The 72,089-nt window shown below is 38.9% G+C and overlaps 1 protein-coding gene across 1 annotated transcript; it reads right to left on the minus strand.

The window, feature by feature from the left end:
• Positions 1 to 7,495: 7,495 nt before the first annotated feature.
• On the minus strand, positions 7,496 to 13,971 carry LOC134538765 (uncharacterized). Its single transcript, XM_063380250.1, has 4 exons — positions 13,856 to 13,971; positions 11,748 to 11,882; positions 10,121 to 10,610; positions 7,496 to 7,966 (listed from the first exon to the last, which is right to left on the minus strand). Exons 1-4 carry the CDS (start codon positions 13,929 to 13,931, stop codon positions 7,951 to 7,953), a joined length of 717 nt encoding a protein of 238 aa, XP_063236320.1. The 5' UTR covers positions 13,932 to 13,971; the 3' UTR covers positions 7,496 to 7,950.
• Positions 13,972 to 72,089: the final 58,118 nt, after the last annotated feature.

Genomic DNA, 72,089 nt, shown 5'->3' on the forward strand with positions numbered 1-72,089 from the left:
AAGTTTTTCCTATCAAATTATTTGCCTGATTAGATTATGCTAAGGGTGGGATACTTTATGTTAGCAGTTGAATTAATTAATTTTATTTTTTTGTGTGTTTGCATCCTTGCCCATCGATTGCAGTTTAGTAGTTAGTTTTGTATTTGTCAGGCGTGATGGTAATGCCTGTTGATGATGTTTCAGAATTGTAATCTGTTCGTGATGAGGATGGCACAACTCCGAAGCAGATGTGGGGAGAAGTTGTGAGCTGCCCTGGAAGCCAGTCCAGTAGCTGTTGGAGTTGAGTGGTGTTTGCTGATGGCCAGCCCAGGGAGCTACTCTTCTCGACAACACTGACTTCGAGGAGTTGCACCAACCTTCACGAGATAAGAGTTTAATTAATTGAAACACTGTAAGGACACTTAATTTTTTTTGAAGAACGAAAGAAGTATGGTAATAAACGGAAACCGAAAAAAAAAAATAATAATAATTATCAAGAATTTGCACATTGTTTAACGAATACTGAGAAACTAAGAACAGTAATTTAATTTGTAAAGAGAGCTTCACTAACAGAACAATTTTTTTAGAATTGAGAACTCGAGCCTCTGAAGGTTCCTGTGAGAACAAACCAGATAAAAGTTTTACATTTAATTTTATGAATACTTGTTGTTTTAAAATAAATCTTATGCAGAATCTAGATGTATGTTCAGACAGCAAGGAACTAAGAAAATTATTATTTTTGTGAAATGAGGAATTTATAGTTATGGTTTAATGGAAAAAGACAATTTGTAATTTTGAGGTAGCTCGATGGGGCTCGAGCTCTGTGAGGGGAGGGTTATGTCGCGGGTTGAAATTTTGCAGGGTTGTTGAAATCAAATTTAGGGACTTTACTGACGGGACTCTGGGCTGGCTGCTCTGTTCACTCGTCAGCGCAAGTGGCGTGACCATGTAATTGGGGCACGGGGCCGGCGCGGCGCGCTGCGGGCTTGCAGAATTTTGTTTGTTTGTTTGGCCGCACGCTGGCGCAGCCACGGGCCGCAGTTACTGGGGCGCGCTGTCGTAACAAGCCGCGCGGTGTGGCCTGCACATTGGGGTAGAGGGGGGGCAGTCTTCCCAGATGTTCTAGTTAGTTGTTTAGTAAATTTGACTTCAATAACGAGCTTTTGTTATGGTAGGCGCGGCAGGGCGCGCGAATTTAAGCGCAAGTGATTGGTGACTCGGGGCTCACTCAGGCGGAGGCTATGCGTCTCACCTGTGGTCACGAGTTGTTAGTTCGTTCGTGATGTAGGAATTCAGGCTCACTCAGGCGGAGGCTATGCGTCTCACCTGTGGTCACGAGTTGTTAGTTCGTTCGTGATGTAGGAATTCAAGCTTTCGGGCGGAAGCTATGGTCGACGCCAGAGGCCACGAGTCGTTTAATTTAAGTTAGGTCATAATGTAGTCGTCAAGCTTTCGGGCGGAGGCTATGGCCCTCGTCAGGGGTCACGCGTCATAGTTTTTAAAATGTAATGTTCGTTCGGGATTTCAAGGGCAGGAGAGGCCCCTACGTTATTTTTTTAAAGTAATCGATCAAGAAAGGCTTTTCGGAAAATGTGAGTATGGACTTATCTTTGTTTTAATTTTAAGTATTAATTATGATTTGAGGTATTCGGAAGGACTAGGGAAGTGTTTAGTGAAGTTCTCTCATTCTCTCTCTTGTAAGGTCGTTCAATCGTTAAGGAAGTAAAGAGATTATTGTTTTAAATTGTAATCCCGCTATTTAAATGTTCTTTAAAATGATGTTGAGTATTTGACTTTAAGAATAAAATAATTTTAATTAAGTATTATGTTATTTTGCAAAATCTCCTTAGTTCAGCTCTCACCAGACATCCTGTACGGGATGACGAACCTATGATCCTAGGTACAGTAAAGTATTTTATGAAGTTAAGACTAGTTGATGCCAAGCGAGTTGTTTCTATGTAAAGAGCTACGATTCTCGCCCCCCCCTCTGAAGGGTGCACGTGACAATATATTAAAAAAATATATTTTAATGATTCCTTGGCAAACATTTAGTATTTTTATTAATTAATTCAGCTTCTCTCAATATTTCAAGTAGGGAGGATATCTCGTCCAAATGCATATAGTTTCCTGCACATTCAAATGCCTTGCAGTCTGCCCACAAGTCGATTTGATTTGTACCACTATGCTTACTCGGTCTCTTCTGATACCATAATTTTTATACTTTTACTATCATTATTATGGCATTTGCTTTAATCGTCTGCTTTATCATTAGCCTCATAGTATTCATCATCATAGAAGCCATCATTATTAACAACATACAATGCCTTCTTTATCCATATTACAGTAATGTTTCAAAATCTTTGACTCTGAAGTTTGCATATCGTCTCTAACCATCCTTGATGAGTGGCGATCATTTTCCAAAGTTTGGGGAGTGTATTATAAATAGGCCTGAATGAATTGTGACTTTTAAAATAAATGCTACTTCCACTGCTTTCTGGCTTCCTTAAACCTTGAACTTCCTTCAATTTAAGTACCTTGTCGATATCAGAAGAGATATGGTCATAATCACATCAATTACTAGGAAAATCAATTTTATAATACACATACTCTTTGTTAGCACATTAGATTAAAAGGTTTTCTCTATCCAGTAACTGAGCATATCTTTACAAGTCCTGACATCCATTTTTAAGTTCTCTCTTCATGTAAACGACCTGCCACACCTATCACAAGTTATCATTTCGTGTAATGGAATTCAAACACAATCATAAATCTCATGTTTCCAACAAGATAGTTTTTTTTAAATTACTTAATAATATAGTTCAACTTGTCAATATCAATATGTGGATTTGTTATTTGCTCTAAACATTCAGTTATGAATGAAAGGTTTCTAAACTCTATTTTATTTCAAATGAATTTTTTTTGTAATTCCATTATTTAAAGACAATTCTCCATTTAAAAAGAAACAGGGTCCGGTTTTTTACCAACAGAAGTCGCTTCATGTCATGTAATAGTGAGCATTCGAGTTTGTTACACTCTGTTTCTACATAAGTGTAACGTAAATGTCTCCCTGTAATCATTTTGGGAGACTGTGGATCTTTAGTTTCAAAATAATAAATAACAACTAATGCAGGTTCGTCTATAACTGTGCCTCTATTTATTTTTCTATCATAGTTAATTAAACAAAAGTAAACAAATTTTCTTAATGATCACTAGTTGGTTTGATAAAGGAGTTAATTCCTTCAAATATATGATTGGAATAATACATTAGAAGTTACAATTTATAATAAATAGTTAAATACCTTTATAAGCTAAAATTTTATAATAGGGCCAGCCCGTGCCAAATTATTAAGAGGTGCCTTACACCATAGTTAAATATAACAATAAACAATCCCACAGTGATAATTATTAGCAAATAGCATAATTAAAGTCCTGCACTTCCCACTTTAGCTATCACATATATAGTACAATTAGATGGAACTTAGAAATTGCGTTGCACTGGCACGCTGTAAAAGTTGCGGGGAATTTGGAAGTCGTATAATTGGAACTTGCTGGTCGGGAGTGATACATCATACTGTAGCCGGGCTGCCAGGTGGCTCCTCAGTAGTTTCTGGTTAACGAATACGAGGAAAAGCATTTGGCCGCAATTTCGGCGCCAGCTCTGGGACTCTGGGATACCAATTCTTGGACCCTGTCTGTGAACAAGCCAAATCCAAAAAAAATTAGACCTGCACCACAGCCAGCCGTTAGATGGGCAAAAATACTCACATAAATGGGGATCGTCGGGGTAGAAAAAAAGGGCGTAGAAAACTTACCAAAACAAGGTGTTGCTCAGGAGTGGTCCCACCGGGATGGGCGCGTGATCCTGACCGCAACAAGCACGCTAGATGCGGCACTCATAATTTAGATTTATTAAAATTTAGCAAAATATAAAAGTTTCTACATTGAAACACAGACTGACTAATTACTGTCTAAGAACTTAGGGATAACATCCCTTGACTAGACGACTACATCCTAGTGGACTTGTTGAAGTTGAATCTTGCTGAGCTCTGGCCGAAAAACAAATTAGTCATTCTGACTTCGCACCAAGAAGTCCCCGGGGGTCGGTGTGACGCTTAATCATAAAAAGGGGCTTGATTTAGAAAGAAAAGGGGGGGGGGGGTACTTCGTCTTCAGGGCCGAAAGGTTCCGAAGATGTCCGAAGGAGGGATCGAGAAATACTGACTTCGATATCTCGACACTGGTGTTAGTGCCCGATCGCAGCGCGATTAATTGGGGAGTGGTCTAAAAAAGAGAATAAATCGACTCGCGCATGTCACAAGAGACTAATTCAAAAGCATGGGGCTCATGGAGGAGATTGGTGTAGGGCTCTCTTGGCTTGAAAAAGAAAGCCAGGAAAATGTTGGTTGTGGGAGCACTAAGGGGCAGGCTGAGCTTGACAACCACTCGGAGTAGTTGCTAATTTCGCCACTAGAGGTCAGGGATGGTACATTAGAACACTTGTGTCCAGACCTTGAGATAGGCCATCGATGGCCGGGGTTAAACACTGGTCAATGCTCTGGGTAGGGATTCGTAGAAAAGAGGGTAGGGAGAATGATGGTTCATGAGAAATGTCTTACCCGGAGCACCTATAAGTGCTCGGGAGCCCTGGAACCGTAGAACAGAACATGACATTAAGTGCTCACCTCAGGTGAGCTCTAAGAAACTGGCTGCTCTGTGAAGTTGCAGCCACAAGCAGTTCTAGTCACGACAGGCGGAGTGAATTTCAATCGCTGGCCGTGCACTGGGGCGAGAAAAATACGAGAGACGAAATAGCTAGCCTCGCAGATGGTTGGCAAAAATCAGATCCGGCGCTGGGAACCAATTGGGGAACTAGCCTGGCAAAGATTAAATGGGAGTTTAGAGTGAGTGGAAAAAGTTTGAGTTTTAGCCACAAAATTACTTATAAAATAATAATTTAAAAATTATAATTTACAATTGTGCCAAAAATGCTAATTGGCAGCACAAGTTAAAAATGCAAAGGTTTTTCAAATCAAACATTTAAAGATTCAAATTTTCATAATTTGTTGTGATGTAAAATCAGTCACTGTTACATGCAGGATGCTCTCTCAGTCTCGCAATAGGAGGGCTTTACTAGGTTTCAAGTAGGTGAGGCATTGACTTACACATAATATTTATTGTATGAGAGATATTCTTAACTGTACTTAGGGATAGGGAACAACTGGGTAACACATTAATTTTTTTTATTGTTTGCCACTTGATTAATATATAAGTGCTGAATAATTATCAACAATTCAAAAAACACAAAAAAAAACGTACCAAGCTAGATATAAAAAAAAAATTAAAGGAAATTTTTTTCTCTAGAATAACTGAGATCACTCAAAGAACACCAAAAGAATTCTCGCAAGGCTTTCTCTGTGAATATATCAACACTTATACTTGCATATACAACTTTAAGTCATTGTGCGCATGTGCACATTTAACATAGTATCTGTGCTTAGAAAAAATGTTTTGTTCATTTAAATACCATACATAACCATATTCTTAATCTTTTAGAGCAAGGAAGCATTCTAAGAAAGTTTGAGGAGACAGTTGTACTTACGAACATCCTTCAGTGTCTTGACAGGTGCTGCTTACTATGCATTAACAAGTGTACTAGTTAAAGGTTTACACATATAGTGAAGGAAAAGCTTATGAAAAGCCAGCAATTAATTAAATTCATATTTTCAAGTGGAAATATTAATAAATATCGCTGTTGGAATGAGATCCAAAATAGCTGCAACATTAGTGAAACCGTCAGAGATCATACACTCCTATAGGACTCCTCAGATACGTATGTAAAAAAGGTGGAACTTTAAAGGAGCCCCCGTATGATGAAGTAAGTAACTATTCCACTAAAGAATGAATAGCAATATAAAGGAGGTGATAATGTTGTAAGACGCTTGAACCCTATTCCATAATATTAGAAGTTTTAATACCAGTGTGGCCACACTGATTTATGTTTTATTTCGTATCCTCTAAATCACTCCGAGGAAATGTCAGAATTGTTCCTTGTAACAACTTATTCCTTCCAAGAATACCTTATTTGTGTTGGTTATGTCACTGAAATTCTGTTATTCTTACTTTCATCAGTTCTGTATATTCAATTATTTTTAACATTTCAATTGAAACTTTACATAAAAATTATCAATTAAAACTTATATTTTATTTAGACCAACTTCACTTCAAGAAAATTCATTAAACTTCATGCTTTAATTCAATTGTTTGGATATAAGAATTTGTTCCGCTTATCGGCCATTTTATTATTAAATTTTCACTAGAAATTACTGCAATTCACACAACAGGTTCACTGGTGGCAGTTGGATTAAAATTGAAGCAGTATTCAAGAACGCGATTTTTTATTTTGATTGAAAATGGGTCCTTCGTGGCCGTTATGGGAAGGTAGCTTTTTGACGCGGCTGTTTACATTGTACGTTTTTTGGCCTAATACCTCTGTTCATCACCGCATAACGTAAAGCTTTATTGTTTGTTTTCTTTTATTTGACATTTTAAATTTAATAGAGAACTTTTTATTCACTGTAAATGTGTAATGCTGAAAAATAAAAACAAAAAGTAACAGAAGATTTTTTTCAAAAATATTTCACTCTATATGGGAATTTATAATATCGTGATGAAAATAATATTACAGTAGTTTTATTACAGCCTTTTAAATAAAAATGATGTTACCGAAATTTAATAATTACATAAACAGAAAATATATACAATTAATGTCATTCTTTAACGGTTTTTGAAAAAGGTTTTCTATTATAAAAATATTTTATTCATTAAGCAAAGCGAGAGGATAACATTTGATTGACCCTCTGCATATTTTATCAGTTGGAGGTAAAACATAAACAATATTTACACTGCATTACTTTGCTTTGATTTTATCACTTAACTTTTTGTTTGAATTTAATAATTGCTAAAACTCACGGCCAGCTTATATCAATACTTAAATTTGCATTAACAAAGCACAACTCAAAATAATATCAAAAATTATTTGGTAAAACGAAGAAACACTGTACTGTTAACATTAACGATGTAACAAGTTAACTTTGATACTTGTAGCAGCAAAGGTTTATGTAAGAAAACCTTTTAAATTTTATTTTCGCTATTTTATCATGGATTTCATAAAACACATAAATCAAAAGTATTTTTATATTAAAGACAATTAAATCTTTTTGGCTGATGTAACTACATTAGAGCATATTCCGATATAAATTCCAGTGTTATATTAGTTATTTTGTAAACTGCTACAAATCAAAAACAATTTTAAATATGTTAACACCAGAAACGTGTTAAATAGCAATTTTGTATATTTATATATATAAAAAATTAATTTATTATTTAAATTTTCAACTGCTCTAAAAAGATTACCCGTAAATATTATTAGACAAAAATGAACATATTAAATTGTTATCTAAAAACATCAGTGTGTTAATAAATTCATCATACACTGTAGACGGTAAAAATAAATATAACGATATTAATTTACATCAGTCTCATAGATTTTATTTATAAAAAATTGAGTCTTGGAAAATGGAACAAAAAAATTAATAAATATTTTATTAAAATATGAAGTCATACACCAGTAACTTGTTTGCAATTGCTACAATTATGAAAGTCATGACAAAATTATTGTAATATCAGTGTCACTGTCCAAAAGTATTTCGTTCTTACCATTAGAAAACACATTTATAGAATAAAAATGAATTTTAAATAATTATCAAATAGATTAAAAGTCAAAATTTTAATAGGTGTTTTATCGTCAATATTTTTATGGCGATACTCATTTAAACAGTTGCAAAAGAGAGTTTCTTCATGTCAGAGATATTTCGAAATTATTGCTCTTGTTGTGTTCTCACATACGTACAGCAATCTCTTGTTCTGCGTTAATTAGACTCTTCCAGGAAAAAATATAATTTTTTTAAGAAGTTATTTTTTCTTGCCCCTGAAAAAAAAACAATTCATTTTAATAATGACATTTGATTTACGGCACAATATTTTAACATAACATAACCAGGAAATCCATTAAAATACTTTTTGGTTTCTTTTGGGTTAAGATCACCTCCGATGAAATATTAAAGAGCACAAATGAAGGGAATTAATTAGGATCTTCATTATTTTATCGGATGTGGTCGAAATTCAAAAGATAACAAAGAGTACCTACTTTAAAACTTCGGCCACGAAATATTGCGATTAAGATTCAGAAAATATATTTGTTAAAGGTTAGTGAATAACCTTTCTTGGTTATTATTAAGTGTATTTATTTTATCAGACTATATCGGCCTTTGTTTGAAAATTTTATAAATTCTTAAAGGAAAAAAAACAATTAAAATTAGCCAGATTTTCCAAATAGCCTTTGATAAACAAAGGTTCATCAATGTAAGTTTTTGTCTCAGGAGTTAAAAAAAAGTTATTTTGAATCACCTGACCAGAGTAATATTTTTTTTAAGATAAGGAAACTGTTCGCTTCAAGGCTATTTTGTGAAATTTAAATAGAATAAAACCAATGTTATGAGCATTGTTTCATTTGGGAACTTTTGGCAAAGTAGGATTCAAGTTAAAAAAAATATATGTGAGCCAGACTTTTAGTACTCGTCAGTGATATGTAAATATCTAACCTGGTAAAAAGTAAATCAATGTTTTGTAATCACTGTTTTATAATACGAAACTCAGACACCAAATGTAAAGTAATTATTTTTAAAACAATGCCAAGCGTGACATGAATAAATAAAAAGTATTTATTTTTGGAATAAACGGTACAAAGATTCGTATTTTTAAAAACTAACTGTAATTATTTTTATCAAGTTGGTATATGGGTGAAATTTATGTATGCACCATATACGCAATGAAATAAGCATACATGCAGAGACTGCTGTATACACGAGCCGAAGTCGTCAAGATGGTGGACCTACCGGGACTACTAGTGTATTGATATTCCAAATTAAGCTCTATGGTAATGAAACTATCCTGGGAAACTGTTTGTAAACTTGAGTTGACATAACAAAATAATAGCAACTTAAAAATACTTATGATTTATAAGCCAGGAAAATATTGTTACGATGAACATGACGTCAAAAATATTTAACATTTGGTTGGTTCTCAAAGCATTACAAACATGACGCAATAATTCAAGTATTTTTCAAACTAAAAGTGGCATACCAATTTATCACGGATTTTCCCTTGATATTGAACAAAACTGTTATTACTATATATTAAACTACTGCACATCTTGTAAAAATTTATTAAATACGAAATATTACACACTGAAATATTGACCTGAAACCTTTTTAAAAAAACACAACACTAAGAATACTTTTGTGTATTTGTTTTTGCTTGAACAAATTAAATCAGTCTTTAAAAATTTCATACAAAAAAACGAAAACTTATTGATGTGTTTAAAAATAATATGATATTCCTTTTTTTAAATCTTTTTCAAAAGTAAAAAAAAATCTTCTTTAGACGAGATTTGAACCACAAATTTCTTGCACACGAACCTTTCCACCTTATTACCAAGCTTGTTGGCATATTGTAACAAGATAGAGTATTATGATAATTGTAAAGCCAGTTATTTTAAGTTATGTATTTCAAAATTTGGATTACTTTAACTATGGATATTTTAGTTTACAAAATATATTCCAAGGTAGTTTCGCTATCAAAATGTCTCATTTGGCACACTAATACGTTTGGTAGGAACCATAAAAGTTTCCCAAAGTAAAGATATAGGGGATAATCTTGTTACACGTGCGTCCGCCATTTTTTTTTAAGTTTCGGAGACTTCTGCGCAGACGTAGCAACCGAGTTCCATTTTCACGTAATTACTCCTACCAAACGCCATATACCGAGACTAAGATGTTTACACATAAAAATAAATTGTTTCATTTAAATTAAAATCATCCCCAGTTGTGGAATCAAACACGTGGCCCTTGACAACCGTTATTGGTCATGGCTAATGAAGACTCTTGTCATCGAATAGAAGGTGGGATAGGAAAACCAGTGAAAGCAAAAGTATATTGATTTATGCAGATGTTTGAGGAGTCACATAATTGTTGAAGTACGTCAAATCGTAGACTGTAAAATGTCTCAAGACTCGAATGCTCACCACGAGCCGCTGGAAGACTGCGAGGAAGACTGGCTGTAGGAGTAGCTGGGGGGTGCTTGGCCACCTCCGCCGCCCCCGCCACCACCCCCGCAGACATCGCAGTAGTTGCCTCCGCCACCACCGCCGCCGTGCGGGTACTTGTGGCCGCCTCCGTAGTTGTTGTAGCCACCGCCACCTCCGTAGTTGTTGTAACCGCCGCCACCGCCACCGCAGCCGCCACCGCCGCAGCCGCCGCCGCCCCTGTTGACGTACACGGGAACGGCCACGGGAACGGGAACGGGCTTCACGATCACAGAAGGCCCGCCGCCCCCGCAGCCGCCGTATCCGCAGCCACCGCCACCGCCGCAGCCGCCGTATCCGCAGCCGCCCCCACCGCCGCCGCCACCACCGCCGTAGAACCCAAACTTCTTCAGCTTGTGCAGGGTCCTCTTGCGACGGATGCTCCCGCCCGGTAGCAGCTGAGAATCGGGAGTCTGGGTATCCGCAATTTCTGCACATGATAAGAAACCAATGTTAGTGAGTCTCTACATATTCGCTAGAGATGTATTGTGCCGCCAACTAGTATTGTGGTACAATTTGATATTTTAATATTTTTTTTTAAATTTAATAATGTTACCAGTCATTATTTTGCTAAAAGAACTTAAACATGATCCTCCTCCTGTACATTCTCATTCAATCTTTGGCAGACCTGTCTCCCCAATTTTTCCTAGTCCTATATCCGATTTTGCCAAATATTTGCCAGTCAGTCCGTGTATCGTTTTATCCCCGCCTTGGCACACGAACGTCGACTGTGATTCGCCTCCGATCCGTGACGAGAACTACTAGGTCCTGCAAGCTCTCAGGGCAGGCTACTTCCAAGACCTCACCTGATGCGAGCCATTTTCACCAGCGTACAGTCACACCTCCAGGCTCAGAAGAGCCTCTTTCTCACTGTCATCAGCAGTCCCCACACACCCCACCTCTTCACGTTTTCCTGGGAACACTGGCTCAGAGCGTTGACCGGCCACTAACCCCGGCCAGGGTCGGCCTGTCCCCAAGGCAACGATACTAGTCCCAAAAGTACATGCTTATGCCACCTGCCAGTAGTTTAGCGAAGCACTTCCCCTGGGTGTTTGAACACCCACTAAACGCCTGCTCTCTGGCGTCTCCCACAGTAACCAGTACCCCGTAGTCCCTTCCCAGGCCACCAGAGTGCTGGCTTTGTCCGCTCCATAAGCCACATGCTGCTAGCAGTCGCGTCGTGCGAGTCGACCTCAACTCGGTTCGGCCACACCTCAGTAGGTCGCGCTGACATCGGCTGGTACCACCAACTTCGAGATATAGAAGTCTGCTTTTCCCGACAAGCCCCACGGTAAACTTCGGAACCTTTCGGTCAGGGAGGTTTTATTTCAACGTCAGCCAACTACCAGCGTTGCAGCAAACACTATTTCTGCCATCTGTTTATACTATTTGCAAGTAACTTGATACATATGTATAATACTTTAATATGCTCGTCTAGGCAGATTAGTGCAAATTAATTTCTCTATTTAATTACAGGTGTTTAGAATTTAAAATGTTTTTTTTTTTCGTGGACATTTATTTTTTAGTTTATAAAATCATGCTTAGAATCAAACCTCTTGATATTTACCTGTGTCAGATTCCCCCAATAGAGCAGGTTCGCTAGGACGATGAATTGGGGCCGCTAACGCCTTTAAAAAATTATTTTTTTCAGGATACAATGCACCTATTGCGGCATCCCTATTTTCTTGTTCATTTTCTGTCTCTGAAAATAAGGCATAAAACGTAATATTATTCACATAACATGTAAAACGTCAACATATTACAAAATACTTTGTTCATGTATAGACATTCAATTAGATGGTATAAATATTTTCGTACTGTAAACTTTGGTTTATATAGGTATGTTAATATATATTTTTTATAAGTATTTAAAACGTCATATTAAAGCATTGAACTAAATTTTATCACCTTTAAATCCTTGATTACATTCGTAAATTTACCTTATCATACTGGATTAACGTCAACAGTAATGTGGAAATTAAATATTTGACTTAATATATGGTATATTTTGCTGTTAGCAATCTGACAATTCTAAACACTTGGATTGATTGCTTATAACATGTTTCGAGATAAAAGTGTTTGAAGGTAAAAAGTCACGTAAGTGACTAAAATATCATAAAATTATATAATTATAAAATATTGCTAACTTTTTTTGTTACATCGAACGCGAACTATCTGTAAGTGATATTTTTCTGTCCCGTCTAATTAATAATTTTCTAAACGAGATGTATTTGCAGGTTAGGCGTGAGGGATAAGTTTTAGTTTTGAGTAAATTATATAAAATATGCTATTTAATATTATTGATACATTTCAGGTAATAAATTAATGAAACTTTTAGGCTTTTATAAATTTTTAATGATTCATCTTCCACAATATTTGTATATAGGTATTAAAACATATTTTATTTGCGTCATAATAAATCAAAGATGCATTTTAACAATTTTAACAGTCCTAACAAAAAAAAATTATTAGACTATAAATCTGAAGAATTGAGGATTTAAAGTTATCTTCAGGAAAAAAAAAATGTTTCTAAACTATAAATATCCCGGAAAATAAAAAAAAATCTTCGAGAGTTAAAGATTTTTAAAATATACTTTTGGATGAAATAAAATCTTTCAACCTTAAAATATAAACTTTTCTGTGATCCAATATATTCCTTGATGAATTCTCGCAGTACAAAAAAAAATCATAAATGTGACTTTGGCAGGTATTTATTCAATATGTTTTGCAATATATACCTTATATAAATTTATAACTTTGTGAAAACGAAACCAATTGAAAAGTAAACAATTTTAAAATTTTTACGCTACTTTAATATAATGACCTGGGACGAAACAAACGCGCTTAAAGTTTTGTTCATCTTAAGGTCATCATAGACGATGAGGGACAATACGATGAAAACAAGGCATTCCTGGGATTTTTTTATGGGGAGAGTTTATCAGTTGTACGTTGAGAAAACCACACGGATCAGGGAAACATCAGCAATGTTTCATCATTTACGAAAAAAATGGCGGCTTTAACCCTGCCGGTATTACAGCCTGACTCGCCATGTATGGATGTGATTAATATGATTACTCCTAAGTTAAATATACTTCTAACATACATCTAGAAAAAGCCCTTGGAAAAAGGAAGGTTGACACTTTTTTAATAGCAGGAAAATATCACGCTACGAAAATTTTTTAAATACCATTATGAAGTGACTTAATGTAAACAAATATTTTTAACAACATAACAGAAAAAAATTTCAATCATAATACTCATCAAAATTAACATATTTTTATACATTATTTAAATAATTGTACGTACGTGGAAGAGAGTGGTTTTCTTTTCGTCTTCAATTAATAAATGTTATATTAATTGCACACTTGCTCTCCCCTAAATTCCTACGTTCATGTTTCGGAAATTGTCTGCGTCACGTTTGAGGTTTTCCGGTTAAAAATTAACTACTACTTTCTTTTCGTGAATAGTTAATAATATTCTAACCCATGCTTTAGCTCATAGCTTAAATTTCGTATGAAATATATTTTCAGCTCTTTTGCGCCACATTAATTTTTGTCTGTATTTCTTTTATTACGCCTCAAAAACTTAGCTGTCAAAGCCCGAATATTGGTTGAAAAACATTTCAAAAAAATTATATTTTACCTTATCGTAAACGGATTGTATGTAAGCACCCACCTGCTCTGCTTGCCACGACTAGGTATCCAATAACCGTTACCAGTACGGCGCGGTGTATGGACCACCGACCCTTCATCCTTGATGGTTTGTTTCAAACTGACCGCGGGTTTCAACGCCTCATCTTTTTATAGACTGGCTGGTGTATCATCTCTTGCTAGGCGCTCCCTACAATCTTCCGAATCTTCGCGGAGGAAGAACGACACAACACCCGCCCTCCACCAGGGAAATACCTGAGTGATGTCACGCGACGACTACCCAAGGTATTCGACGCGGGAAAACAGATGAGGTAGCGGTCACGATTTTAATCTACAGACCAGTAAGGAATTATTATTTCTTCCCTAGACCATGAAATCACGCAAGTAATACCGAGGCGCCTGTACGAACAACAACAAAGTCTTCAGTAACAACTACCTGACATTTAAACTGCCTTTGGGATATACAATCGTATATCCTTGATGTCACAGGAAAAGTCCTACAATCGTAGAACTTTTCCTGTGACATCAAGGACATTATCAAGTCGAAAAAGTCAGTGTGTTATGCACCTGATTAATGTCATTGTTTTGAAATTTCATTCACAAAAACAATATCTACAGCTAGCTTGCACTAAGTTAAAAACGTCTTTTAAAATTCTTGCTCTCGTTCGGATGTAATTTGCAGGTTTAAAATTTAAGATATGTTAAATATTCTTCTTTATGCTTGTACTACGAAGTTGTCTTGTCTAGTTTATATGACATGTGTGTTTCACTACTTTTCAGAGACTCATCAAATAGTATATATATGTATGTATATATATATATATATATATATATATATAAAAGAATAATACACTTGTGTATCTCTCCACAAAAGCTCCCCCCTCCCAAAAAAAAATTCTACCAAAATATATACAACTAGCATATCTGTTCATTGCGGTCAAGATTTTACTGTATTGAACTATTTTATATATTTTACTACATAAGCGCTACAGCATTAATTCAAATATTTTCATAAATAAGTATTGTTTTTCATACCTGTAAGAATGTGTGTGTGTGTGTGTGTGTGGGTGGAAGGAAAGGGGCACAAGCCGAAAGACAACAGTCTATATTAAAATGTTTTTAATATATAATAATTTATTATTCGTCATTTTTCCAGAATTTTCTTTGACAAGGCACAAAAAATTCGACTTCTAACACGTAAAAATAAATACTTTTAACAATTGATAAAATTTATTGTTGAAATATTTTTCAAAATATTTTTAATCCTTGCACAACGATTTCTCAGCGTTTACTCTTTATTTCAGCATTTCATTGTCTGATAAAGAAATTCAATTGAAATAAAAGAAATAAATGTAAAGAGGATAAATGTTAAAAAAAATTATAAATAATTATGAACAAAAACTTTTGGTTCAATTAAAAAAATTATTTAAAGTAGTAACGATAACTGTATTTGCAACGTTTAACCCAAAACTTTAAAATTTCAACATTACTTGATAATTTTACATATTAAGACGTGAGTTGAATATTAAGCAAAAAGTAGTTTAATGTGCACACACAGAGAAAGGTCACAATTCTTGGGCAAATGCAACCTAAAAAAGAAGGAATTTTTGAGTACAGTATTGGCGATGGCTTGTTTTGAGAAACTATTCCAACATTTGTCCAGACCAGTTTTGTCAGAGAACAATAGTAAGAAATCAGAGAGTGTTATTAATTATAGAAAATTAAAGAAAAGTCCATTCGCTTTTCCCGTGTGGATAAAGTGATAAAGTTTTTGTTATAATGAAGTTTATCACAATTTTTACCAAATTTACTTTGTATCTATTTTTTTACGATTATTTTGAGTGAGTTCAATTTAATATATAAAAACAAAATTTGGAATTTGCCTTTGTGCAGCAACGTTGTTTTTTATTATCATTTATTGTCCCATCAACAATGGAAAAGTCGCACACTCAACAGGCCAATTCCTCAACGACAAGAAAATATCAGCATTTGTGCGTTTGGTAGTGTTTAAACGTACCTAGATTTCATTATTATCCTGTAGTCGGTTCCCCACAATTTAGCGAGGAAGCGTTAGGTTACGTGATAATTCGCTCACTAACTACCGGAAATAACTTCAGGGTTCTCTCTGGCTATTAAGAAAACGTGAAATATCCATGCTTCTGTACGCCGAGTCTGTTAAAAGAAATAATTTGCACGCACGAATGGCATTATGAATTCATATACATGTGTTATTTCTCTCAATAAAATTGACTGCACTTGAGCAGAGTATTCAGTACTCACGTTTTTTTTTTATGTTTACCACTTTATCATTTACATTTAAAGGACGAGCGATAGGAACGGATGTATTTAAAATTGTTGTCAAAAGATGTTGTCATAACAATATTTTTTTAACATATCATATTAAAATTTTTCATTCGTTCCGCAGATATCGTGCAATCTGAGTGTGTCAAGAACCATAACATTTCACAGTAATATTAGTTGTACTCATTCCCAAACTTTTTAAATGGTAAGTCACGGTTGTATTCGTAGTATATACTCTTTCAAACACCATTCACTATAAATTCAGGCATTACGCGTTAGAAAAGCTGAATTCTGAAAACTAAATAAAATAAAATTTATTTATCCGAAACTCAGTTGTAAACAAAATTGCGTTTTTCGCTTTTATATTTCCCCCTTTTAGAGCTTGTAAGAAAAAGAAAGATTTACATCTTGTAAATTAATTTCTAAATAATTTAAATCTTCGTACTGTTAACTACACTCAGAATGTTTCATTGCGATATATGAAGGTTATGTGACAAAATTTAAAACTGTCAGCACATTACTTAAAAAATCTTCTTGCGTTAATGCGCTGGATAACAACAAATTAATAAAGTAGATCCCAACGCTGTTTTGGGAAAAAATGTTTTCCACTTGGTATTTTTAAGACCATAAAGAATTCATAACTGTCCGTGACTTTTTGATATACTTTAAAATACTACGCTTTCATTTTATACATGTTATTATTTTTTTGTATTTTTTAAAAATATATTTAGAAATTTAAAGCAAATTAAGTAGAGATATTTAAACAAAAGTTTGATTTATTTTTTAAACAATTTACTAAGTAAAAATTAAACCAAGTAAAATAAATAGTCAAATATAATACCCAAGTTGATATTATAGATAAAAGTAATTATTTATTTATTTACTCTCAATTTCTCGGTAGTCTTTAAACGTTTATACAAACTCACGCTTATTTCATAAATTACAATTTATGAGACAGGTGACCAAGGTTCAAAACTATAAAAAAGTACTTATAGAACTGAGATACATTGAGATTGCTTGTGACAGCAACTGTGACGTCACAATGTCACGAACCAAGTTGGTTGGAAAAATCTAAGCGTATTTGAATAGAATAAATACATCAATACAATGATACAAAGAAACATTAACGCTACTGTAGATTCCCTGCTTTGTTATCAAATTTTAAATAAAAATTTTAAAAATTAACCTACAGTAAAATTACTGTGTTAGTGTATAAAAATAAAATTAATGTGCCTAAAGAAAAGCGGTTTTACATGGCAATCCTTATTATGTTAAAAATGCAAGCCTTAGAACATTAATTATTCAAGTTTTATAAAATAGATAAAACATAAAAGGAAACAGTTTTTTGTTGTATTAAGCATAGGCATTAAAAATTTACTTTATTAACATTCAATCCTTTATTAAATGAAAGATTGAAGTAAACACATGAGTGGTGCTTCAAATTCTAAACTTTTATTGTCCTGTTTTTTCACTCAAATTGAAAACTTTTGTAATTGAATGGATATAGATATATTTTTTTGTTTTTACAATTTCAGGTAAAAAATCAGCACTTAGCCTACTTGAAATTTTCTTGGACAGTGACACAGGTGGAAAGTTCATTAGATATTTAACTAAAATATCGTTTTTTATTGTGTGAAAAATAATGAGTTGAGTAAAATACGTTTTTAGAATGAATTACATATTTAAAATTAAAAATAATAAAAGAAAGTTTAAAACGGTGCGAAAATAATTATTCCCCACATATTCAAATGTTTATAGTTCACGTGCAGTTTGAGGTAAAAGGTATTTAATGCAACACATCATGTGGATTCAAAATTTCTTATCGGGCAATCGTTGAACCGATTTTGGACAACACTGGTGCAAACTACCTTGAGCTCTCTTCCACCTGTGCCTTGGGAAAACCCCCGACACCGCCTCCGGCTGCGGGCGGGGAATGGGAGGCGGAGCTCCAACGGCCAAGGCCACGCGCCAGACTTGCAGGATGTTCCGTCCGGCGCGGATGCTCCGGCGAGGTTTTCCCGGCGAAGCGGAACAAACAAAAGAAACTCCTTTCGGGGTACTTACGTACTAACGCCACCGCAGCAGAAGTTACCATAATGCGCCAATATATGTTTTTTTTTGACTTGATAACGTCTAATATATCGATGAACGCCGGCTGCACGCACGAAAAAGTGTCCCGTTACGCACATTGTCCCGTTACGCTGTGTCCCGTTAAGCTCATTTTACGCTTGCGCCGCATCCATCTCTCTTCCACTAGATTGGAACAACAATCGATTTTACTTTTTCGAGGCATATTAAACTTGAAACACTCCCATTCTTTTCCTACTTTTCCTATCATCGTCCTATCCTTAACAGAATAACACAGATTGGAAGAAGTTAAATAGCAAACAAGTATAAAAGTTATAGTTAAAATAATGTATTTCTTAAAGTAATAAACATATTTGAATTAATGCGTGCAAATAAATGTAAATTTTACAATTAAATTGTATATTTAATTTCACTCCTTCTTTGTATCCATAATAAATAGTGATAATTGAATAAAAATGATTCAATTTTATTCATAGAAGTATGCAATCATTTCATTAATGTTTTGTTATGACGTCACGTTAAACTATCGTCCGTAAACCGACTTTACAGACAACCATTTTTTTTTCATACAAAACGCATTGGAAGCGAAGTGACTTATGTAATGGAAAATTTACAACTTTTTTATCTGTAAAATACTTTTAATGGTTGCTTAAGAATCACAACATAGCGTAGCAACTGAATACCTCCGAAGTTCACCGAAGGTTACCGTACTCAGTAGCACGTATTACTGGATATGTACGTGCGTGAAAGATATCCATGTTGTCTTTCATCTTTCATAGACTCGTAGACTTGGTAATTTTAACCAACTATTAAAAATATTTGAAAATATTTTTAATTTTAGCTATACTAACCTAACTAACTGTCCACAAGTTTTTACAGTGTTCAGTTGTAGATTGGCGGCACTTAAAAACCGCCATATCTGTAGCTGCGGTAGCGTTAATACGTATGAACCCTTTCGGCACAGCCTACAGGCGTAGGTATATTTCAAAGTATATTTTATTCTGAAATATTTTGGAAAAATCTATAAATTTCTGGAACATTTTAAGAACTTAATGTACATAAGATAAATTTATTATCCCTAATATTACAAAACGATCAATAAAATATTTGTCCTTTTTTCATACAACGAAAATATAACGAATATTTTTAACTCAATGAATACAGCATTGAATAGTTTATAACGCAGCATTGAATAGCATGAAAGGATTTCATATTTTATGCCAACTAAGGTAACTACATACTTATTATGACATTCGAACACTATTTTTTGTCCCTTGCACAAATAAGTTGGTCGTATAAATATTTACTTTGCAACAAGGTTTAAGATAATATTAATATGGTTAAAAATAAAATCATACTAATAGAATACAAAGAAAGTATTGAATGTTTTTTTTTCTTTGTTATTACAACCCATATTTTTGGAAATATTTTTTTTTCATCAATAAAGGTTTCAGCCAAGTTTTATATTAAGTTTATGATTGATACTATATACTATAACGGATATGATAGTAATTTTTTTTTAAGTGATGAATATTTTTTACCTTCTAACTTTATTTCCACCCCTTGCAGAAATGTTTGAGTAAACAAAAAAATATTTTGAAAATAGTTTTAGTTAATATTTAGAGAGTTAAGCAAAAACCAGAATTAATGAATTTAATATTGCACAGGGTAGGGAATTTTTATTTATTTTTTCTTTCCAAACCGAGGTTTTTTCAATTCCTTGCAATAATGGTTTGTATTATCGGAAATTGTTTTAGACAATAGCTTTAGATTAAAGATAAAAAGGTTTACAAACAATCTGAATGGATTTTATAGTGTGCCTACACAGGACCTTATGAATTTTTGGTTATTCAACCCTGGTTTATTCGTTTCCTTGCAGTCATGGCAGGTCGTATAAAAATTATTTCAGACAAGAATTGAAGATAATAAATAATTTAAAAAATGATTATAACGTTTAATGTTTTTTTTATTTCTACCCTTGCTTTTTCAACGGCCTGTAGCAATGGTTCATCTTTTCAAATATTGATTCAGATCAATGTCTTAGAAATAAAATTATATGATTTACAAACAATTTAAACGAATTTTATAGTGTACCTACTAAACGTTATAAATATTTGTTTTAAAATCCGACCCCTCATTTCTTCAATCCCTTGCAGCAATGATTCGTTTAATCAAAAATAGTTTTCACGCAAAAGTTTTAGATAAAAATTATGAGATTTACAAAATATCCGTACGAATAAGATGTTGTGCCTATGAAGAGAGTTGTGGCTTTTTCATCCACCAAACACTTGTTTATTCTATCTACCCCTTGCAGTAATAGTTGGTCGTATAAAAAATTATTTCAGACAAAAGTTTAACATAATATTTTAAGGATTTACAATAAAACAGAACAAATTTATACGTACGCAAGCGGTACAGAAGTTGAGGGGATTGATGCGAGGTTCGAGTCATCTTCGACTGCTGAAACAGTTTCAACAACTGAGGCAACTGGGGCATCATCGATTATTGCTACATCTTGGCTTGTTACAGATATCTGTGAACCTGATATATGAACGACATTATTACCTCTTCTGTGTCGAATTCATTCAGAGTTGTAGCATCTTGTCTCTTTTAAAAACTCGAGCAGACTGCTGTCGAGGACACGTCCAGTCTCTTCTGAGCGATCTGCTAGAAGCTTTTTCAAAACGGCTACCGGATCAAAAGGGCAAAGACCTGTAGTTCTGAAGGAGCTCTGTAATGTTTTATTTATATTAGGAGCCAATGTATTCATAAATCTCTTTAGCAGTATGGGAAACTTTGACTTTTAGATGGCGCTCCGTGTTCTTGATTACTTTCTCCACTTATCCCGAACATTCTGCCCTTGTTTATTTAAAGGCCCATAGATATCTACGTCCAGTAGTTACATCATGTGCGTCGAGTTTGGCGTCAGAGTTGTAAAATAAAGGTGATTTTTATAGTGCAGTTTGATAAATTCAGGTGAAGAATGAGAAGGCAAATTGTCACCAATTATAAAAGCTTTTTCATTTCCTTCTCTGTGTTCCCGGAAGAGCGGTAGCAATATTTTGCAGATCCATACCTCGAAGAGGTTCAAATAAAACCAGCTGCTACTACTGTTCCTGTAAATAGTTCCACGTAGCCCACCATGTGTCCAGTTATCATAAAGGTGCTTAGATTTGTAGACAACCATAGGACAAATCAATTTTACTAACGCTCTGCTACAGAACATGATGCTGATAAATTATTTCTAATTCTTCTGGTCTCTTTCGACGCGTTGTGCTTTCGGTATACTAGGACCTTTATCACCCCAGGGTCCTATGTAACATTTGTCTCGTCATAATTATAAATTAGAGCAAGACATGTTTTCTTTAAAGCTGGTCTCAATTTCTAAAAAAAAAATATCTCGTTAGGACCCACTAATGTCCTTGAAGTTTGGAAGTTTATGGCCAGTCTCTGCGTGAGGTTGTTGCGAGCTGAAAATTTGTTCACAAAGTCATAGCCCAGCAAGTTGTCTATCCACTGCTTTACAACTCTACATTCCTTGTTGATAATCTTTTGAACGATGGTTGAAATGTCGGCTTTTGTTGAAAGAAAAACCCCAGTCTGCTAGTACACACAAGTTATCTGCTATTAATTTCTAACTCTGAGACGTCAAAATAGTGGGATGACCTGATTTTCCTTCTTGTTGGATCCTTGTGATGGATCCTGTTAAAAATGGTGGTCCTAATATTTTGTAACATCTTGGTAGTACTTGCCAGGGTAAGTATCCCTGCTCTTACTTCAGCAATGGTTTTTGCAAGGTCTTCATCATTACAATTTTTTTTTCAGGCACCTAGTTTTTTATACGTTCTGACAATTGTGATTTAATTGTAATACAAATAAATATATACGCGCTCAGACTAGTCGGTGAGTCAGGTGATCGCAACACAACCCCCTCCCATCCTGTAAGATCCATCTTTAACATAAGATCACACGAGTTCGCCCCGCACACGTTTAAACCGTATTTTGGCGCACTAATAAAGTGTCCAAAAAAATTGTAAAGTTACCCTTAAAGTCAAAGTAACCCCGTTTTACGGTAAATTAAAACACCAAACAGCAGCAAAGCAAGTAAGTAAAAATATATAAATGCCAAATTTTGGCTCGGAATATTCAATAATCAGTAACTTCATAATGGAAAAGTAGCTGTTAGCACAGTGCGCAAACACCCGACTTCTTAAAAACTTTTATGTTTACCCTACTCTTGAATCTTTGTACACTGGCTGCTAGTGTTACGTACACAAACAGGAATGAATGGCTTCCCATTGGCTAAGTTTGTTTACTGTGGTTGTGTGTCTTATGTTGACAATGAGTTTGATCTTGTAGCCTAAACTTTAAAGTTAAAAAAACGGAGTTCGTTGTTTATTACTAAATATTCTCCTTCCTGTAGCTGTCAAACAAATAAAGTCTTCTGAAATGGAATGAAAATAAGCTTATCAAATATAATGGAATTTCAATTGGGTGACATATATAGCCACAATTTTTAAGAAACACTTTTAATCAAGCTTTGAGGTTTACATCATTTACTTTACTTTTATGTCATTTGCCATACTATTTCGATGGTACATCGAAAGACATTTATGGTATTACAGACATTTATGGTATTTTTTATAGTATACACTTGCTTAATGCAGCCTATTCAAAATAGCACCTGAAATTTCTCTTTTTAATGTACTTACCAACCTGGCATTGACAATGTATCCTATGATTTAGTGGCATGCAGTTAGCCCACTGTACCTGCCGTTGCTTAAATTTCTGTTAGCAAGTAGAGTTACAATGCCTGGGAATTATATATATGCGCTTATCAGCTGGCATAAACAGGGAAATATACGCACGAATTTTTTTTTTTCATATGTATAAAAAAATTAGGTTCCATGTTAATTTCATTTTAACATGAAAACACATGTAGAGTTTAAATAAAATGTATGTATTAATCGTATATGTTGTTTCATTAATATTGTGCGGGTTAGGTTACAGTGTCAAAATGTCTCCTTAAATATACGAAAAAAAATTATATTTTACAAATCATCCAAGAATCTTCGAAAATATAAGGATAACTTCATGAATTGTCAAATAATTAATTTCCTTACTTTAAGAAACACTCCCGTATTCTCTACATGAGTATTTACCACGCTTAAAAAAAACGTAACTCTGAGGGTAATACTTCGTGTGTTTTGTATGACATTACATTTGTGTGGAGTAACGAAGATTTTAACGTTTATTTGAGGTTCCCTCTTCGTAAAAAGTCAGTATTTACTGTAATTTGTAACAGTGTAATCATAATGAAGTGACATTACAACCAAACTTTTTTTTCAAAAGGAATTTGGATTGTAAAATGTTTGGAAAATAATTAGGAAATTTTTTTTATAACCGAAAGGAAAATGACGAATTTAAATTTAAGCAAATAGCTGTTTCTCTGAAACAATTTATCTAATTAGGAAGAAAGAGCTAAAGGGAACGGTAACCATAATCAAAGGAAACTTTGCCATGAATAAAATTATTTTTGTCGGCTTCACGTCTGCAAACAACTACATTACACTAAACAACCTCACAGTTCAAAGGAAGCACAAAATACTTTAGCTATGGCCTATGCTAAGAAATAAATAAGAAACAGTAGAGTAGTATATAAAAGAGGCTCCTGGCACAGGGTCCAGGGTGTGGTGACTGTGGTGACGAGCCATATCTCTGAATGTGACGTCAGGGCATCTTGGATGAGTGTGACCTCGAACTTGACCTTGATATTGACATTTGACCTTCAAAATTTGCAAAAAATTTACCAATAATTCCTCAAAATTCGTTAAAATTACCGCTATTTTGGAAAAAAAAATTTGCCAAAAAATCTCAAATAATTTGATAATTCAATAATTAGGATTTCGAAAAACCTATAAAGTCTTTTTGAATTATAAAGAACTTAAAACCCCAAAAGCGGCTTAAAAGTCCTAAGAGCTAGCCGCTTTAAGCCGCCGAGGTCATGACCTTGAAAATTAGGATGCCATGGCAGCCATTTTGAATTATGACGTCATCGTTGAAATTATGTTGCGTACGCCATCATGAAAATCTATAATTAATTATTCCATTTTAATGAAAAAAAATTTAACAATTTTTGAAAAAGTCAAATAATAAAATTTTAATAAAAAATATAAATAAAACATACTTTTTCAACATGGAGCTCGGAGTCCTCGGTTCGAACCTGTTGAGGGCAGAAAATTAAAAATGGCATCCAATCCTTCTTCCAAGGAAGCCGCTGGCAGACTGACTCCCCCCAACTCTTATGTCAAAGTATATATATCGTCACCTAGTATGACGTAATGTCCGCCATCTTGAAAATCCGTAATTTTAATGCTAGAAAATAGGGAAAAATTTAAAAAAATCATTAAAAAATTAATCAATCGTATAAATTAATAAAAATTTTAAAATAATAACTCAAATCCACTATTGCACTCATCATTATGGTCGCCATCTTTAATTATAAAAAAGTTGCATGTATCATTATGCCAGCCATCTTGGTTAAGTATGATCTCATCGCAACACTTTATGTTACGACCGCTATATTGGATCATATAAATGTTGCATGTTTCGTTACGGTGCCATCTTGAAAATCCGTAATTTCAATGCTAGTTATACCGAAAAAATTCCAAAAAATATTTTAAAAATTGCCTACTTCTAATGTTTAGTTATTTAAACGATTTCGGTCCTCGGTTCGATTTACGGCGAGAGTAAACCAGATATATTTATGAATATATTTAAAAATTCTAAATAAAAAGTAATAAAAATGCTTTGTACCACATGCGACATTTTGAATTATGTCACCACTGTATCAATTATAGTTACGGGCGCCATCTTGAAAATCGTAAATTTTATCCGATTTTAATGAAAAAAGTTAAAAATTCACCAAAAAATAAACTTATTAGAATACTGATTGATTAGATCGATTCTTGTCCTTGGTTGGAAACAGGTAAGAGCAAAAAAAAATACAGATCCTTCCTCCATGGACGCTACCCGGACTGGCCTACCACCACAAATACCAAACTATATATATATATATATATATATATATATATATATATATATATATATATCGTCAACTGGTATAACGTCATGTCCGCCATCTTGTCTTCGTCATGTATCCATCATTTAATGTTCAGTACATGCAACCAGGAGCTACCACCAGCTAGAGGACATTGTCACCATCTTGTTTTTGTCTGCTGGAGAACACCATCTTTTGTGTGTACCTACTCGTCTTATCGAGTGCATTACCATAATGCTAGTTTTATTCTAACCCGCTAAAGTGCAGTCATAATTTATTATTACTGAGGTGCCCAACATCTTTAACTTTGGAAGCCATCTTCGAATCATGTAATTATTTAACTAGAAATGCGGGAAAAATTCCAGAACACACCAAATAAAATTTACAATCAATTTACAAATTGATTCGATCAGTTCCTATCCTTGGCTCGATACTTGAACAGTGAGTAGTGTAACTAATTATTAAATAAATTTTATATTTTGGTTCCCATTACCTTTCGCTGAGTTTATTAATTATTATCTCTACAAAAACAACTCAAGACAATTTACCTAACCAACGAATTAAATATGTTATCGATAAGCCTAACATGAAAGTCTCGTTTTTGATATTTAGAATAACCTTTAAAATGTTTATGTACAGAGCCATCCAATCATATTCACCAAGGGTCTTCGGACCGCAGACCGGGACATGAACAATATCAGACATATAGACCATGAAAACATTGTACACACAGTACACACAGGAAACGGAATGTACACACAGTACACACAGGAAAACGGAATGTACACACAGTAGGTACACACAGGAAAACGGAATGTACACACAGTACACGCAGTAAACGGAACGAAGTTCGTAATGTTCTCGCAATTGACGCACAATACACGAAAACTACAAGGAATGTACACAATGTACGCAATATACGCAATGTACACACAATGACTACGCATCGTTCGCGAAGAACAAGCATTTAATGAAAACCAAACATGTTTGGACTGAAATTCTACAAAACGAAAGCTCATTTAACGAAAAGGAGGTGCATTCTCTCGTTCATTCAACTCGGTAGCATGCGATCATCAATGATAAGTTAGGATATATTGTCTCCAACAGTCTATGAATCCAACAGTTCTTAGTATCAAAATTCATTGACTCCAATATTCATTGGCTCAATCAGTCATTGACTCCAACAGTCTTTTGGCTCCAAAAGTCATTGGCTCCAACATTCATTGGCTTAACTGTCCTGTGCTTCAACAGCTCTAATGATATTTGGCTAGAATGCTACGAGTCTATGAGGTTATGAGGTTACATGGCTATGCGTCTACAAGGATCTAGCAGGTAACGAGTTACACATGACTGCGAGACTGCATGGCTAAAAGGCTGCGTGGCTACAAAACTCCTTTTCTATGCAGCTACATAAAAACAAGTCTACTCGGCTCCAAATGTCGGCGAGACTACATGGCTACTAGGCCACTTGGCTACAAAGTTTCAATTCTACTAGTCTACAAGACACCTCCAACTACCTAAGAGTCCTCAAAGCCGAACTGATCCAGAAACATTATTTTAAAGGATTACGAGGCTACAGGACTAAATGTCTACATGACTACTTGACTAGGAAGATACAAGTCTACATGGCTCCAATTGCGGCATCTGTCTTCAGCTGAATTTTCTCTTTGGCTCCAACTGCTCCATCATCATTATATTATAACATTACAAGGCTACTTGGTTACGTAGGTACAAATCTACAAGGCTCCAATTGCGACATCTGTCTTCGGCAGAATTTTCTTTTTGTCTTCAACTGCTCCAGCAGCATTATGTTATAACATTACAAGACTACTTGGTTACGTAGCTACAAGTCTAGATGACTCCAAGTGCCGCATCTGTCTTCGACGCATTTTTTTTGCTCCAACTGCTCCAACAGCATTATGTTATAAGATGACAAGGCTACTTGGTTACGTAGCTACAAGTCTATGAGGCTCCAAGGCATCATGACTACGAAGTTTCCAGAACACAAGGTTACGAGACTGTGAAGCTACTGGACTACAAAGCTTCCCGAACACAAGGTTATGTAATTCAAGGCTACTTGGTTAATTAGCTACTAATCTACGAGGCTCAGAGGCATCATGACTACGAATATTCCAGAACACAAGGTTATGAGACTGCGAAGCTACAGGACTACGACGCTTACAGGACACGAGGCTACATGGCTTCGAGACTACATGTCTCTACCTGACTACAATAGCACAATTCAGTGGTGAGAGTTAATTTATCTCATGCTAAATAACCTTTTTAAAGTAGTGTCGATTATTGTCAACACAAGACACCACATGTTGCTTACAAGTAAATATTATTTAGTTCTTTTATGTGGGATGCGGAATGCTCACTAACGATCGCAAAGAAGGATGGCTTCGCTAGACACCAAGGAGAGCAAGTACGTCTTGTATGTTAGTGCTTCACATATGTCTCATAGTGTATTATTTGACTGAGTAATGGTTGTTTATTGTTTTAGTTTCTCTTGTTTAAAGTTCTGGCTTGTACTAAAACTATATCTTTATCAACAATGAGAATTTAACAAGCTAGCAGGATCTGTTTATGTATTTTTTTGAAATTTTTTTCTCATTTTAAATTTTTTAATAATTTATTTTTATTTTATTTACTAAATATTTATTCTGTTAATTTATGACATCAAAATAAAGTGTGATGGTTTTCTCCGTGTGCTCCTAGTTATTCTTGTCAATATGATGATGAATTTCTCTGTGTGCTCTTGATTATTCCTGTGGTTTCTTCAAGTGTTTCTGTCCACTCTGAGAAACCCTCTCCCTGCATGAAGGATTTTTTACCTAATGAGTCATGTCATTTTATTTGGAGTTACATTTAATTCGTGAATTTCTGCTACTGAATCAGCAATTTAAATTTTATTTACCAGGAGAAATTTACCACATGGCTCGTATTCACGAAGTCAGTATGCCTTGGAGCCTCGTAGACTTGTAGCTACATAACCAAGTGGCCTTGTGATCTTATAACATAATGCTGTTGGAGCAGTTGGAGCAAAAGTAAAAAATTGCGTCGAAGACAGATGCGGCACTTGGAGCCTTGTAGACATGTTGCTACGTAACCAAGTAGTCTTGTTATGTTATAACATAATGCTGCTGGAGCAGTTGGAGCCAAAGAGAAAATTCAGCTGAAGACAGATGCCCAATTCGTGCCATGTAGACTTGTAGCTTCCTAGTCAAAAGTCATGTAAACTTTTAGTCCTGTAACTTTGTTATCCTTTAACATAATTTTTCTGGAGCAGTTGGGTCTTTGAAGACTCGTAGGTAGTTGGAGGAGTCTTGTAGACTAGTAGAATTGAATCTTTGTAGCCAAGTGGCCTTGTAGCCATGTAGCCTCTCAGACATTTGGAGCCGAGTAGACTTGTATCCATGTAGCTGCATAGAAAAGTTGTTTCGTAGCCACGCAGCCTTTTAGCCATGCAGTCTCGCAGCCATGTATAACTCGTTACCTGCTAGATCCTTGAAGACTCATAACCATGTAACCTCATAACCTCTTAGACTCGTAGCATTCTAGCCAAATAACATTGGAGCTGTTGAAGCAAAGGACAGTTAAGACAATGACTTTTGGAGCCAATGACTTTTGGAGCCAAAATACTATTGGAGTCAATGACTGATGGAGCCAATGACTATTGGAGTCAATGAAATTTGGAACTAAGAACTGTTGGATTCATAGACTGTTGGAGACAATATATCCTAACTTATCATTGACGATCGCATGCTATCGAGTTGAATGAACGAGAGAATGCACCTCCTTTTCGTTAAATGAGCTTTAGTTTTGTAGAATTTCCATCCAAAAGTGCTTGGTTTCCATTAAATGCTTGTTCTTCGCGAACGATGCGTAGTCATTGTGTGTATATTGCGTATATTGCGTTCATTGTGTACATTGCTTGTTCTTTTTGTGTATTGTGCGTCAATTGCGAGAACATTACGAACTTCGTTCCGTTTACTGTGTGTACTGTGTGTACATTCCGTTTTCCTGTGTGTACTGTGTGTACATTCCGTTTTCCTGTGTATACTGTGTGTACATTCCGTTTTCCTGTGTATACTGTGTGTACATTCCGTTTTCCTGTGTGTACCTACTGTGTGTACATTCCGTTTTCCTGTGTGTACTGTGTGTACATTCCGTTTCCTGTGTGTACTGTGTGTACTATTATTTCATAGTCTATATGTCTGATATTGTTCATGTCCCGGTCTGCGGTCCGAAGATACTTGGTGAATATGATTGGATGGGTTTGTACATGAACATTTTAAAGGTTATTCTAAGTATCAAAAACGAGACTTTCATGTTACGCTTATCGATAACATATTAAATTCGTTGGTTAGGTAAATTGTCTTTTGTTGTTTTTGTAGAGATAATGATTAATAAACTCAGCGGAAGGTAATGGGCACCAAAATATAAAATTTATTTAATAATTAGTTACACTCACTGTTCAAGTATCGAGCCAAGGATAGGAACTGATCGAATTAATTTTTAAATTGATTGTAAATTTTTTTGGTGTATTATAGGATGTTTCCTGCATTTCTAGCTAAATAATTACACTCCCAAGATGGCGGGAAACTCAGTAAAAATAAATGATTACTGCACTCTAGTTGGTTCGAATAAAACTAGCACCAGTTGACGATATATATATATATATATATATATATATACACCTTAGTATTGGTGTTGGTTAGTCTAGTTAGCTTCCATGGAGGAAGGATTTGTTTTTTTTTATTTTTTTGCTGTTACTGCTTGATGTTTAATGTCGGGAATCGATCTAATCAATCAGTTTTCTAATAAGTTAATTTTTTGTGAATTTATAATTTTTTTTCATTAAAATTGTTAATAAATTAAGATTTTTATGATTGCGTCCGTAACTATAATTGATACAGTGGTGACCTAATTCAGATTGTCGCATGTGGTGCAAAACATTTTTATTACTTTTTATATAGAATTTTTTATATATATTCATATAGATATATATATCTGGTTTACTCTCGCCGGAAATCGAACCGAGTACGATAACGTTTAAATAACTAAACATTTGAAGTAGGCAATTTTTAAAATTTTTTTTGGAATTTTTTCGGAATAACTAGCATTGAAATTACGGATTTTCATTATGGCGGCCGTAACGAAACATGCCACATTAATATGATCCAATATGGCGGTCGTAACGTAAAGTGTTGCGATGACATCATACTCAACCAAGATGGCGGGCGTAACGAAACATGCAACTTTTATATAATGCAATATGGCGACCACAATGATGAGTGCAACAGTGGATTTGAAGTAATATTTTATTGAAGTTTTATTAATCAATTCGATTTATTATTTCTTTTAATGATTTTTTAAATTTTCCCCTATTTTCTAGCATTAAAATTACGGATATTCAAGATGGCGGACATGACGTCGTACTAAGTGACGATATATATACTTTGACATAAGTGGTGGGGGGAGTCAGTCTACCGGCGGCTTCCTTCGAAGAAGGAGTGAACGCCATTTTTATTTATTTTTGACCTCACCGTGTTCGAACCGTGGAATCCGATCTCCATGTCGAAAAAGTATGGGTTTTAAATACTTTTTTTAAATATTATTAATTAAATTTTTTTATAAATTTTAATTTTTTTCATTAAAATCGGATAATAAATAAAGATTTTCATGATGGCGGACGTAACGGAAATTTTTACGGTGACGTCATAATTCAAAATGGCTGCCATGGTAAGTATCCTTATTCACATGGTCATGACCTCGGTGGCTTAAAGCGGCTAGCTCTTAGGACTTTTAAGCCGTTTTTAGGATTTTTAGTTCTTTCCAAGGCAAAAAGACTTAAGAGGTTTTTTTCTTAATCCTTATTTTTGAATATTGAAATTTTTGATAATTTTTGGTGGAATTTTTTTCCAAAAAAATGGAAATTTTTGCGAATTTTGAGGAATTTTGGGTAAATTTTGGCAAATTTTGAAGGTCAAAGGTCAATGTCAAGGTCAAGTTCAAGGTCACACTCATCCAAGATGCCCCAGTGACGTTACATTCCGAGATGTGGCTCGTCAACACAGTCACCACACCCTGGACCCTATGCCAGGAGCCCCTTTCATATACTACTCAGTTGAATTTTATTTTAAATTGTTGCGCTGTTAGAAACATAATAATTGGCTTTCACAACAAATCATGCAAAAAATTACCCAGGGAGTTTAAAATAAATAGTGCAGAAGTATTACAGAGAATATCCAAGGTATGTATAGAGTATGTAAAGAAAAAGTTATATAGAGAAAAAAATAATTTTTATCTGGTAATATTATAAAATTAAACCTACTCAGAGAATAATTTAACTGTTAAGTGTGTATTATAGTTAAATATGAGATAAAATGTAAAAAAAAAAAGCCAAATTAAAGATGTTATAAACTTCAGACACATGCGTTAATAAATATTTACAATTCCCGTAACTCAAACTGATACGCACTAAAAAATTCAAACAATTAAATAAAACAAAATAAAAAAAATCCTGTAAAATAAATGTAAATAAATAAAATCTTTACGAGATCATAATATATTCAACTATTTGGTACTTCTGCAGTTCCTCAATCTCAAGATCCGGTAGGTGATGGATTTTTTAATTATTTGCGGTGTGCGAACTGTAATCACGGAACATTCATTATGTGCAGCGAACAAAGGTGGCCGACAACATCTCGTCAAGGACGACTGACAAGGAAAGAACCTTCCCATGCAGGCGAGGGTAAATGTGTCATTAGGCAGCAATTAACTCCGTGAGCTTCGAGAAAAAAAAATTCGTCGATGTGAGAAGCATGAGGAGCATTACCACTGCGCTGTAAACTGAAACGTACAAGCTGGAGTTATCGTAAATCGTAAAAAAACAGTAAGAAAAGGGAATTTACTATCTGCTTATAACGCTGATTGATGAAAATATCTTTGCATCAAATTTTTGCAACTGCAATCGAAAACTTACAAATCATAAATACATTAAAAGTATATTTGTTTTAAAATTAAAAAAATTTAATTTTATAAATTGTTTTATGTAATGTGTTTTATTTTATTAAACGACATTATTACTTCGAAGAGAAGTTATTAGTAGTATAAACCAATAAAAATATTAAAAATTCCTCGAATATTTTAGATTTTAATTTGGCTTAGAACTAACATTTTTTATTAATATTCTAACATGTTTTACTAACTCATTATATGTATTTTATGATATTAAAAATGCTAAAGTTTTAAACAGTAGTATACGAATGTATGTTCTGGAACATGGCTTCTGGCTGTGGTGCCTGTGGTGACACCCGCCATCTTGGATTGTGACGTCACGGCGGCCATCTTGGATGACCTTGACCTTGACCTTTGACCTTGACCTTTAATTTTATCCTCAAAAATCGCCAAAATCCGCCAAAATTGGGCAAAATTTGCCCAAAATTCCTCAAAATTCGCCAAAATTTCCATTTCTGTGGAAAAAAATTCCGCCAAAATATCTCAAAAAATTCCACAAATTAAAAAATTCTCTTTTCGAGGGAAAAATTTCCCGTTTCGAGGGAAAAATTCCCGTTTTTAGTCCTTAAAAATCCCAGCGGCTGAAAATTCCTAAAACTGGCTTAAGCATCCTTAACTCAAACCTCAGTTAAGCCATTTATAGGATTGTGACGTCACGGCGGCCATCTTGGACGAGCGTAACGGGACACAGCGTAACGGGACATAACGTAACGGGACAAGTAGATCACGACAGCCATCTTGGATCCGCCATCTTGGATCCGCCATTTTGGATGACATCATTTTGTTTTCTAGAAAATTCCGGCATTGTGTTGTCCGCCATATTGGATGATGACGTCACCGTTGCAATTTCCGTTACGGCCGCCATCTTTAACTTTTTTATTTATTATCCGATTTTAATGAATTTTTTTTTAAAAATTATAAAAAAATTTAAATAATATAAATTTAATAAAATATTTATAAAAAACAAACATTATCGATACGGAGCTCAGAGTCCTCGGTTCGAACCCGACGAGGTCAAAAAATTAAAAATGGCGACCGATCCTTCCCCCTGTGGTGGCTGCTGACAGACTGCCCCCCACCACTTTTTTCAAAGCATATATATCGACAGTGAGCATGACGTCATGTCCGCCATCTTGAAATCTGGACGCCATCTTGAAAATCTTTATTTATTATCCGATTTTAATGAAAAAAATTCCAAAATTCATCAAAAAATTAATGTATTTGAATTCTGTTTGATTATATCGATGTACGTCCTTGGCTCGATTCCCGACGAGAGTAAACGGTCGATCCTTCCTCCATGAAAGCTACCTAGACTGATCTACCACCACCAGTACCAAGGTTTATATCATCAACTGGTATGACATCATGTCCGCCATATTGTCTTCATCCGCTGGAGTTCACCATCTTGTTTTCGTCTGCTAGAGTGTGCCGATACCATGTAATATAATTATCTGGTCACCATACTTTTGTCCTCAACTGTTGACATTGATCATTGACCTTGGCCTTTGACCTTGACCTTGAACTTTGACCTTGACCTTGAACTTTGACCTTGACCTTGAACTTTGACCTTGACCTTGAATTTTGACCTTGACCTTCAACTTTGACCTTGACCTTGAAATTTGACCTTGACCTTGAAATTTGACCTTGACCTTGAAATTTGACCTTGACCTTGAAATTTGACCTTGACATTGAAATTTGACCTTGTCATTGAAATTTGACTTTGTCCTCGAAATTTGACTTTGTCCTTGTCGACCATCATGGATCCAACATTTTATGTTCAGTAGATGCTACCAGGAGCTACCACCTGCTGGAGTATGCCATCTTGTGTGTGTGTACTCGTATTATAGAGTACATTTCCATCTGGATAAATTTATTCTAACCCGCTACAGTGCAGTAATCATTTATTACTGTGACACACGCCATCTTGAAATTTGGACGCCATCTTGAAAATCCGTAATTTTAATGCTAGGTATTCGGGAAAAAGTTAAAAATTCATTAAATAAATTTGTAATCTATATACTGATTGATTGAATCGACTAAGGTCCATGGTTCGATCACTGACCGATAAAAAAAAACTCTAATATTTTAAAAAGAACCACTAAAGTGACAGGTTTGAGAAAATAAAAAACACCACAAGTTCTATTAAAAAAAATTTATTACATAAATTCAATACACTACTACAAGTACATAAAAAAAAACACTGACAAATTACTAAAGCCTTTTTGGATTCCTCGATTCAAACAGTCTTCTTATTGTACGGACTAAGCCTTTTACATGTCTTTAAATGTCTATCCGATCAGGTCATCACCGCAGCCAGAGACGGACTGAAGTTCATATCACTTATATTATCTCATTAGACGGTACAACACATGAGTCAAATCAATAACCATGTTCATTATATGTCTCGGAGCATTTTTTATAATGACGATGTAAGCTATCGAGACGTGCAATTAGTTTATTGCACTTATTGCACTGAAATTGTATTCTTTGATCATTATTAGAACAACCGCTTCTTTCATGTCTGCGAGCATTTGAGGTGATAGTAAATGATGCTCCACAGTATTTGCACTGATGCGAAGTACGCTCTTCATTAATTGAAGAATCCATTGCTGATGATGAAACTTCAGCTGATGGTGGAACAGCACATATCGGTTCGCAAGAACAGTTAATTACGCGACTTATGCACCAGAAGAAACAAACTAGGCGATCCTTACACCACCGACGTCAGTAACAAACCGAGCGTCCTGCTGTCTAGGACTCGCTTATATACATGCACCGTATGGAATAATACGATAGTCAAATCAATATCAATTTACTAAAATACTAGAGTCAAAACATCATTAAAAAATAGAAGCACCATCAACAAAAAAGGAAGCAAATTTGGACGCACCTACAAAAAAGGAAAAACAAAAGGAAGCACCGACAACGAAACGGAAGCACCGCCAACGAAAAGGAAGCACATTTGGAAGCACCGACAACGAAAAGACAGCACCGACATCGAAATGGAAGCACATTTGGAAGCACCGACAACGAAAAGGCAGCACCGACAACGAAAAGGAAGCACATTTGGAAGCACCGACAACGAAAAGACAGCACCGACATCGAAAAGGCAGCACATTTGGAAGCACCGACAACGAAAAGGCAGCACCGACAACGAAAAGGCAGCACCGGCATCGAAAAGGAAGCACATTTGGAAGCACCGACAACGAAAAGGCAGCACCGGCATCGAAATGGAAGCACATTTGGAAGCACCGACAACGAAAAGGCAGCACCGACAACGAAAAGGAAGCACATTTGGAAGCACCGACAACGAAAAGACAGCACCGACATCGAAAAGGCAGCACATTTGGAAGCACCGACAACGAAAAGGCAGCACCGACAACGAAAAGGCAGCACCGGCATCGAAAAGGAAGCACATTTGGAAGCACCGACAACGAAAAGGCAGCACCGGCATCGAAAAGGAAGCACATTTGGAAGCACCGACAAAGAAAAGGCAGCACCGACAACGAAAAAGAAGCACATTTGGAAGCACTGTCAACGAAAAGACAGCACCGCCATCGAAAAGGAAGCACATTTGGAAGCACTGACAACGAAAAGGTAGCACCGACAACGAAAAGGAAGCACATTTGGAAATACTGACAACGAAAAGGCAGCACATTTGGAAGCACTGACAACGAAAAGGAAGCACCGTCAACAAAAAGGAAGCACATTTGGAAGCACTGACAACGAAAAGGCAGCACCGACAACGAAAAGGAAGCACATTTGGAAGCACTGACAACGAAAAGGCAGCACCGTCAACGAAAAGGAAGCACATTTGGAAGCACTGACAACGAAAAGACAGCACCGACAACGAAAAGGAAGCACATTTGGAAGCACTGACAACGAAAAGGCAGCACCGCCAACGAAAATGCAGCTCATTTGGAAGCACCGACATCGAAAAGGAAGCACCATCAACGAAAAGGCCGCACCATCAACGAAAAGGAAGCACATTTGGAAGCACAAGTTACGAGAACTTAGTCTTAGTTAGTAATCTGAATACAAGAAAAAAAAAACATTAAATTTTTATAATTGCAATTATTTATTTCTTTACATTTTACAAATACAAGTAAAACAAGCCATTATTATATGTAGCCAGCTTTCCTCAGTTCTTTGAGTATGATTGATATTTCTTTGATGCACGAATAGTTTCCTGCACAAAGCGAGTCATGTAGAAGTCTTAGCCGGTCAACCAATATGTTTGGATCGTTCCATGAAGTGTAATCAGTCTCTTCTACCACCATCTTCATTGCTTGATTATTATAAATATTATTTTCTCTGGTGTCTTCCGTTTTAACACCATCCTCAGGGTTACTTTCATCATCTAGCCAGCGATCATCACAAGCTTGATCCGATTTATTTAATATATCACGTTGTTTCCATCGTTTCGGTCTCAGGACACCACCACAGTCTTCGATCTTGCCTGCTTTAGTTGCTTCATCACAGTCTATACCTTTGTCAACAGCCGCAGAGTCGCTGTAGCAATCACCGTAGAAGGCATCATCTTCACCTAGATTACCGTAAGAATTCGATGTCGATGATGTCGAAGCGTCTTCATCGTCTTCATGCTTCCTTTTTAGGAGTCCATCATTTTTACAAAGTAGGAAAGATCTACTTGAATTCGGCTGGAATGTATTCTCACTTTTTACGTTAAAGATTCTTCCATTGTCTTCATTCTTCCATAAATCATAATTGTCCTTCAATTTAAGTTCTTTGTCGAGATCGGAAGAACCGCGATCATAATCTCTCCCAAGACAAGGAAAATTATTGTCGTAATGCAGATCACTCTTCCTTAGTCTAGTAGAGCCATCGTTGTCCTCTAGCTTGTACACAGGCTTGACGTTACAAGTTCTGTCATGTCTTTTTAAGCTCTCTCTCCGCGTAAACGACTTGCTACATCGAACACAACTTATCATATTACGTAGTGGATTTTTATCACAGTCATTCTTCTCGTGTTGTCTTCCATTCTTTCTCAAGATAAATTCTTTGCTGCAAAACTTACACCTGTATCCTTTCGTTACAGCAACAGTCACCGAATCAGGATTCATATTAGTTACTGAGACTATGGTCAGATGCAAACTGAATTAATTAAATTAGATACATTACTTAAATATAATTTTTAATATTTCATCTGCAAGAATTAAGTTACATCATACAAAAGAAATTGTTACATGTGGTCTCGATTATTAGCATGTGATGTCGCCACGTGTTGTGTTGAGTCATAATTTATTTAGTTGTTTTATGTGGTATGCGGGAAGCTCACTAACGATCGCAAAACAAGGATGGCTTCGCTAGACATCAAGGAGAAGGAAGTTCGTCTTACATGTTAGTGCTCCACGGATGTCTCATGACATATTATTTGACTGAGTAATGGTTGCTTAATTTTTATTTCCACCTGGTAAAAAAATTACAAGTGCTGATTTAGTAACAGATATTCTCGAATTAAATGTAACTCTAAATAACACGTCATGACTCATTAGGTAAAAAATCCGTCATGCAGAGAGCGGTTTCTCATAATAGACAGAAACACTTGAAGAAACCACAGGAATAATCAGGAGTTCATGGAGAAATCCATCATAATATTGAAAAAATAATAGGGAGCACACGGAGAAAACCATCTCACGTTTCTTTGTTATCATATAAATACAGAAAAAATATTTAATAATAAAATTAATTAATAAAAAAATTTAAATTGAAAACAAATTAAATTGAAAGCAGGAAATAATCAGGAGCACACGGACAAAACCATCATATTATTGACATGGATAATCAGATGCACTCGGAGAAAACCACCACACGTTTTCTTTGAAATCATAAAATTACAGGGAAAAATTTTTTTAAAAATAAATAAAAAAAATTCAAAAAAGGAAAAAAATTACCAAAATACATAAAATTCTGGCTTGTACTAGAACTCTTTCTTTGTTACACAATGAGAAGTTCACAAGCTAGCAGAATCTTGAGAAAGAATGGAAGACAACACGAGAAGAATGACTGTGATAAAAATCCACTACGTAATATGATAAGTTGTGTTCGATGTAGCAAGTCGTTTACGCGGAGAGAGAGCTTAAAAAGACATGACAGAACTTGTAACGTCAAGCCTGTGTACAAGCTAGAGGACAACGATGGCTCTACTAGACTAAGGAAGAGTGATCTGCATTACGACAATAATTTTCCTTGTCTTGGGAGAGATTATGATCGCGGTTCTTCCGATCTCGACAAAGAACTTAAATTGAAGGACAATTATGATTTATGGAAGAATGAAGACAATGGAAGAATCTTTAACGTAAAAAGTGAGAATACATTCCAGCCGAATTCAAGTAGATCTTTCCTACTTTGTAAAAATGATGGACTCCTAAAAAGGAAGCATGAAGACGATGAAGACGCTTCGACATCATCGACATCGAATTCTTACGGTAATCTAGGTGAAGATGATGCCTTCTACGGTGATTGCTACAGCGACTCTGCGGCTGTTGACAAAGGTATAGACTGTGATGAAGCAACTAAAGCAGGCAAGATCGAAGACTGTGGTGGTGTCCTGAGACCGAAACGATGGAAACAACGTGATATATTAAATAAATCGGATCAAGCTTGTAATGATCGCTGGCTAGATGATGAAAGTAACCCTGAGGATGGTGTTAAAACGGAAGACACCAGAGAAAATAATATTTATAATAATCAAGCAATGAAGATGGTGGTAGAAGAGACTGATTACACTTCATGGAACGATCCAAACATATTGGTTGACCGGCTAAGACTTCTACATGACTCGCTTTGTGCAGGAAACTATTCGTGCATCAAAGAAATATCAATCATACTCAAAGAACTGAGGAAAGCTGGCTACATATAATAATGGCTTGTTTTACTTGTATTTGTAAAATGTAAAGAAATAAATAATTGCAATTATAAAAATTTAATGTTTTTTTTTCTTGTATTCAGATTACTAACTAAGACTAAGTTCTCGTAACTTGTGCTTCCAAATGTGCTTCCTTTTTGTTGATGGTGCGGCCTTTTCGTTGATGGTGCTTCCTTTTCGATGTCGGTGCTTCCAAATGAGCTGCATTTTCGTTGGCGGTGCTGCCTTTTCGTTGTCAGTGCTTCCAAATGTGCTTCCTTTTCGTTGTCGGTGCTGTCTTTTCGTTGTCAGTGCTTCCAAATGTGCTTCCTTTTCGTTGACGGTGCTGCCTTTTCGTTGTCAGTGCTTCCAAATGTGCTTCCTTTTCGTTGTCGGTGCTGCCTTTTCGTTGTCAGTGCTTCCAAATGTGCTTCCTTTTTGTTGACGGTGCTTCCTTTTCGTTGTCAGTGCTTCCAAATGTGCTGCCTTTTCGTTGTCAGTACTTCCAAATGTGCTTCCTTTTCGTTGTCGGTGCTACCTTTTCGTTGTCAGTGCTTCCAAATGTGCTTCCTTTTCGATGGCGGTGCTGTCTTTTCGTTGACAGTGCTTCCAAATGTGCTTCTTTTTCGTTGTCGGTGCTGCCTTTTCTTTGTCGGTGCTTCCAAATGTGCTTCCTTTTCGATGCCGGTGCTGCCTTTTCGTTGTCGGTGCTTCCAAATGTGCTTCCTTTTCGATGCCGGTGCTGCCTTTTCGTTGTCGGTGCTGCCTTTTCGTTGTCGGTGCTTCCAAATGTGCTGCCTTTTCGATGTCGGTGCTGTCTTTTCGTTGTCGGTGCTTCCAAATGTGCTTCCTTTTCGTTGTCGGTGCTGCCTTTTCGTTGTCGGTGCTTCCAAATGTGCTTCCATTTCGATGCCGGTGCTGCCTTTTCGTTGTCGGTGCTTCCAAATGTGCTTCCTTTTCGATGCCGGTGCTGCCTTTTCGTTGTCGGTGCTGCCTTTTCGTTGTCGGTGCTTCCAAATGTGCTGCCTTTTCGATGTCGGTGCTGTCTTTTCGTTGTCGGTGCTTCCAAATGTGCTTCCTTTTCGTTGTCGGTGCTGCCTTTTCGTTGTCGGTGCTTCCAAATGTGCTTCCATTTCGATGTCGGTGCTGTCTTTTCGTTGTCGGTGCTTCCAAATGTGCTTCCTTTTCGTTGGCGGTGCTTCCGTTTCGTTGTCGGTGCTTCCTTTTGTTTTTCCTTTTTTGTAGGTGCGTCCAAATTTGCTTCCTTTTTTGTTGATGGTGCTTCTATTTTTTAATGATGTTTTGACTCTAGTATTTTAGTAAATTGATATTGATTTGACTATCGTATTATTCCATACGGTGCATGTATATAAGCGAGTCCTAGACAGCAGGACGCTCGGTTTGTTACTGACGTCGGTGGTGTAAGGATCGCCTAGTTTGTTTCTTCTGGTGCATAAGTCGCGTAATTAACTGTTCTTGCGAACCGATATGTGCTGTTCCACCATCAGCTGAAGTTTCATCATCAGCAATGGATTCTTCAATTAATGAAGAGCGTACTTCGCATCAGTGCAAATACTGTGGAGCATCATTTACTATCACCTCAAATGCTCGCAGACATGAAAGAAGCGGTTGTTCTAATAATGATCAAAGAATACAATTTCAGTGCAATAAGTGCAATAAACTAATTGCACGTCTCGATAGCTTACATCGTCATTATAAAAAATGCTCCGAGACATATAATGAACATGGTTATTGATTTGACTCATGTGTTGTACCGTCTAATGACATAATATAAGTGATATGAACTTCAGTCCGTCTCTGGCTGCGGTGATGACCTGATCGGATAGACATTTAAAGACATGTAAAAGGCTTAGTCCGTACAATAAGAAGACTGTTTGAATCGAGGAATCCAAAAAGGCTTTAGTAATTTGTCAGTGTTTTTTTTATGTACTTGTAGTAGTGTATTGAATTTATGTAATAAATTTTTTTTAATAGAACTTGTGGTGTTTTTTATTTTCTCAAACCTGTCACTTTAGTGGTTCTTTTTAAAATATTAGAGTTTTTTTTATCGGTCAGTGATCGAACCATGGACCTTAGTCGATTCAATCAATCAGTATATAGATTACAAATTTATTTAATGAATTTTTAACTTTTTCCCGAATATCTAGCATTAAAATTACGGATTTTCAAGATGGCGTCCAAATTTAAAGATGGCGTGTGTCACAGTAATAAATGATTACTGCACTCTAGCGGATAAGAATTAAACTAACATGTCGTCAGCGCACTCTCGCCGACGATACACTGATGATGGCTTCCAGCAGACGAGGACAAGATGGCGGACATGACGTCATACTACCTGACGATATATATGCTTTGAAAAAAAAAAAAGTGGTGGGAGTCAGTATGCCTGCAGCCACCGCGGGGGGGGAAGGATCGGTCGTCATTTTTAATTTTTTTGCCCTCACCGGGTTCGAACCGAGGACTCCGAACTCCGTGTCGTAAAAATATAATTTTTATAAATCTTTTATTAAAATTTTATTAAATGGATTTTTTTTATAATTTTTAAATTTTTTTTCATTAAAATCGGATAATAAATAAAAAAGTTAAAGATGGCGGCCGTAACGGAAATTGCAACGGTGACGTCATCATCCAATATGGCGGACAACACAATGCCGGAATTTTCTAGAAAACAAAATGATGTCATCCAAAATGGTGGATCCAAGATGGCGGATCCAAGATGGCTGCCGTGATCTACTTGTCCCGTTACGTTATGTCCCGTTACGCTGTGTCCCGTTACGCTCGTCCAAGATGGCCGCCGTGACGTCACAATCCTATAAATGGCTTAACTGAGGTTTGAGTTAAGGATGCTTAAGCCAGTTTTAGGAATTTTCAGCCGCTGGGATTTTTAAGGACTAAAAACGGGAATTTTTCCCTCGAAACGGGAAATTTTTCCCTCGAAAAGAGAATTTTTTAATTTGTGGAATTTTTTGAGATTTTTTGGCGGAATTTTTTTCCACAGAAATGGAAATTTTGGCGAATTTTGAGGAATTTTGGGCAAATTTTGCCCAATTTTGGCGGATTTTGGCGATTTTGAGGATCAAATTAAAGGTCAAGGTCAAAGGTCAAGGTCAAGGTCATCCAAGATGGCCACCGTGACGTCACAATCCAAGATGGCGGGTGTCACCACAGGCACCACAGCCAGAAGCCATGTTCCAGAACATACATTCGTATACTACTTTAAACATATTTTTTTTTTAGTTAAAATAATTTGCTGTTTTAACAATGTAAGATCATTTAATACAAAAAAATTGTTTGAACGTTATTTGTTCTCTCAACTTATTCTATTCACCAAAGATGACAGGAATCGTAAACATTCAGGCCTTCCACATTTCCCACTCGTGGTGCCACGCAGTCGCCTGAAATAGCCACCAAGTAGCGCTACTGAGTGTCGCCAAGCAGTTGCCTGAACGAGCCACCGAGAAGCGCTATTGAGAGTCGCCAAGGAGTCACCTGAACAAGCCACCGAGTAGTGCTACTGAGTGTCGCCAAGCAGTCGCCTGAACGAGCCACCGAGTAGCGCTACTGAGTGTCGCCACGAAGTCACCTGAACAAGCTACAGAGTAGCGCTACTGAGTGTCGCCAGGCAGTCGCTTAAATGAGCCACCGAGTAGCGCTACTGAGTGTCGCCACGCAGTCGCCTAAACAAGCCACCGAGTAGCGCTACTGAGTGTCGCCGCTCAGTTAATGAATAAGCTGCAGAGAAGTGCTACAGAGTAAAGTAGTCTGGTCATGGACTCCGACGAGGAAGCTCTTCTTCTTGTTCTCCACGTTCGTATTTGGCGTTGTCGTAGGCAACAGCGATCACTATGGATGCACATTTGACCGGCTGTCTAGTGGACAGTTCTAAACTATGAGTATGCTTAAATAAGACACTTCAAAGTTTATTAACTCATTCTGAATGAGAAAAGAATTTTTTGCACTACTACTTGCCTTTCTCAAAGTTAATATCTAGAAGAGCGACACCAATTTGAGAAAAAGTACACCTGCCGAGGAGATACTTGCAATCACACTAAGGAGGGTATTAATATTTTTATTGATTACTTTGATTTTTTAAAGATATTTTGAAAATTTTTCATTTATAAAAGTATTTAAATTAAAATTTGAATAAGATATTTTAGTTACTTCGAACAAAACCAAAAAAAAGTACTTTTCTATATTTGATGGCTTTATAATTACATACTAACTTAAAACACTTAAGTAATAATATAACCAGTTTTTAAATAAATAGACATAAAATTTCAGTAAGAAAGGCATACAAGAAAACAATAACAATAAATGTAGCAAACATTTCGTACTAGAAAAAAAAACGTTCAACAAAAATTCAGCATAGATGTAATTTTTTTTGTAAAAACAAATTTAATAAGACTTTACATATATTTGAGTCATCAGACTTGGCATGGGTTGCTACAGCTGATGGTAGTCGAAATTGCTGAAGCTGATTCGTGCCTGAAGATCTTGCTGTTTTATACACCGGTTTGCTGAATTAATTTTGATTGAAAGGGATGACTTGAGTTTAAGGTCGGCCACTGGTTTGGGGCATAAAGACCTGAATGTTTGAGAGGAAAACCATGCGGAGTTGTCATGCTCAATGAAGGGTGCGTGAAAATGAGAAGCAGGATGGAGGTGATATGAAGATGCTGCCTGTCTGTACTTTTTTTGAGGATATGCATGATTTCTATCTGAAAAGCGATCTTGGCGTCCTCTGGGAGTGCTTTCAAATGAGGTAGAAGGATCAGTAAGAAATGTCTGTCACTGTCATCATTGTCCGTATTATTTTGTTAATTCTGCGACAATGACTGTCAGAGGTTTTGCTCTTCTGCAGCGCATAATATCTTCCTTTTCAAAGCAGGAATATTTTATAATAGTGTCTATACTTTTCAGTTGTCCCATTCACTTCCTGGCCAACAGACATTACCTATTATGGTCCACGTGGCTTTGTTTAACAAACTGGGGATAGGAATCAGAGCTGCTTAAAATAAATATATTCCTCGAGTCCAGCTTCTGCATAAGACCCTGACTGGTTTTTGTTTTCAGTTTTAGCCAGTTCTCATATAAAAAAAATCCCTCAAAATTTTCCATGTTTTTTATAGGTTGACTGCTAAAAATAAAAAAAAAATAAACAAATGATACGAACTTTTTCAGTACTCGCCAGTGATGCATAAAGAGAAAAGTCATCTGTTGCCATGTTGTAAATAAAATTATAATACGAAACTTGGGCGAAAAATTAAACATACAATTTTTAAAAAATAATACAAAGGAAGAAACGTGAAAAACTTTTCACCCTTTTTAAACCTTACTATATTTCTGTTTAACACGTTTTATTAGGGCTAGCCGATTAACAGTAGTACCGAAAGCGTCGCATGTAAATGCCTCAACGCTGAATATGTGGCATTTCCCCATAGACCGGAATTATCATTGCCTGTGTTTTTGAGCTTTATATGTATTTTTGGGCGCATTGAGGGTGAAAGTTTAGTATGCACCAGAAATAAATGAAATATGCACTCATTACACAACGGAAATTTAACAGTTTGAAAGTCCAAAGCGCATTCATGCTGAAGCTGCTGTAATCCCAATCCGAAGTAGTCAAGTTGACGGACCCATGTGTGGCAACATGCACCCGTATATATTAAGTTTCGTGAACTTCGGGCGATGTAATAAGTGTATTGGGCTCGCCTATCACAGTATCGCTTCTAATTACCTCCTATCAAATGCCGAACACTGAGAGATAAGATGTTTATGAATAAAAATGTGTGTGTACAGCTAAGTAGCAATACATACAATTTACCAACTTTTTCTAAGAGATGAATACAGTAAATTAAAATACTCAATAACGAAATCACAAGGTTCTACATATTAAAATTAGATTACCAATTTCATGAAAAAAAAACTTTAATGCGCCAATGCATAATATACAATTTATTTTCTTTCTTTCTGGTATCTTGCTACAGGGTGCTCTTTCAAGGATCTACACTACACTTTCCGTTGTGGGGCATAAACTACTCAAAGATTTGTGATAGATGCCTATGAAAAACTTTGACAGAACCTACATGATCACTGCTTTCCACAATTAAATCATGAAGTATGACTCAAGATCACAAATGGTTTTGAGACTCGAGCCAATTTCCCGAACTGCATAGGAGCAATAGGCGGTAAACATGTGAGACTTATTCAAACAGCAGACAGTAGATGTACAAACTTTTGCTATAAGAAACATTTTTCCACGGAACTATTTGAATTGTTGATGCTTAATATAGGTTCATATTTGTTGATAATTGGATAGTATTATATTAAAGGATATGACTCATCGATATATAAAACAGTGAGATTTTTCACAAAGTTATAGATAATGCTTTGAAGATCCCTAACGATATATCAATATCCAGGGATGGAGATCCACTTTTCTTCACTTTTGTTGGTGACAAGCATTTGCTATTTCCACCCATATGCAGAGACCATATGGTGGAAAAATGGTTTTACAGAAGAATAAAATATTCAATTACCGACTTTTGCGAGCAAGACGCTACATAAAATGATTTTTTTGACATTCTTAACAATAAATGCGTATTATTCACAGGCTACTAAGTGTAAACGTGTGGATTGCTGAAACCATCATACAGGCCTGCTGCATACTACATAAAATTATAACAGAGAGGGATGGTATAGACTTTGACAGCACTCTGAATGTTATTGTACTAGATGAAGGTGAATCTTTAGTGCAAACTGGTGGTCTACTATCGGCTTTAACGATCAGAGAAAAGTTTGTGAATCACTTTTGTAGTGCATAAGGATCTGTGCCGTGGCAGAATCGAGCGAGTGATTGGCATTTCTTTCAAAAACATAATCTGAGTTTCAACGTTATGTTCTGGATCTTGTATTACTGAAACAGTGCCAGATTTTGGTATGCTGGGTAAAACACGTACTACATGAGGTTATTTTTAATTGATTAATCATTGAAAATGTGCTGTAAAACATTTTATTGCGAAGTATTGTATAAAAATGTTAATTTATTTTTTAACTTTTCAATAAGTATTAATGGTAATTGTCCCTTATTGCATATCCAGCTAATAAGTTGTATCAATAAAATTTTCTAAATCTAATATATTTTTATAATGGTACAGTTTAAAATAACAAACACATTTAACTGCTTAATTTAATGAAATAGGTACGTTAAAATACACTTGGATATGTAACAAACAACAATTGCTCCCGAGAACAATATTCCTCTAAATTTTATATTTTATCAGAATCAAAAATATTTCGGTAACTACAGCCACAACATATCCGATTCCTTTCTTTATTTTAATGTAATAAGTTAAAATACAACTTGTTACGTAATAAAGAACAATAACCCGTTTACTTTAAAATACACAAAAGAAATTGGTTTTATTTACCAAATATGTTCACTGAATAATAAAAATTAAAAAAAAAATCATAGTAGTATAGGAATGGGTCTCCGGGCACATGGCGCTGGCGCGTGGAGCCGGAGCCGGTGTCCGCCATATTGGATTGTGACGTCACGGCGGCCATCTTGGATGGGTGTGACCTTGACCTTTGACCTTGACCTTGACCCCGGCGGCCATTTTGGATCCGCCATCTTTGATCCGCCATTTTGGATGACGTCATGCGTTCTAGAAAATTCCGGCGATGTGTTTTCCGCCATATTGGATGATGACGTCACCGTTGCAATTTCCGTTACGGCCGCCATCTTTAACTTTTTTATTTATTATCCGATTTAAACGATTTTTTTTTAAATTTATAAAAAAATTCAAATAATAAAATTTTATTAAAATATTTATAAAAATCATACATTAACGACACGGAGTTTGGAGTCCTCGGTTCGAACCCGGTGAGGGCAAAAAATTTAAAAATGGCGACCGATCCTTCCCTCACAGTGGACGCAGGCAGACTGACCCCCACCACTTCTTACCATGTGCATATACGAACTTACACCCCTCACCCCCCCCCCCCGTCCTAAAAAAATTATTTTTCTCGCACATGACGACCAACCCCTCCCCTTTTTTAATTTATTATTATTTTTTTATCGTAATAACCACCCTCCTCCACCACTCCCTCCCTCACTTTACCGTCATTCCCACCCCTACCCTCCTCCTCGCCCCTATTCTACCTTTTAAAGTATAAATACCGGCCGCAGGACCCGGGAGCCGTCAGTTTTGCAGTCGCTCCCATCCTGAAGGAAAGGCGATGTATGCTTGTTGTGCGAGCGGAGCAAAGATCTTGTCAGCCATCTTAGCATATGGTAAAGTGCGCACGCTTGCGGCACTGGATAAAGAGACGGAGTTACCTTATCTACCTAAAGAGTTTCTCCTGGTATACGCTCCGTACGAGATAAGATACGTCTACGAGTTCCTGCCGGTGTACCTGCAGCTAGACCCAGACATCCAAGACTGTCTACCATGCACCGAGTGCGACAGAGGAAGCTCCAGCGTCCCCGACACGCCGCACATGAAGTCATGGTGCAAGAAGCGACGAGATGCGTGGCGGCAGCAGCCTAGATCCTGAGCGCCGTGCCACAGTCGGCATCTAGGTGCCACTCCAGCATTTCTGCAGAGCCAGCATCTTAGCCACGTCACTCCAGCCTCGTCGTATGCGTAACTGTGAGTAATGACAATATGACACTCTTTCTTGTCAACGTCCAGTGTCTTACGTCCCAAAAGGGGCATGTAGTGAAGCAACTGTCCGTGACGTCCGTCATTGGTGGTGACGAAGTCAAGACTAACGAATACATCTTTCAACCGCCGTGTGACTGGACTAAGCTAGACAGATTCTCTCAACGCGAGAACCGACGTCTAACCTATGAAGTGAACGGACTCTCGTGGAATGAAGGTGATGTGGACTATGAACAACTTACATCCGTGCTACGTGATCTCGTCGAGCCGGAAGACGACGCTGTTTACGTCCGTGGTAATGAACAGAAACGTATTGTGAGTGATCTGTGTAGTGCCAATGTAATTGACCTACGTAAACAAGGCAACTGTCCTGGCTTCAAAACACTGTTAAAAGTGTACGGAAACCAAATTGAAAAGTGTTATAAATTTTATAATGGTTTCCACTGTGCACATTGCAATAGTCAGTTACTGAAACTGTGGCTCTATGAGCATCCTTATTACTACAGTGATGTTTAATTTTTTTATTTCTTATTGCAATTGTAAATATTGTTTCCAATGTCATCTGCTGATGAAATTATGTAAATAAAAAATATATAAACCAATGTAATTGTCTATTTTCATTTCACCTTTATTTCATTGTATTTTTTTCTGTAAAGTCTAACAATTATACTCTTTCGAAAAAAAAATTCAAATATAATAATCATTTAACATTATTCTCAGCAATTAAATTCCAAACATAAATTATATTAAAAAATTAGCAATTTAAAAAACAAGGGTATTAGTAGTATAGAAATAAAACTCAAAGTTCAAAAAAAATTTTACAGATATATTTTCGTTAACATATACAATTAAATATATATATATACATATTTTATTTAACATGTATGCATGTGTGTTTAGATTCGCAGGTCTCTCTCTCTCTCTTCCCAGCAGACCATTCTCGCCCCGACGTCTCTCTCGCAATCTCACCAGCTCTCTCTCTCTTCCTCACGCTGAATCTCTCTCTCCATCCCCAGCAACTGCTCACCTGCTAAATACTTAAACAGAATATTAGTAACCAAACAAAAAGCTTGCATCGCAGCTCTCTGTGTTCGGAACGGGCTTGAGACCGACACCGCTAAACAGGCTGGTCACGCACAAGCCCCTTGCCTCCATATGTAATATACGTCACATATGTAGTCAAGTACTTATGAACAACGTCTCTATTTAGCCGTGGCCCATTACAACGATGCAAGCCTACCAGAAAGAACTAGCATATGATACATTGACACAAAGCACGTGCTTAAACTATCATATGTCACATACAAACGCTGAAATTGACCAGTAACAACGATATATCAACGCCGAAATCTTGCATGCCAACGACTGTGGAAACCAGCGACGTAACAGTCCAGCGTTGACACACAACGCCGAAATCTTGCATGCCAACGACTGCGGAACCCAGCGACGTAACAGTCCAGCGTTGACACACAACGCCGAAATCTTGCATGCCAACGACTGCGGAACCCAGCGACGTAACAGTCCAGCGTTGACACCATCGACATGACACCATCGATGTAAGGAGCCCAACGTCATGACCCCATCGATGATAGGAGCCTACCGTAGTGACCCCATCATTAGGACACCATCGATGTTAGGAGCCCATCGTCTTGACACCATCGGCGTAAGGAGCCCATCGTTGCATAAAAAAAACGCATCGGTGTAAAAAAAACGCATCGGTGTAAAAAACGCATCAGTGTAAAACGCATTGGTGTAAAAAAACGCATCAGTGTAAAACGCATTGGTGTAAAAAAACGCATCGGTGTAAAAAAAACGCATTGGTGTAAAAAAACGCATCAGTGTAAAAAAAAATGTATTGCACCACAAATCAACGTAGGTGCATAAAACCACCACTTCCAACCCAACCAACCAACCAAAAAACGTAGCACCACAAAACAACGAGGATGCAAAACACCGCCACTTCCATCCCAACCAACCAACCAAAAAGCGCAGCACCACAAAAACAACATAGGTGCATGAAACCACCACTTCCATCCCAACCAACCAACCAAGAGAGCACAGCACCACCAAAACATCGTAGGTGCAGGAAACCACCACTTCCATCCCAACCAACCAACCAAAAAATGTAGCACCACAAAACAACGAGGATGCAAAACACCACCACTGCCATCCCAACCAACCAACCAAGAAAAAACGTAGCACCACAAATCAACGTAGGTGCAAAACACCATCACTTCCATCCCAACCAACCAACCAAGAAAAAACGTAGCACCACAAATCAACGTAGGTGCAAAACACCACCACTTCCATCCCAACCAACCAACCAAAAAAACGTAGCATCGCAAACAACGAGGATGCAAAACACCACCACTTCCATCCCAACCAACCAACCAAGAGAGCGCAACACCACAAATCAACGTAGGTGCATGAAACCACCACTTCCAACCCAACCAACCAACCAAAAAACGTAGCACCACAAAACATCGAGGATACAAAACACCGCCACTTCCATCCCAACCAACCAACCAAGAGAGCGCAGCATCACAAAAACATCGTAGGTGCATAAAACCACCACTTCCATCCCAACCAACCAACCAAAAAAACGTAGCATCACAAACAACGATGATGCAAAACACCACCACTTCCATCCCAACCAACCAACCAAAAAAACGTAGCATCGCAAACAAAGAGGATGCAAAACACCACCACTGCCATCCCAACCATTCAACCAAAAAAAATGCAATCTTCGTCGCCAACCACAAATGCTATATCGCAGCGAAGCTGGCACATTCTAGTGACGTCAGTCGCCTAATGAGCAGACGAGGATGCAAAACACCACCACTTCCATCCCAACCATCCAACCAAATAAGCACCACGAATATTGTGGGTGCATTAACAAAACAAAACGCACCACGAAACAGCGTGGGTGCAAAAAATTAAGGTAAAATAGCACCAGAAAACCATAAAAATGTAGGAGCAAAAAAATCAATGAAAAAGATAGCACCACGAAACAGTGTGTGTGGGTGCATGAACAAAACAAGGAAAAATAGCACCAGAAAACCATAAAAATGTAGGTGCAAAAAAATTTAAAAAAAGAGCTCCACGAAACAGTGTGGGTGCAACACAATTACAACGAGCGGACTCAGGAAACCAACGATGAAAAATCCAACGGTGAAGGCTATGTACAACATCATCAACAGGTACATGAGTGGCTAGCAAGTGGCAAACACCGGCTCTGTGCTCGCACATTCCGGTTCAGATTCCCGTCAAGGTCATTTTCTCGGCTCCCACAGCAGCCTGGGACCCCGACAGAGAATCCTGTGCGAAACGTACGAGCACAGACGCAAGTTTCAACATTTCATGTTATAAGGTTTTTTATGTGAAAAAAAAAATTCATTGAAAACCATTCAGTCTTTATAGCATTCTCATTAGTTCACGTATGTATATAATTATATTCAGGCCATATATCCGTACGGTAATGTATGAATTCCATCGTCGCATATTATGCGTTTATCGTCGTGCCATGTTAGTGCTAATTTATTTGAGCATTCTGTATATAATATCATATTATGTGAACGTATGGACCGGACGTTTGCGCGCTTCTCCGTGTGCTGCTCCAGGACCTCGAGAAAATCTTCAAACGAAATTTTATTTCTCACCACGCACTTCTCTATACCTTTGGCCCTTTTTGTGATATTACTATTGTATTTGTAGGTGTACTGTTTTGCCCTTAGGCCGACGAACTCCTCCATTGCCACTCCACTGCACTCGTCTTTGAACTTGCCTACTACCTTCTTGTTCGTAGGGGAGTAGCAGGGGTGGTCAATGGGATAGCTGCTGGTGTCAAACTCGTCCAGGAGCGCAGCGTCGTCGGCAAGGTCCTGGTAGAAGTCGCGCGTCTTGATCTCGTATATGAAGCTGTCCGTGTCCATGTACGCCAGCGTGATGTCATCCTTATATTTTTCTTTCATTATGTCATAATGGAACCCATACATTAACGTCTTGGACAAGTCCAGGACCGCGAACCCCGCATATATTGGGCGGTCAAGAAAGATGGTTTCTTGTTGTAGTCTCACCAGCGTCAGAGACTCATCAAGGATGGTGCGGTCCTGGAACGCTGGCTTTGCCACAACTTTACGTAGCCTGCCTTCACTACATACAAGTTCCATACGCTGCCGACGAAATTTGTTCTCACAGAGTTTTCCAAAAGAAGAGTTGTTGGCAAGCTTGAAGAATTCTTTTTCAAAGTCGTTTGTAGCTGCCTGTCGTTTCAACGTATTTTTCGTGATGAATGGCTCCATCCAGGCACGCTGCTTGAATTCAAGGACTCTGTGCACCTTCTTGAGTCTCAGTCCGTGCTGGATGGCCTGTTTCAGGTTTCTAAAATGAATTATATAATTTTATTTGGATTCCAGTGTTGTGATTAATTTAGTTTGACGCGATCCGGGTGGGCACTGGCTGACGGGCAGGAACGGTAGATCTTTGTGGTCCTCGTGGAGGACAGACGGATACTCCACTTCAACTTCAAGGATGTAGCCCGTCTGCCCCTCGTCAGGTATCGACATCACGTCGATATCAGCGCCCACCCACTTGAAGCCGCTGACTGGAAGAGGCAACGACATGGCCCACCCATACAGATTGTTGGCGTCCAGGTACGCAACATGAGTTGATGGTTGGCTGGGATCGTAGGTTTGGGGCAGGCAGATGTTGTTCGCCTTGCAGTGTCTCTTTATCACTTGCGCGACCCCACCCCTGATCCCAGCTTCGACGAACATGTACATATCGTAATCTATCATCAACTCAAGTCGTACCCCCGTCTGCCTCAACATTGCGTCGAACGCGAACCCTGGTTCGCTGACGTAATGGCTGCAGTCAAGGCCGTACGTCTGCAGGCACAGCCGACGAAAGTTCTCAAACACGTCAGTCAGCAGCAGCACGTCTGTCTTGAGGTAGACGTCGCTGTAGTCGCCCAGGGTCACGCAGCCGAATGTTTCCCACACTGCCTTTGCATGTTCGTAGTCATCATTAGTTATGTTGCTGTCATTTAATATATTATAAAAGTTATCTTGTGGTGAAAGTTGCGGCTCGTCCAGTTTCTCCCAGCTGGAAACATAGTCGTACGGGAAAACACCTTTTCTCGTGACGAGGGCCATTTCGTCACGAGTAAAAAATTTCATGGTGTCCGTGAATTGGTCGGCTGGCAGGTACGAGGCAAGGGACGCCAAACTGTGAGCCATGAACCTGAAACTATCGACAAACTGTACGGAGAATTTGTTGCCCAGACTTTTCGAGAAGGTAATCATTTTTTCCTGCGTGTGGGGGATGATGAATATTTCCTTGTTGTCGAAGCCCAGCTGTTTTATTATGAACTTCTCATCATAGGCCAGATTGTGGAAGTAAACCACGAGTTTCTTGGGCCGCCTGCGCAGAAGGTTGCAGCTGTTGCAGGCGGCGCCAAGGTACTTCCCACTGAAGTGGTCGTGGTCTCGGACCTTGTAATTACCCATGGTAAATACCGCATTGCAGTAGCAGCACTGATGGGCTGCGGCGAAGCTGGCATACTCCTGTGCCGTCAGCGTCGTCATTGGCAGGCTTGTCTCGTATATGTCCTTAATCTTTTTACCAATGTCAACAATGGTCTCCACGAATTTTGCCTCAGCATCGGGACCCCTGTACAGAATCGGCTCTTGCGGCAGCGAGGAAGTGAGCGTGGCTGGGATCACGCTATTGTCGACTTTTACATAGATACAATAGCTGTATGCCTCGTGTTTTTGGTACGCATGAGTGCTTGACTGCTGGGGGTCCTGCTGGCATGTCTGTACGGGCACGAGCATGGCCTCAAAGTCTGCGTATGCAACAATGGGCATCTTGGACATGTGGTGATAGTTTTTAAACTCCAGGACTGGGGGCTGGCCATTCTTGTCTGGCTTAGGCATCTCGACGCGCACGGGAGCATGGGTTTTGCAGAATTTTCTGTGTGCGTCGAGACACTGCTGCCCTGACAGTCCTGATTCACGTGGCAAATCATGATAATAGGTGAAGCATCTCTTACACACATGAATTTTTTCTTTGTGGGCAGTGATCTGAGGCCGGACGAGTCTTGAGAAATTTTTTATAAAGCAGAAATGAGAGTTGTTTTCTTCGGACGTTAGCAACAGGAGGTCGAAATGGTGTTGCTTTTCCTCCTTCCCCACACGCACCGGCGCGATCTTGTTGTCATCGTCAATGCTGTAGACGTTGACGGAAACATCGAGATTGTTCCGTTCGAATACTTTGATTTGGTGGAGGGGGGTAGGGAACTCAAGACCTGAAAAATTAAATTTTCCCTCCAGGTCGTAGTACCTCTTGTCCACACGTTGCGGATTCTCCCCCTCCACATATCGCGCCAGTATGGTCCACTTGAAGCACATGTTGTCCAAGTTCTTGGGGTTTATTATAGCCTCGCGGTTCTTGATGGCGACAGGCAGGTCAATGTAGGAGGAGACTCGAAGAGGGACAAGCTTGTTGAAGCGGAGCTGGATTCGCTTCACGACAGACAGAGTCCACCCGGATCCCTTGCTGACGTAGTCCTCCTCCTCCTTGCATATTTTCAGGATACTGTCATCAATTGCTTCCTCGATTTCTCTTACCTCATATATGGGAATATTTTTTGTCTTGAATGCTCTCTTGTCGACACCTTCATCGAAGGGAGCAGGCTTTGCATAGTCGCACTCGAGCCAGATATTAAATTTTACTGGACCATTTTCATTGACTTCATTGGTTATCTGATTCACGAGGTTATTCTTCATTTGGGCCATGTACGTGCAAATATCTTTTGTCGCACCATTATTTTCTGCAACATACGTCTTTAAATTTCTGCGGAACGCAGTCTCCGCCTCAACGAACCCGGTACCGCCTGCCTCCAAGTCTACCTGAGCCTGGTCAGGCGCTTGCGCCTCCAAGTCTCGCTGTGCCTGGTCGGGCACACTCGCCACGTACTGCGGACGAGTGCTGGGGTCGGGCTGTTGCAGGCCAGAGGTCGCGTCTACGCGTCGTCTCTTAGCGGCCTGAGGAGCCAGGCCCTTGCACGTCTTGATGTGCGCAAACAACGTATCTTTACGTGTGAATTCTCCCTGGCACTGTACGCATGTAAATGAAATGCGGCCGGGATTGAACTGGCACTGGCTCTTTTCGTGGCGTCTGGCATCGCGGGTATATTTGAAATGCTGCCCGCAGTGAATGCACCTCGAGCTCGAGCTGTGCTCGACGGTGCCCCCACAAGTTCGCATATGGCGGGCCAAACTGTCCTTGCGGCTTATTGTCATGCCGCAAGTATGGCATTGGTTGTTAACAGTGCGGCCAGGATTAGATGCACACACTTTCTCGTGCCGTCTGGCATTACGAGTAGCAGTAAAAACTTTGCCACAGAAAGCACACCCAAGCCCTGGTAGTGTTGGTGCACATACCTGTGCTGGCCCCGATGTTGAGGGCTGGACGGCTCCCGATGTCGAGGGCTGGAGGGCTCCCGATGATGAGGGCTGGCCGGCTGCCACGGGAACACCAGACGCGGTCCTCTTCATGATGAAGTCTGTAACACGGACAGAAAATTATAGCAACAAGAACATCATAATTATCACACACAAACAAATAAACGAGCATAAATACAACCACGAGCGCACACACACATACACACACACAAATAAACGTGCATAAATACAACCACGAGCGCACACAAACAAGTACACGTGCATAAATACAACCACACCTACACACAAACAAAATACACTTGCATAAAGACAGCTACACGCACGCAGAAACAACTACACACACACATGACAAAAAATTAAATTCAACTCACCAGAAGAACACAGGAACGACTCTGTGTGTACTGTACGCACGCACAACGAGGAGGGCTGGAACGTCGTACAGCACACAGGAACCTGCAACACAGAAAAGAGACCACCTGGCTTAGCACTCGAAATTTTTTTTTTTCAAGACAGTGCAAAGACACTGACGTCAAAATTTTATGTTTTATGTACTGACCGGAATCGAAGAGGAACGGTGCAGGACTCCAGATTGCAGACAGGCGTTCTCCAAGCGGATCACACTGGGGAGTAGCTCGACGCAAGGAGAAGCACTGAATACCTGCAACACATACAATATTTTTTTTACGAAATGTACTCTTTTTTTCATTTATGTGAAAATATATTTCTGTATTTAATTGTGATTAGATATTCTGTATTTTATTAAGTATAAAAAAATTTCTATTTTTTTATGAAACAAAATATTTTTTTTCTATTTGATTATGATAGCAAGTGCGCGTGCATCTGTTATTTATTTGGGCCTGGCGAGGGGGCAGGCAGGTCGACTTGAGCGCTCCATGCGGCGGTGCGCTGTAACTAGCCAGACGTAAGCCGCAAGGCACGGCGGAAACATCGTTCCGTGCACCACGGGTGGGGTGGTGAAGCAGGGAGGGGTGAGGGCACGCTCTGCGCGCGCTGCCCCCCCCCCCCCCCACCGCTGACCGTCGGTAGTACACGGGTGTACACGACATCCATCTTGTCGCAAGCTAAGACGTTCATGCATGAATAATAACTAAAGTTTCGTGCCCCGGGGAAAAAAAAAATATTATTTCAAGATGTAATATACTGCAACTGATGGCTCTAATAATTTCGACTAGACAAAAAAATTGTAATAATCGCGACTGTAAAATATTACTACTGAACCTAACGCAGACATAACATCTAAAACAATTCCACTCGCACACATCATCTAAACAGTACCAATCATGGGCGTGAAAAAAGAATAAATACACTCGAAAAATAAGAGACGGAAATTGTATTAATTTCTAAAACTTATTTTTTTGGAAAACAGACGGTTACTATGCCTCGTGCGTACGCCTTGCTTCTTTTTTTATTATTATTTCTACTCTCTCTCTGCCGGCCGGCTGGCCGGGGAGCCGGCGGGCGCCGCGTCAGCCGTGCGCGCTCGCTCGGGTGTTATCACCTCGTCACGTACTAGCTAGCTCAGCAGCGGCCTTCACCCAGTGGCCAGCTGTTAGGCTTGCTGACTGAGTGAAGGACGCAGCGAAGGCGTACACACACGCGAAACCGTAATGTTAAAATAAAATAAAAAAATTCAAAGTTGAAAACGTTCGGAAAAATTTACAAAGTTGAAAACGTTCGGAAAAATTTCAAAGTTAAAAACGTTCGGAAAAATTTCAAAGTTAAAATTTACGAAAAATTTTCAAAGTTGAAAACGTTCGGAAAAATTTTCAAAGTTAAAATTTACGGAGAAGTTGTACTTACCAAGCTGCTGGAGTTGTAGAGACGGAAAGAGATGCAACGAAGCTCGAACTGGAACATGCGGTGACGGCGGCAAGACCAAAAGTGAAGCCCCCGACGTCTCACACGCCATTTTATAGGTAAATTCCCCCCTTGGTCACAGGCACTAGCCAATCAGGCCCTGCGAAAACTGCAGCATGGTCAGGACGATTTTTTTTGCATTCAGGGGAAGGGATGAGGGAAATGTGGGAGGAGCGAATGTTGCGGGAATCAGGAGGGAGGCTGACAATCCCCGCCTAGGGCCGTCGGCATGGTGGGGATATCCACTGGCCAATCAGATTCACTCAGCTCCTGGCGGCTGGAAGATTCACCACGTGAATCACCATGCTGAGGCGTTTGCAACGCCTCCATTAACTTTACTTTTATTATTTGTTTGTTTTAACGTCCTTTTAATTTGGTAATTAATTATACAATATGTTATGATAGATTGTTTGGCACTTGGTTCATTTTCGTCCTGAAGATTGATTAAAACAAAAGCATTACGGACATTCGCGGCGCTGCGCTTGTGTGTGTTTCCGCGAGCCAACACCGCGCGGCGCGCTGAGCCTTATGACGTCATGGTGACGCGTTAACCTGCGACGGTCTGCGGCTGGCGAGCGGGGAGACTGTGCTGGCGGCTGGTGGAGTCGACTTCGGCTAGCGGGTGCAGGCGTGTTGCGCCGCTGCTAAAATGGAAAGGCTGTTCCATTCACCTACGCATCGACGAGTGCCCAGCCCGGGTTATCGTCCACCATGCTGCGCAACTACAAGTAAGCCTCGACGCAACCGCTATTAACAGCCGGACACCGGGTTGGTTTTTCAAGGAAAAACAATGAGCAGAGAGACTTGACTGATCATAAACTCAAATTCATTATCTTGCTAGTTTCTTGAATCGTAATGTGGCGAAATAAACTCTACTTCTCCTTTTTACGCTACGTGAGAATTTACGTAAACTGCAAGCCAGACTTAACACATTGCTGTGGTGCGGGATGTGAGACTCGCATAATTACGTCGAAACGAGAGTCCGGTTTGACCAAAACATTGGGAATTGTGCCTAAACAACAGTTATAGACTATTACGTCATCCAGGATTGTAATCAACGGACCTGTTAGGGAAAAACTAATGCTTTCTAAATATTTGTATAATTACCCGTAATATAGTGTTTATAATATGTGATTACTTTAGATGTCCTTTTCTTTAATGCGAGATCTAGATCTTCTGCAGATTTGTGTAAATGGTTCTGTATTTCAATGTACCAAGCCGATGCCAAGCGGAAATATTAAATAGTAAACAGGCAGTGATGTTTTCAATTATTATCCAGGTCATTCTTTTTTGCCTAGGGACCGTACTTCTCACTGCATTTAGTTGGTACTCCCTTCTGCGATCTCCGACTTTAAACTCGAGCGCCTTAAGTAAGGCCTCAAAACTGCGCCACTCTGCTGTCAGAGTCGCAGACGCGGTAGTTTTCGGTGTTTAAGATACTTATTGATTTTTTATATCACCAGTATGGCATTGGCTTGGATATATAAATTACATAAAGAGGAGATAATGACTAATTTAAGAGCTGCGTCAGTCGAGCACAGTGCGGACGAAAGCATAGATGTTTTAAGACAGAAGTTTGTGGCGCATTTGAAAGGAGAAAGAGTTTCGTGGCAAACGGAACAGGCAGAAGCGAGTGGGTCTGGCTCGCTTAGTACAAATTTTCTAAAAAATAAGTTTGCTTTGCGATCATTAGAAAATGTTCCGAAACTGCAGTCAGCAAATGTAGAGGATATATTAGAGTTTTGCATGGCCGTAGACAAGCTAGCTAACGCTAATTATTTTTCCAATGAGAGTGATTTAATTTTGGCTGTTGCTTCGCGTTGCACAGGCTTAGCTTACGATATAGTCATTGCGGGTTATAAGAGTCATATGTCATGGGTTGATTGTAAGGAGGCGTTGTGGAATAAGCTTTGTCCTCGGCGGGTTCGTGAGCAAATAATTATGAGTAAAGTTTATAGATTTCAGGAGCTAAATGAAACCGTCTTGCATTTTGTGCAGGAGATTTTGGATTATGCGAAGGCACTAGGAGTGAGTAAGACTGAGGAGGAATGGGTTAGTCTTGTTCTCGAAAATGTTTGTCCACAGGTGCGTCACGAGTCGTGTTACGTGAACAAGCCACATAAGTTGTCAGATTTATTAGAGTGGGCAGTGGCGGTGGAAAACGTTTGTTTTACCAGTTTCCAGTTCAAAAAGCAATTAATGCAAGGCGCGGTGGGCAAAAGTAGTGAAAGTTCGCGAGGGCCAAATAAAGTTAAGAAGGGAGGTACGTGTTTTCGGTGTGGGCGTTTAGGGCATTTCGCTCGTGACTGTCGGGTTTGACTCGAGGTCTTAGAAGGTTTTTTTATCGTCGTATTGGTTAGTTTTTTTTTGGGGTTTTAAAGTTTATGTTTTCTTTTTGGGTGGCTGCTTGACTTAAGTATAGGGCTTATGTTGCTGAGTAGGTTTCTTATTGCGCCTTACGTGTCTCAGAGGTGGATTACGGTTACTACCCCCTAGTAAGGAATTATGTTGGTGTTTGTTAACGAGTAAACGGGAAAGTGGCACAAAGCATTGTTTGGTCTTAATCATTGTTTTTTTTGTCTCTCTCAAGTGTTTTTCTTCGCGTGTTTTTTCTCACTGTGTGCTTTTTTCTTCTTGCTTTTCTTTCAGGTCTGTTGCTTGAATGGCGTGTTTTGAGTGCTTCCCCGTTTTCTCGCCTTATAGTGGCTCGTAGCTACCTAAATTTTTTTTGTTTTTGGTGTTAAATTAGTTTTTTTTAAGGGGGGGATATTGAGGCGTTTGCCACGCCTCCATTAACTTTACTTTTATTATTTGTTTGTTTTAACGTCCTTTTAATTTGGTAATTAATTATACAATATGTTATGATAGATTGTTTGGCACTTGGTTCATTTTCGTCCTGAAGATTGATTAAAACAAAAGCATTACGGACATTCGCGGCGCTGCGCTTGTGTGTGTTTCCGCGAGCCAACACCGCGCGGCGCGCTGAGCCTTATGACGTCATGGTGACGCGTTAACCTGCGACGGTCTGCGGCTGGCGAGCGGGGAGACGGTGCTGGCGGCTGGTGGAGTCGACTTCGGCTAGCGGGTGCAGGCGTGTTGCGCCGCTGCTAAAATGGAAAGGCTGTTCCATTCACCTACGCATCGACGAGTGCCCAGCCCGGGTTATCGTTCACCATGCTGCGCAACTACAAGTAAGCCTCGACGCAACCGCTATTAACAGCCGGACACCGGGTTGGTTTTTCAAGGAAAAACAATGAGCAGAGAGACTTGACTGATCATAAACTCAAATTCATTATCTTGCTAGTTTCTTGAATCGTAATGTGGCGAAATAAACTCTACTTCTCCTTTTTACGCTACGTGAGAATTTACGTAAACTGCAAGCCAGACTTAACACATTGCTGTGGTGCGGGATGTGAGACTCGCATAATTACGTCGAAACGAGAGTCCGGTTTGACCAAAACATTGGGAATTGTGCCTAAACAACAGTTATAGACTATTACGTCATCCAGGATTGTAATCAACGGACCTGTTAGGGAAAAACTAATGCTTTCTAAATATTTGTATAATTACCCGTAATATAGTGTTTATAATATGTGATTACTTTAGATGTCCTTTTCTTTAATGCGAGATCTAGATCTTCTGCAGATTTGTGTAAATGGTTCTGTATTTCAATGTACCAAGCCGATGCCAAGCGGAAATATTAAATAGTAAACAGGCAGTGATGTTTTCAATTATTATCCAGGTCATTCTTTTTTGCCTAGGGACCGTACTTCTCACTGCATTTAGTTGGTACTCCCTTCTGCGATCTCCGACTTTAAACTCGAGCGCCTTAAGTAAGGCCTCAATGCTACAGACGAAATAATTACCTACTTATTGAAAATTTATATATTATGAAACTTTATAGGTTAGGTTATTTTCATCACTTTCATATTTACATAACCGGCTGTAATACATCATTTTTTTTTAATTCTACGATTACCTTTTCAATCTCACATTATTATTTTTTAAACCGAAGGGGAAATAAATAAAAATTCATTACAATAGTTTTTTTAATTTTTTTTTATTACTTCAAAACATCTAGCAAGGCAGAGAGTACAGAACACAGGGCGGTACGAATGGTTTTTACAGAATCAAATTCGTAAAAGTCCGTAGCATTATCACTGTAGATCTGCGGCGTATCGACGCTCAATCCACGTCTCTTGATGCTGCGGCGTCGAGTTGCCGGTTCGAGTCTGGGAGAGGGTCGACGTCGAGTCCTAGTCTTGAGTTCAGGTCTGAACAGGTCGCTGCGCTTCGAAGTGACGAGTTTGGACAGGTCGCTGCGCTTCGAAACCTCGGGTTTGGACTGCTCACTGCAGCCCGGGGTGCCGGGGTCGATACCGCTACAGTCTTCTGACGTGCAGTCGGATGCGTGTAGAGTTGTACCGAGAATTTCTTCCTTGGTGCATGGAAGAACGGATGTTGGTCTGAGGTTAAACACGACGCACTTTTCCGCCCCGCAACAGTTTATTTGTTGTTGGGATGGCTCATAACTGCGTGGTGAATGAGCCATTAGGAAATGTAATACTCCACCGTAACATATTTCCGTATATGTGCGTAAATTTTCTTCTTCGTCCAGGAAACTGTATTCAATACAGTTGTAGTCTGGTTTCGCACTCAGGTACTCGGTTTCCGGCTGGAATGGCGTCATCGTATCCGAACGTCAACTGATTGATAGAGCTCGATTGTCGAGCTATTTAAACTAAAATTACAATTCAGGTGTGCCAATATTTGGCAAAAAAAAATCGGGTTTGCCAATATTTTAAAAAAAAGTTATTCGCACTGCTGCGCGTTCCATTTCTGCATTAGCTGCGAGTTTGTGCAGGCACAGACACGTTCAAACTTGTCGTTTGGATGCTTGGCTTCGTACATTGCACAGAGTTTGCGCAGGGAAGGACAGCCGTAGTCGGTCTGTATATCTACGATTTCAGCTGCTCCGTCGTCACACAGTTCTCGTAGCCATTTCTTCTGTTCGGGTCCGGCAACGTATATTATTTCGTTTTGTAGTAGTAAATCTTGAAGTGTGTTTTTCACTTGGTGGTACGGAATTTTTCCATCGTCCCACTCTAGTCCATGATAGTATTTACATAGCAATTCGTTCGACCGTTTACTTTTTTCGTCTAGTAGTTTCCACGGATACGGGGGTCGGAAGCTGCGGGTTCGAGTCCGACCGTCGTGAGTGACGGCAATTTCCTTGAGCACGAACCCATTTTGGCTCTGGAAACCTTGCAGGTTGCAGTACATTCTGAAACCGACTGATGATGGGATGATACATGCAGTTGTATTTATATCTAGTTCAATATTTTCACGAGACCTGAAAACGCGTCGTAATTAATTACTCTGTCGTGTAGGATTAGACAGAACGCCGTTGTGAGTGGCGGTACGTCATCTTTCGTGGAAATTTCCAATCGGCAATCAATCATAGAACTGCGAATCGATTCGTCTTGTTTGCTCACGTCAAATACGATTAGCGGAGCTAATGTTTTATAGGTGTCTGGACTCAGAATCGGGTGCGATTCTCGTCCGTGGTACGAAGATTGGAACTGTGTGTACATGTGATACGGCAAGGAAATACCGCCATTTTCAAAATCAATGTTCATGTCCACGTACGGGTAACTTTCGCTGTTTAAAAATAATTTTACATTTTCCATAAAACAATGGTCAAACACCGATCTGTCAGTCTTGAGGTTCATTTGTCTGTCTGTCTGCAAAGCTAATATTATATATCTAGGTTTTTCCGTACTGCTCGACGTCTTGACGACCCAGTGATTGCGTCTATTCTGGGTCAGTAAGGGGCACGTTACGAGATTCCAGCTCCTGAACGCAATTTCGACCGTCTTGTCCTTTTTAACGTAACTTAAAAGTCTGACTCTTTCTTTCGTGCTGACGGTTATGTGCGGAACAAACCACTCGGTGCTCGTGACGGTGACTGCGACCGGCTGGGGGTCGTTTCCTGGTGCTCCCACGACAGCATTCAGGTGCGATGTCGCTAGAATTAACACGAGTTCTTGGCGGGCTTGAATCAATATTTTCTTGTAATCCTCCGCGAAGCCGAGCAGCATCGAAAGCGGTATGCTAACTTCGAATTTTCCAGATTCGTAGATGGGAATTTTGAAATCGGGTTCCATTCCAAACCCTGCGATTTTGGTCGCGCTCAGGTCGTTCGGTGTTAGAGACAGGTAATTTTTCATCGTGGCGGTAATGCCCAAGTCCCACGATTCATCGATCGCAATATTATTCAATTCGAAAATAACTCGTTCGAATAAATGTAATATTCCGTTTCGTCCGAAATACGCCGTTGTGAGATGTGTTCCGTCCGCCTTTGTCAGCGTGCCTCTTATACGAATAAACGACTGGCAGGGTAGAGTATATACGTCTTGTTTCTGTACCGGGATGCGTATTTCCCTACCGGGCATGTACGGCCCTTGGAGGTAGGGAGCGTAGCAGTGATATTCAAATTTATTTACATCGTCGCTAAACTGAGCTTTTTCTGACACGTTTAAATAATCTTCCATGCTTGTGAACTTTGTAGCCTAAACTGCGGAGATACTTAACGTTAAGAGGTGTTAACGCGCCGCGGCCTCGCAACAGACTGGTCCTGGGTTCGTGTCGCTTATTTGATTAATAGGTCTTGAAAATCAGTCCCATCGCTTCAAGTGTAAACGTAGTGTAATTTCTTCGTTTCTAAAATTTACTAGTTTATCGTTTTGATCGACAATGTCCACTACCATTTCGTGTACTGTTTTGGCGAGCACAGGGGCGTAAATGATACTTTGCGGTACTTCGACCAGTTTATATCCGGGCGAAACCGTCGGCGAAAACTCGTGTACCATGTTGTTTAGTTTTCCGTCGAGGTACGTTCCACTTGCCAAATTACAGTTTATGCGTATTACCTTTGTCGACATGATATTTACAGGTCGCGTGGAGACGTGCAAGGTCTTGGCTGCGTATATTTTCGGTTCGAATCCGAGCATGGTACCTATGGTGCCAGGTTTCGTAAAGTCGACATTTTCACTGCAGTAAAGTTCGCACTGTAGCGTGTTTGGATTATCTCGCAATTCGAAAATTTCGTTTGGAGACAGGGCTTGCTTGATGTAATTTGTAATATCGCTCAACTCGTATGCGCCGGTAGGTATGGCAACTTCCCGAGCTGTTGTTCCATCACTTTTCAAGAAGCACATTTTGCAGTTTTCCTCGTCGATGTTCGGTATGGCATTATACGTTTGAAAATCTACGAGTCCGATACACCATTCTCCGACTAAATCCAGAGGCGGGTAGAATGTGGCTCGTAGCTGCGAGCTACGACCTGTCAATATGAGTGTTACGGACATGACTGATTGATTTTCGCTACTGTACGTTTATTTTATATACTTCGTATTTGGTCAGGAATCTCAAGCACAAGTGACCACAGTTTGTTTGATTAGGCCTCTGTTCCGTTTCGTAATTGTAAAACATCGTAGTGGTCCGACCCAGGTACCGCCTAAGTTCGGGCGGAGGGCGTAAATTACCGAAACTGTCGTAGTAAGTTGCTTTTTTTCCCGTCTTTACATAGGCCACCCAGTGCGTGCCGCGACCCGCCGACGTGTCTAAATTAATTATGGCGCACTCACGTGTCTTTGGCTTGCTGGGCAAAGTGTCTCGCATAAACACGCCGCGGAAATTTGGTATTTTAAGTTTTCGAGCGTACTTTATTAAGTCTACGTTGGTGAGCGGTCGTTTCGGCAGGGAACTTAGGATTTTCTCTTTACACGTTTCTTTTTCATGCCTCGGCCTGCCTTGTGAGGCCGTAAGTACAGTCCTGCGCCGTTTATTTTTTTACCGATGGCAATGGCTTCCATGTTGGCGTTGTGTCGTTGTGCTTCCTTTAATTGATTTTTCTGGTTCTTGCTAGTGTTGACTGCTCTAGCGATATTTGCCGCGGCTGCTGCGATCCCGCCTAGTGCACCTATAGCAGGCACCAGCAGCGGTAAAAACCCTCCCTTTTTATTATTGGATCGTTGTATCTTGCGCTTCTTGGTCTTGCGAGACCTGGTCCGGCGACGAGCACCCATTCCTAATTTCGTCTTTGCCTTCATGATTTTAGATACGCTCCAGGCCGCGATTTTCTCTCCTAGTCCCGCGTCCGGCGATTTGCTTATTACCTCGGCTTCCTGTGCCAATATCTGATCTGCTCTGTGTCTAGATTCCAGATCCTTGCTTAATGAATATGCGATATCGTGCTGCTTGCACTTTTCGTCGAGAGAATTAATTCCCACGTCACCGCGAGCTAATCTTTTCGATAGTTTAGTCCCGGGGCCGCAAAATCTGTAGCCGGGAATGTGTAGCTCGAATGGTAGTTTGTTTATCAGTGAGTTTACGAGTCCCGCGCCAATGTGTTGTTTGTTCCTGCCTCTTCGAGACATTACATGCAACTGACCTAAAATCAATAAATACGATTGCTCTTATAGAATTTACGTCAGTACGATGGAGGTGGTCAAGCAAGACATTTGTTTGCCAGTGTGCATTACGCAAGACGATGAAACTGTCGGTCGTGAATCACGACATGGTATATTATTACCGTCCACCGTACGTTGCATCATAGCGGGGCCGTCAAACTGCGGTAAAACATGTGTTTTACTGAGTTTACTGGAGGAGCCAAACGGTCTTCGGTTCGAGAACGTTTACTTGTATTCCAAGTCGTTGCAACAGCCAAAGTACCAGCGCTTGGCCACTGTTCTACGCTCGGTGGATGGTCTGGAGTATTTTCCGTTTAGCGATAATACCGATGTGGTGTCTACCGACGAAGCAAAGCCTAATTCCGTGTTTGTGTTCGATGATGTGGCTTGTGAGAAACAAGGCATAATACAAGAGTACTTTTCCATGGGCAGACACGCCAAGGTAGACTGCGTATACCTGTGTCAGACGTACAGTAGAATACCCAAACATTTGCTGCGAGATAATGCGAATGTCATAGTTTTGTTTCGCATGGACGAACTTAATTTACGTCATGCTTACGACGATCACGTAAACACCGACATGTCGTTTCAGGAATTTAAAGACATGTGTTCCTTGTGTTGGAAAGACGATCACGGATTTCTAGTCATCGTAAAGGACTGGCCTCTATATAAGGGCAGGTACAGACAGGGTTTCGATCAGTTTATCGTCAAACATGAATCATAGCATTTCGAAATTTGGACGTAGCAGTCGAGCTCCGCGTACCGAACTATGCACCGTGAAACATGATGATGAAATACGTAAATACATTTCGCTACTTGGCCAGGAAATAAAACGCGCAAAAGATGAAATAATCGTGTACCTCGTGGCCATAGACCAGCGCGTGGAAGCTTCGGATTCTCGAATTCGCGACATGATCGAAGTTTCGAATGCACAAAGACGCGACGACTTAAAGTCGCTTCTGTCAAAACTTAATTCACGTCTGGTGTCTAAAGGTGCTTCGAGATAAACAGTATGGATGTTAACACCGATTTGGCTATGCAACTGCACGATGTCATCGAGGCCATACGAACAAAGTACTTGCTCGCCAAGCAACACAGATTAAGCGACGAGGTTCGAAGAGAGGAAAAATTGAAGCCCTTGAGTGCCCGTCTGGATAGCTTCATAGCCAGGCGAGGGGGCGTCGAAAACGAGAAACCGACTAAAATCGAGGTAAAAGAGGAGCCGTCAACTACGTCCGCGGGCAAACGAAAGCGAAGTCCACAATTAACAGACGTTTCCAACGTATCTACTAGCGAAGACGAAGTTCGTGTCGATCGAACTCTTAGGAAGAAACCGCGAAATAAAAAAGGATTCGAAGTAGGTCCTCTCGCTAGCGAGTACCTGGCCTCCTCTGTGCCTCGAAACAGCGATGCGACGTATGGCGTGCATAAACGAGGTAGTAAATGGGTCCTTGGTTCGAAGGAAGTACATTTCGTGTCCGGCGATAATATTGAATGCGGAAAAGAGGTGATAAAACTTACTCGCGGATTATGCGAACTTTTGTTTCGTAAAAAACCGCGACGATATTCAGAGGTGGATTTGCGAAAATATAGAAGATTGCTAGATGCTTCCAACGCCGTTTACGCGAAAAATGACCCGAAAACAGGTCGATTCAAAGATTATGAACATGAGAAATATCCTTTGATAGCTAGTCTTTTCTTAGACATCGAAGGGACCGGACTTTATAAACTCGACACTGGTAGAAAATTGGACTATGTATATTATGACGACCCCAATGAAATAGTTGATCGTCTTAGACTGCTACAGGCATCTCAGAGCGTGGGAAATAATTCGCACACCAACGAAATCACTTCCATACTTGAAGAATTACGGGAAGCGGGTTATATTGAATAGTTATCATGTCAATGTTTGCCATTGCGGGCGAGTTGCATAAACCCGCAAGACGTAATTATCCACGTCGAAAAATAAAAATCAAAGGATTGGACGACAATTGGCAGTCTGACCTGCTCGAGATGATTGAGTATTCGCGTGTGAACAAGGGCTACAGGTACATTCTCATAGTCATAGACACCTATTCAAAGTTCCTGTGGGCTAGACCCTTAAAACGAAAAACCGCCGTGGAAGTTACGAATGCCATGGCGAATATTTTGAAACATAAACGAAGACATTCGTTACTGCAGACTGACGACGGGAAAGAATTCTACAATGCATCATTCAAGGCATTGATGAAAAAGTTTGACATTACGCATTATTCTACGTTTAGCGGTGTCAAAGCGTCAATGGCGGAACGTGTGATTCGTACGATGAAGAATAAACTGTATAGGAATTTTACAGCGAACGGTAATTACAAGTGGCTGAGTTTACTTCCTAAACTTGTACGGGAATACAATTCTACTGTGCATTCTACAACGAAAATGAAGCCGAAGGACGTAAAGGATAATCGACTGCTTCGAACTGTGTACTCCAAGACGAATATACTAGATTCGCGAAAGAAAAAAGCGAATATCGGCGACATTGTGCGGATTTCGAAAAATCGCGGAATTTTTCACAGACCTTACAAGGGGAATTGGACTGGTGAACTATTTCGTGTATGTAGAATAAAAAATACGTATCCGCGTACTTATTTTCTCGAGGATCTGAAGGGAAAACGTATAACAGGGGCGTTTTATGGAGAAGAGATTATGAAAACTAAATTTCCGGATACTTTTCTCGTTGAAAAAGTGTTACGGCGTAAGAAGGGTAAGGTCTTAATACGATGGTTGCATCATGGACCAGAGTTTGACTCGTGGATTGATGAAAAGGATATTTTAAAACAATGAGTTTTTTTTATTTTTTAAATTTAATACTTGTGTGTGTAAAACATATTTTGTGTGTAAATAAATCTTTGTATGTAATAAATTTTTTTTTTTTTAATTTCTGTACGTGTATATATGCGTCATGCGGGGAGCGTGCATGAAGCGCGGCTGCTCCGGTCGAAAGACGTTGGACGACTGTCGTGGCTTTTACCCCCTCCACAGCGCCCGCGGCGGTGGTGGGGGCCTAGCGTCCCCCTGGCCGCGGCGGTGGAGGCGAGGTGGAGGTGGTGAAGATCTTAGTTTGCAAAATATGCTCCCTCCTCTCCCCTGCCCAGGCAGGTGCATCTTCCCCCTCCATGTGGCTCGCCGAACCGTGGGACCCGGCGCTGGGTGCAGAGACCTAATGTCCTCTTCAAGGACTCGTGTGCTGGTCGCCACGTGCTAACAATATATTACAAAATTATTTTATAAAGAATAACTTTTAATATTTATTACAAGTATAAAGTAATAAAGAATTAATTTTCTTTACACGTATAGAGTCATAAAGAATTAATTTTTTTTTTACATGCATAAAGATGTATAATTTTTTTTTACAAGTATAAATATGTATCATTTTTTTTACAAGTATAAAGATGAATATTTATTTTTCCAAGTATAAAACTGAAAAGAATTAATTTTTTTTTGTTTTTAAAAACAATGTGTGTATAGTGACTTGGGGGATTTATTATTACGATAAAACACAAACATTAAAATTTTTTTTTTCCATTTTATTTTCTCTGCGTTTCATACATACATATATATACATCGCTCACACATTAGTTTTTGCCCCAATTCCCCCTCCCCCCTACCAAGTACCTTCTTCGTGCCGTTTAGACGTAGATTTTTTTTTATTCATTTGTTTAACAAGTTTTTTTATACATACTTTAACATCAAAAACATTATAAGAATTTTAATTTAGTTTTGTAGATATTCATTTTTAAAAAAATATTTCTTGATTACAAAGATGCAAAAAACAAAATAATTGTAAGAACATGGCAATTTTTTTCTTGGTTCACGTTTTGATTAAAAAGATTCACTGCATAAAATATACAATACATCAAAATAATAATATTTATAAAGTATATGACGGTTGAATTTTGCATTGCCTATGAATATGCATTGCCGCGTTAAAGTTAGCGTCGCACAATAGTTTTGATCTGGCCACGGGGCACAGTTCACGACAGCAAGGTGTCTCAAACTTTGAACAATAACCTAAATCATCGTGGTACATGTACCTACGATGTTTTAGTCCACCGCACTGTTCACTGTAGCGATATTTACGATTACCGATTTTCGATGTCTTTAGTTCATCAATCGAACACGGAAAATACGCTTGCGGATGGCTCAGTTTGATTACACAATTTGGGTTCGTACAGTCATATGCGATTATAGGTTTCACGGTACCGAAGGGATCCTTGGAATCCCATTTAAGCCTAAAGTGCGTGTCGTCACGACACGATTCAAAGTACGTAATGTTCGTGGCGAACACGTCGGTAGTGGAACCGTGATAAAACATTTGATATTGAACACACTGCTGTCCTGATCGTACGAAAGAATAGTTTTCTTGGCTGCTGTCGAACAAGGCACACTTTTCAGTCTCGTGAGGGCGTGGGTCCGGACAGAGGTCCCAGCACCACGTGATGACATCTTCGTCATCGTCGTCGTCGTCGTCGTCGACGTGGTCGACGTGGTCGACAAAGTCTGGGTACCTGATAGAAGATGTCCTCTGGGCGAACCACGTTGACGATCTCCGGGGCAGCTGTCGCGTCACGACGGCTGAGACGTCCTCGTTTGGGACGTGCGGCTGCCACGGCCCCTCTGCGAAAGATGTCCAAAACGTGTCGGACGATGGCGACATCGATGGGCTCCGATGATGACCCTCGTCGACGCTGTCACCCGACGTCGACATGTTGGTATTGCTGGATTTGTTACGAGGATGCCGCGACGATGGCGCCTCACTCTTCGATGCCGGAGTCTTGTGCGTCTTGCTGCTGCTGCTGCTGCTGCTGCTGTAGTTCTATAGTCGCCTCCACCGTACACAGGATGCGGTGGTGTAGATACAGGATGAATTCCTCGCATCCGGGAAATGCTTCGAGGGTACTTATGATGGTTGCAGTTAGTGACTGGCGAATTTGATCGAACGACATCCCTTCATATCCTGTGATTAGTTCACCGATGAAATCATGCATTTCAGCAAGCGAAACCATGATTATTTTATTACGTGAAAAAAAAATTAAACATCAGTCTCCGCGACACGAAGAAAGTACTCGGTAGCGGAGGAGGAACTGAGGCAAAAAACTGAAGGCTCCCGGGTCCTGCGGCCGGTATTTATACTTTAAAAGGTAGAATAGGGGCGAGGAGGAGGGTAGGGGTGGGAATGACGGTAAAGTGAGGGAGGGAGTGGTGGAGGAGGGTGGTTATTACGATAAAAAAATAATAATAAATTAAAAAAGGGGAGGGGTTGGTCGTCATGTGCGAGAAAAATAATTTTTTTAGGAAGGGGGGGGGGTGAGGGGTGTAAGTTCGTATATGCACATGGTAAGAAGTGGTGGGGGTCAGTCTGCCTGCGTCCACTGTGAGGGAAGGATCGGTCGCCATTTTTAAATTTTTTGCCCTCACCGGGTTCGAACCGAGGACTCCAAACTCCGTGTCGTTAATGAATGATTTTTATAAATTTTTTATTAAAATTTTATTATTTGAATTTTTTTATTAATTTAAAAAAAATCGTTTAAATCGGATAATAAATAAAAAAGTTAAAGATGGCGGCCGTAACGGAAATTGCAACGGTGACGTCATCATCCAATATGGCGGAAAACACATCGCCGGAATTTTCTAGAACGCATGACGTCATCCAAAATGGCGGATCCAAGATGGCGGATCCAAAATGGCCGCCGGGGTCAAGGTCAAGGTCAAAGTTCAAGGTCACACCCATCCAAGATGGCCGCCGTTACGTCACAATCCAATATGGCGGACACCGGCTCCGGCTCCACGCGCCAGCGCCATGTGCCCGGAGCCCCATTCCTATACTACTAATCTAACATGTCAAGTTGTAACAAAGATTAGCACTAAGCATACACAAAACTGGCATCGTTTCAATTATACAAGATCCAGAGCACAACGTTGGCACTGAGGTTATGTCTTCTTAAAGCGTACTCTTTATAGTGTAGAACTGTCCGCTAGCCAACCGGTCGGATGTTATTGGGTGCGTTCATAATGATCGCTGCTGCCTACTATGACGTACGAGAAGAACAAGGAGAAGAGCTTCCTGATCGGAGTCCATGACCAAACCACTTTCCTCTGTGGCGCTTCTCTGCAGCTCATTCATCCACACGGGCCTCCGAGTGGCGACACTCAGTAGCGCTACTCGGTGGCTTATTGCTGCGTGGCGGCACTCATTAGCGCTTCTCTGCAGCTCATTCATCCACACGGGCCTCCGAGTGGCGACACTCAGTAGCGCTACTCGGTGGCTTATTGCTGCGTGGCGGCACTCATTAGCGCTTCTCTGCAGCTCATTCATCCACACGGGCCTCCGAGTGGCGACACTCAGTAGCGCTACTCGGTGGCTTATTGCTGCGTGGC

The sequence above is a fragment of the Bacillus rossius genome, chromosome 14 (genome assembly GCF_032445375.1).
Source record: "Bacillus rossius redtenbacheri isolate Brsri chromosome 14, Brsri_v3, whole genome shotgun sequence".
NCBI lineage: Eukaryota > Metazoa > Arthropoda > Insecta > Phasmatodea > Bacillidae > Bacillus > Bacillus rossius.

Excerpts from the sequence above, each read along its gene's own strand:
- LOC134538765 (XM_063380250.1), bottom strand. The coding sequence starts at position 13,931 with ATGAAGGGTCGGTGGTCCATACACCGCGCCGTACTGGTAACGGTTATT. Across the intron at positions 11,883-13,855 it reads AGTCGTGGCAAGCAGAGCAG|AGACAGAAAATGAACAAGAA; the intron begins GTGGGTGCTTAC and ends CCTTATTTTCAG. Across the intron at positions 10,611-11,747 it reads ATTGGGGGAATCTGACACAG|AAATTGCGGATACCCAGACT; the intron begins GTAAATATCAAG and ends TATCATGTGCAG.